The sequence below is a fragment of the Apus apus genome, chromosome 4, assembly GCF_020740795.1.
Source record: "Apus apus isolate bApuApu2 chromosome 4, bApuApu2.pri.cur, whole genome shotgun sequence".
NCBI lineage: Eukaryota > Metazoa > Chordata > Aves > Apodiformes > Apodidae > Apus > Apus apus.
Window position 1 is genome coordinate 91,172,228 of NC_067285.1, and position 67,317 is coordinate 91,239,544.

A 67,317-nucleotide genomic window follows, 5' to 3' on the forward strand; every position below is an offset into this window, starting at 1 on the left:
TTTTTCTAGATTTTCTTTTTACAGGTTTAACTCTTCAAATTCTCCTTAATTTTTTTGCTTCACAAAATGTGAAGTCATCTTTTATTTACAAACTCCAACAATGATTGTGTTCTATTTCCAGAAAGTCTGGAGCTTTCCCTCTTTGGGGATTTTTTGACCACCTGCAGATACAGGCTTAATCATCATGAAGCATCCATTTCCCATTCATACACAAGTAATATTTGTTATTTTCAAACAAGCATTTGTAATTTCCTGCAGATTATACATTATGTGCTAGACTGGATGCATAGAAGGGTATACGCATATATATATATGTGCAAAACTATCGAAAACAAATCAGTGTATATTTCAAAACATAACTATTGCAATAATTAATCTGTACATCCACGTACAAAAATATTATATCTATATGTACATGCATGTGTTTGTAAGTCTACATACATACATAGACAGGTATATATACATACACTGATATTCACTTGCAGAAGTCTTGCTACAGATTGCTATACAAAGCATATGCTTATCCAGTGTAAGATATCTTACCATCATTTGAAAACTTGCATACATATTTTGCATATACAATATTGAAATTACTGTGGTCTTTAAATTACTTTACTTCTACATACAGGTACCAGTGTACACGAGTGTATACAAGTGTATACATGAGCAGAAATGACTGCTGTGCTCATTCTGGATTTTCAATAACAAAGGTATATAACTAAGTCATTTAGTCTTACATATACACATAAATTACAGTCACGCATTGTAAAAAATTACTTTTCTACTGCCCATGCAGCCCTTAGATTTTTTAGGCACAACTTTACAATATGTTAAAATTACTTGTTTTTAAGGAGATGCATGGATTTATATGAAGTAGCAGAGATGCATAACTTGGTAAAACGTCAAAACTAACAACTTGGCAACGCCACATACACCCTTGACTTTACTGGCAAAAGTCTCTGGTCTCTTTCGGAGCCCAGGTCAATCCCCCTGCAGTGAAAGGAGCTGACTGCAGGGTGTTTCAGCTCTAACCTGGGGTAGGACCACGGTCCTCTCACTACTTTGCACAGGACCTGATCTTCTTTACTGGGTTCCTTAAACACTAACAAACAATCAATACTAATAGTATAGCTAATATATGAATGATGCAGGTGATGTAACCTCCTTCCCAGTTAAATTAAATCGTAAAATTGTCCTATCATTTCTCCACTGTGTTCCACAGATTCCTCGCAAGGTCTCCAAGGTTACTTTCAGAGGTTTGCTTAGGTTTAACTGCACTGGTTTTATAAAATGCCTACCACAAAATAAGGAGATTCTCAAGCCCAGACTTTACTCCAGGTGAGGAGAAGGAGGTTCTTCATGTTCTTTAAGTTATGTATTTGCATAAGTTTGATTTTAGTGAGAGGTGAGGGTGGAGGAGGACAATATTAGTTAGAACAGAATTATCCAGTGTTTGGAGGAAGATTATTTTTGCATATTTTGCAATAAGAATAAAATGTTTGGAATGAATGGGTGTGTTGAGCAGCAAACATTGATGCTTCAGTTGATCAAACGATTCAAAATAATGACTCCTTTTTAAAACATATTGACTTTTTAATTTGTGAAGAACATGTATTTACTGCATGTCCCTTCAGTTTTGCTGTGATGAATGTTAAACTTCTTGAGTTAATGAGCAAAGCTAGAAAAAGTAAGAAAATACTTTGGTTGGTTATTTATTTTATTACACAGAGAAACGGGCTGATAATTTTAACTTTTCCCCTTATAATTGCTAGCAACAAAAAGCTTTCTCTTGTCTCTGTATATATTAGGCTGTTTAAAATCTTAGTCTAGATGTCAGCCAGAGGGAAACTGCCATCTTTTTAAGTTAATTATTGAATTTTGTGTGTGCACACATGTACATTAAAATGTTTAAAAATTTGAGGGCTTGACTGGAAATAATTTCAATCACTTTGCAAGAAGAAGGTGCAATACAAAACATAAGATTATCACAACTTTTCCTGCATTTCTTGATCTAAGGACTTTATCTTTTTAATTTGTTTTATAAACTAAAAAAGAGTTGCCTTCCACGGTCTATCCCACAACTCAGTACTCATGCACTGCACCCACACAAGGATAAAATAAGAGTTAATACATATTTGCAAGACAGGTAGAAAATATTTTTTTCACTATGTAGCCTCCCTAGTGTTCCATAAATGTAGCAAATTAAAGTAAACACAATAAATGGGCATGCCAACTTGCCTACATCAAATTGCATACATCCTATGCATAGTTATAATTAAAGCCCAATTTCAAATTAACATGCTGTCAGGATTTCTATGGTTTGGTTTTTTTTATTTTTATTTTCTGGAATTAGCACGAGTTATACCTGGTAGTTCAGTTTTTACATTGATTTATATCCTACACCAACTATATGCCAGAGCAGAATATATATTTCAGGGTCTGTTTTCATTTACTTTTTTCCAATTCCAGTATAACCTTAATCTCTTGTCATTTTAATATAAAACATATAGTACTGCAGGCAGCACTGGGTATATGGACTAGGTTAAGAGGAAAAAAGCCTCTACTCTTTACATCCGAGAGTCATATGTAAATCAGTTCAGTATTTTGAGAAGCCATTTCAGATACTTAAAGCAGACATCTATTTGGCTTTCACTTTGTTTAAAGATCATGCAAATCCTCATGCTACAGTAATTCCTAATGCAGACTTTCTGTTTTTCAGTGGGAAGCACAGAAAGTTTTCCTTGATTTTTTCCTGATTTTTACATATTTTGCATGAAAATGATCACATATATGAAAAGAGGGACATCTTAGGAGAGCACTATGGGAACGTTTCCCATGCTTTATTTTTTAATCCTGGTGGACTTGACTCAAACTCAGAGATATTTTACCCAACAGCTTTTCATCCAGAGCTAAAACTCCAATGAACAATACATGAATTAAAAACCTGCATTTAAATTGATGGGAACAAAGGAAATTACATGAGGGATGTTCTAGGATGTATTTTTGTAATGAGAAAAACATAAGCACACAGATGATGAGAGGAAGTTAACAGATAATTCAGTGTCATTAATTCAATATCCTTGAACTCTAAAGACTTTACTAGTTTTTAAGCACACTCATTTATTAAAAAAAAAAAAAAAAAAAGGCAAGCTGCAAACTGTGTCTCCCCTGGCATGGCTGTCTCCAAAAGGAAAGAATGTTTTTTTTGCTAGAATGAGACGTTTCATATTCTTTCAGTGATGGTGTGCACAGGAGACAACCAAAACAGATCCCTATCTACACAGGGGTCTTGGTCTCATGCTTTTATACTAGGAGAGCCAGTCTTATCCATAGTTTGACATAAACCAGGGTAACCTTCAAAAGCAACACACTGTCATTCATGAGGAAAAGAGATACCACCAGGCAGTACATCCTCAAACCAGGCAAGTGTCAATTATTGAGACTAGTACTCCATGCTCACACTTGTGTGTGACAAGCAGCATCATGTGTAGCCACAGCCCTTCGTGCCAGCTTCTGCCAGAAGAGGTGTTTGTTCGCTCCCTTTCCAGCACATGTGCTGGGTCCTTCCTATGCAATAAGTCACCACGGCCCCTTGCTGGGGAAACCCCAACCCATAGGAGAATCCTCATGTGGTTTCAAGCGGGTTCATACATTTAATCAGGTAAAGACAAGCATGCCAAGTTCAACCCCATCATCATCCCTGAGGAATTTACACTTCTCCTTGGCCTCTGTTACCAAAGAACAGATGCGGTTCCCTGTGCAAAAGAAGTATGACACAGACACAGCAGCAAGTGATTGCGCAGGGCGGGAAAGGTCAAAGAATCTGCAAGAAAGCAGGGCACAGCCATGCCTGAGGCCAGGCACAAGCAAATACTCCTGTACCTGCCCTGTAAGGAACAAGTGCACACAGTAAGTGCTCAAACAGTGTTCCCAGTTATCCTCCAACTGCCATGGCAGCAGTGGTTGCAAATCCTCTGGCACAACCTCCAGCAGAACGTGACTGCTGGGACTATTACTCCCCACTACTTCAGCAGCTGCTTGTTTTAGACCCAATACACTAAGGTTTTGTACCCATGACTTCCAGCGCTCACACTCACTGATGCATTACAGCTTTTGCTGGCTCCAGATGTCACCCCTCCCACTGTAGACCAACATTTTTGGTGAATTAGGAAAGTTTTCCAGTTCTTCACTGATAGAAGAATTGAAGCACAACTAAATTCTGCAAAGTGCACATTAAACTGTATTCGGTTTTGTGGAGAAGAGCTAATGGTAGGCTACAGCCCACTAATTTGGTTGTTACACGGCTATGTTGTATTTGTGTGATCCTGTCCAGTATTTTGAAGCAGTAATGCTTTAATAGTGGGCTTGAGACAGCTGCAGCCAACTTTGTTTCTTAATTACTATGCCAGGGTTATCCCAGGACATTTTTCAGCTGTAAACTATGCTCATAGCGTGGAAACAGTTGAAAAATGCTGATTTAATAAAACCACACACTGCTGGCCAAAAAGTGAGAACCTGATTTAGAAATCATGTTAAGCTATGTAGTGTGGTGCCTGTAATGTCACATTAAGACTTTGAAACAGGCATGTTTCACAGCTACTTATTTCTTTTCAAATCATAGTCAAAAGCACTATAAACAATTCTGCAATTGTTCTTTGTATGGTCATTGCCAAATAGAATTAATCACTTCAACGGTGCATTCAGTAACATTCAACTGTTTCTTAACAAAACTATAGAATCAAACCACTGACATCTTACAAAGAAAATGGGGAGTGTTTGCATTAGAGAAAAGAGGTATTTAGATTGAAAATATTTTTCCCTTAAAGCTCCTAACCCAACTGCTGCTGTGCATCTAGAGCTGCACAGCAAAAGCAAAAGCAGAAACAGCAGAATTTCATCTCTCTGCCTGGGTGTCCTCTGGGCTGGTTATCATAAAGTGTCAGGAGCTTCCGCTGGTGCAGCCCCACTGCTCTACAAGACAGGGCAGAGGCGCTGTCTGCGAGACTGAAACCACAGCTTCTGCTCATTTCCTACGTGCCCTGGGTGTATTGCAAAGCGTCCACTTACATCTCTAAGGATCCATATGGCTTGCCCCTTGCTGCACATGAGATTACCTCCATAATATCACTGGCACCAGCAGCTGTTATCAGCTGATACAGCTTCTGCATCAGTGTCTCAGTCACTGCAGGGAGGTCTATGCAGCAGGGAGACTGCTTTCCTCTCATCCCCAAATTCACACTCCCAGTGGAGTACCTAAGCCAGAACCAGTTAAACTTGTACATATAAACGTGTCCTTGAGAAAGCTGGTTACCAGGCTGGAAAAGTATTTTTGGTAACTTTCTGGAAGTATAGCTCCAACTTCATGGTTTTACTGTACTGCACGGAGACACAGGGACTGTCTTCTATACAGGCAATCACACTTCTGCCATGAGGCCAACTCACACAGCTTTGGGACGGTAAAACTCCCTCAAGATGAGATTAAATGACAGTAATTTACAGCCACTTTGCCCTGCTGGAGGACTATGAATTTGTCTTGCTATACATGAGAATCAAGTCCATGTAAAAAATTTTACTTCTTTGCTTTGGAACTTAGATAGCAAATACAGATCACTTATAAATACACAGATTCATTATAAATAATAGAATCATAGAATCATTAAGGTTGGCAGGGACCTTAAAGATTATCTAGTTCCAACCTCCCTGCCGTGAGCAGGGAACCCTGCCCCTAGACCAGGTTACACAAAACATCGTCCGATCTGGCCTCAAAAACCTCCAGGGATGGGGCATCAACAACCTCCCTGGGCAACCCATTCCAGTTCCTCACCACCCTTACAGTGAAGAACTTCTTCCCAATAACTAACCTAAATCTCCCCTCTCTCAGTTTAAAACCATTACCCCTTGTCCTATCACTATCTTCTCTGATGAAAAGTCCCTCCCCAGCTTTCCTGTAGGCCCCTTTCAAGTACTGGAAGGCTGCTGTAAGGTCTCTCCGGAGCCTTGGAGCCTTCTCTAGGCTGAAAACTACAAAACTACTATTTTTCCTGGTTTGTAGCAGCACCTAATACAGTGAATATATAGCTTGATATGACACCCTACCAAGGCCCACTCTCTCAATTTAGCAGGAAGCAAGTGCACATGGGTTTTTTCCACCCTGCTGTTACTGTCCAAGTCTCAAACATGGTATTCACACCAAGTCTGCACCCACTTTCTCTGGTAACTGAGACTTCACTTGTGTGATGCATCTTCAGACCTGTCTCTGAAAAAGGAGATTAAAACATGTTCTAAAGTCAGGTAAATACATGTGTATGGTCTTTTCTTCTGGAACATTTGTTAACATCCACTGATGGTGGAGTCTGGAAATGTGAAATACAAAGCATCAATGCACAGTCCCACCTTATTCTGACAACAGCAGCCAATGAGCACGTACAGACACCAAAAAATGCTGACAGATCTACATACTAACAAGTATCTAATCTCATTCATCCTACCTTTTTCCTCTGCAAGTATTTTCTTCAGGATAAATCCAGTGTTAAAGCTGACCTCCTTGAGATGTTGTGGCCACACTCCTCCCTCATTTATAGGTGGAAACACAGCTGAAAGAAGAAGTTAGAAAACCTTAAAGCCAAATTCCAATTTTTTTCTAGGACTTGTGTCAAAGGGATGGTTCCAGCCTCTGTGTGCTCCCTCCTCATTCACCTTTTAGTGTCAAAACCAGCACAGCACCTCTCATGGGTAACGTGACAAGACCACCCCACTGCCAGTAGAGCACTGCAAGATGCAGGTTTTGTAAGCAGAATCTAGAAATGGGTGTGCACACGTGCACAAATGCACACACTTTCCTACTGCTTTCTAAGGGGATCCCACACCATGATCATACCACAGTTGGCTCAGAAAGCAGAGGAGAAGAAGCCATGGGGGTGAGATGAAAGCAAGGAGTTACAGCCATCGCCATTTAGATGGCAAACAAATCTCTTCTGTCTCTTAAGGTGGCAGAGGTGCTTGTCAGACCTAGTGGGGCCAGGCAGCTGCTGAAGCCTGCGACAGGTATGTCAGCAAATTAGAAATACTTTTAATCTCACTTCAGTCCTAAGGACCTAAATTTCACCTTTCTCAAATTCCCACAATAAAATCTTCACCTGAATTTTCTTGGGAACATTTAAGATGAAGCCGAAGACTTTCTCGTAATCATTGCGTACATCACAAATGGGGAAGAAAGCCATTCTTTGAGGTATTGCAGGTTTATACATGCCTGTCTCTCCTGGGTTCCTAGTTCATACAGCAGCAAAGGGGATCAGAATCAGACCCACCATTATTTAGAGTAATTACCATTTTCTCTCCTTTCTTTATATCTTAGACAAGGCCTTTTTATGCTACAGTGGAAACAAATTCTGAAACAAATGAAAATCTGGAAGATATATGACCTGGGACAGGATTAGACCACTGTTGAACAGGATATCACAGTATTGAGTATTGAACAGATGATGTTAAAAGTAAAACCAATTATGCGAATACATTTAACAAACTTATTAATAAAAGTAAAACTAAATATACTGCATTTGATTCAGAATATAAATTTACATTTAGAAAAAGAAAAAGAATAAGCAAAGAACTCACCAGATGCAGGAAGCTGAGAGCGGCTGTTAGAAAGAAACGTTATGGAAGTCAACTATTCAGGCTGAGATAGGGGAAGAAAAAAAAGGCATTCTGTGCTCTTGGCTTTTTCAGATGGACTTCAATTTTAGCAGATTAGAGCAATGATGTTACTGAGAAAAAAGAAAGAAACAAAAAAGCTCCCAAACAAACAAAAATCACACAAAATCTCAAGAGCTAACCAGAGATCACTAGACATACAGGCCAAATTCGTCCTGCCAGCTGGGTCTAGCTCATCCGGAGGCAGCAGCGACAGCAGACCCAGATGTAGTGTGATGAGAAACAGCAGAGCGGTTTAGGGGAAGTCAGCTTCCTGGTGAGAGCTCCTCAGCTCTGCCTGTGTGGGTTCTGCTGTGGGTTGGTATATGAGTGTATATGTATTTCTTTCTTTGGTGATTATGGGAGCAGATGTAAAAACCTTGAAGAAGGGGGATGGGGGCAAAACCTCCAACTTCAGAAAGCTTTCTCTTTGCACTCTGCTGCTCCTGCAGCCACAGCCCAGTGACTCCCACACATACGAGGAGAAAAGGAGTAGATTGACAAGTGCCCGGCAGTGCTCCCTGCAATTCACACTCCAGTAGCTTGAGTGGGACTTTATGCGAGCTGGAATATGGCCCTGCCTTAAAAAAAAAAAAAAAAAAAAAAAAAAAAAAGAGTATACATGTTTAATTGATCTTGTGCAAAACCCAAGGCAGGCACTTTTGGATTGATTTAACGGTGGTATATAGGGATTCGTTGTAATTCAGGGAGGATTCCCCAGTAGCATTGGTTAGGATTGACCAGTATCATTTTACTAGCTTACATGTCCTCTCTTCTGCCAGCACAAGGAGGCCAAGCAAGAGGAGGGACCACAAGCATGGAGATTCCTGCCTTTCCCAGCATAGACAACTTGAACACCTGTCACTTCCAATTTTACTACCACAACACTGAAAGCAAAGCTCTGATGATAGTTAAGAGATTTCAAGTGGCAAGTCTATGGTCTACACTCAGGATCTCTAAGCACAAGAGGTTGTCTGCTTTGGAGGCTCAGGCAATCAGACTGAAGGAAGGCACTCCTGTTCCATATTCCTGAAACTGCTGAAGGGCCCTGGCATAGCAGTGGGCTGTCTGCTCCTCAATCAGAGACATCAGCAGTGGGTTCCTCAGCAGCCTCAAAACTGGCTCCAGAGGCAGAGAAATTGAATCCAAGTCCTTTTCAGAAAATATTTTTGGCTCAGTGAAGCCATTTCAGACCATTTAGCCATGAAGCAGTAGGAGTAAGCTGCCTGATGCAGATCTAAAGCCATGCATTTTATGTGCCTTGCAGGATGGGAACTCTCTGAAGCAGCTAATGTATTTGTCTGCATTAATATTGTGGCAGTACAAGGCATTCCAAAATAAAGTAATATTGCTTCCAAGAGTTACTAAAAACCAACAGAATAAATTACAAGATAAAGAAAACAAATAAATAAATAAATAGTGTGTAGATGAAAGGCAGCTTGTGCCAAAAATATAAATAGCTGCTGAAAGAATATAGCCTATGTAAACACAGTTTTACAGTGCTGCACAGTTGGGCTGAGGAACAGATTTCTTCTTTTTTTTTTTTTCTCCATATGAAATGAAATTAACTCAGTTAATTATCAACATGGATGAAGGTAAGGAAGGATGGCTCATAGAAGGCATTTTTAAAATACTATCTTCTAAAAAGTTTCAATTTTCCTTTTAGATTGAGACAAGATTTTGGATAAGGGGCATCAGCACATTATCAGTGTTTGTGAGAACTGGTGTTATATAATTATCACATTGAACTCCTATTATTCGGTTTTTAACTGGGTTTTGGTTTCCCAATACCACTGCATGCAATCAGGCAATAAGTTTCCATTGTGACTGAGATAAAGAAAATCAGACACCCAAACATTCTGCAATGTTTCCATCAGAACTCTGCAGCTTGTCAGAAGTAGAGAAATAAATAACATTCAAAGTTGTATTGATATAAATGTCTTCAGTAAGCATCACCCACTTAAGGTCTGCTACATACAGCAGCTGCTTAAAAATGCAACTACCCTTTTCTGGTTTGTGCTGCAGACTAATCCAGATGTGAGGCCGTCTGGCTAAGCATTTTGCATTTTGGATAAACAGCTCATCCATCTGTAAAATACTCACAAACAACTTTTGAATCAAGTAAGCTCACAAAAAAAGCCAAGACTGTAGAATAAGAAACATATTTTAACATGTCTTGATTTCTACCCATTTCCCTCCACTATGCTTCCTTGAGCATCTTGTCCCAGTAACTTGCAAAAAATATTTGAATGTCAGATTTATTTTTGCTTCTTCCAGTCTTTTGAAGTTTTTTTGCATACAAAATGTGAGACTTTTCTTAGGTCTAAAATCATCCATTTGTTCCATAACTTCATTTCCTAGTGACCTGGAACTAACTCCACAAAGAGACCTTCAGCTGCCTGCTCTTGGCACACACATAGGCAATTCTAAAGGTAGGTGTAATACTGCAGCCTGACATGTTTCTCTTGATCCTTGATAACTTTTTTTTGTCCTTCTCAGTGCAGCCCTTCTGCTCCTTTTCACCTCTTCATGATGTGCAACGAAGGGGAACATTTGTCTGTGAGAGAATATTGTTGAAATATTAAAAATATGTTGCTTCTCCTTTTTTTTAAACTCAGTATGAGTCATCATCTGGGACTTTCAGAAACAAACACTCTGTTGTGGAAAATATTTATGGGGGTGCAGTGGAGGGTTGCAAATTATTTTTGCATTGAAAAGTAAGCTGACAGCAAAAAAAAAAAAGTCTTATCCCTCAAGTAACTAAGGGTATATGATCAATATGTAAAATAACATTATCCAGGGTTTTGTCATGTAAATACATAAACAAGTTTATAATGAAAGGTCACATTTGTCTCTTAATCCACTGATTTTTGTCTCACTTGGAGAAACCAGCAGGCTCAGCAGACTACTGATGGAAGAAAGGGGTTTGAGATCAAGGAAGGAAGCTATTCCTGCCCTGTCCCCTTGCCTGATTTCCTTTTTGCTCTCATATTCACTCAGCTTTGATTTTGGTCTGCCTGGACTAGCATGGTATGTGCAAGGCTCAGGAAGTAAACCCACTATATTTAGCCGTACAAGCCCTTCTCCTGTTCTAGATCATAATTATATTTCACAAAATAAAGCTAATTGCTGCTTATGTCAAGGAACCGCACCAGGAATCTACACAACACAGACAGAGTATGCTTATTTGGTTAAAAAATAGTTTATTTATTTATTTATTTATTTATTTATTTATTTATTTTCAAAGCAAGTCAGGAAAAATGCATGTGGTCAAGATGCCAGCTGCATGTTGGGAAACCTGAGATGTGGCTATTTGCGTTCCCTTGAGTTCCTGGGCAGTACAGGAGAAATCAGGTAGGTTGCCCAGACCCATTTCAACTTGGGGGTGAAAGCACTCCATTCCCAGCTATAGACAGGTCAGAGAAATGGAGGCTTCTTCACAGCATGGTGAAGAGCATTGCACAGAAACTTCTGCAGCATTAGTCATTGTCAGAGAACTACATCTGAAAGGGGAAATTAAAATGCAGTTTCACAAGCAGCTCCTACATGGATTTTGGTAAAATTCTCATACTCTTAGTTACTTTGCCTTGATGAATTTAAGCTCTGGTTCCTCAGCAAGCTAAAGCAGTGGTTAAGACACCCCTTAGTTTTCATATTGCAATGGCACAAACTGAAGCATGTGATGATAAAACAGCATCCAAAACTCAGCGTGAGGTGGGTTCCAGACATATTATGTGGAATGACTAGACCTCTTCAGAGGGTGAGCCAAAGCCCTTCAGTGTACTGAGGCTGGAGCATGCCTGACAGAGAAGCCTAAATGCAAGAGCATGCCTGAAGTGCCACTCCCTCCCCATGGACCCTTCTGCCTCCCTCTTGAGTTACAGAGCAAGTGACAAAGTTCAACCCTTAAATAAACTCAGCTCTTGAGCCACCTCCCAGGGCACTGCCTCTTCCCTGAGACATGCCAAAGGAGATGAAACAGCTCTGCCACAGCTGCAGCTCTCCACTGTTGTGGGCAAGGGCTCCATGCCAGCTAGGTACCACCTGCAGCCACCTCTTCTGCTGGTTGTCATTCTGCACCTGGCAGGGCCATTAGGAGGCAGCGGGGAAGCATAGGGCAGCCACAGCCTGGGCACCACTGGCATACCTATCAGGTAGAGTTAGCCAAGTAATGTCTCTATCTGTTCTGCAAAAGCAGATCTCTCTCCCCTGTAACAGGGAAATGGAGTTGCCTTCAGTGACAGGCTTGCCCTATACTTCAAGTGGCCACAGAAGAGCACTCCAGGCAGGGGATCTGGATCTGGACCATCCAGTTTCTGGGTGCAAACAGTGCTGAGATGGAAAGGCACTGAGTGATTCAGACCTGGGCACACCTGAGCAGCACAGACCTCTCAGGCCCAAAACAGAGGACCTGAGTTGTGTATACGAGGATTAAACTTGGATTTGGCATTAACATTTGGGTGTGGGCATCTACATTTATCCAGCTTCTTTTCAAGGCTGATATAGCTCTGTTCCATACATTAAACTCATAGGTTTGTGCAGACAAGGCAGGCAGAGATAGCCTTCTGCAGTCTTAACTACAGAACTACTATTTACTGCTTTTGTATGTTTTCCCATTGTGTACAAGTTACTGATCGGCTGTTTCTTGTTTCTTCATGTTCTCAGACACATAAGCTGTGTGAAAAAACTAACGTTGACACACTTTTTTTTCTTGGTATCTGATAAGCAGAGACCAGTGTGCTAACTTCCTAGCACAATTCCCGCTGTGACGCCAGTGCAGAACTGGTGGTCAGGTATGGGAAGTGCTTTCCTCCAGGGCAATACAAAAACCTACTTCCCTTTTCTTGAAAGGGAAGCGTGCTTAGGAGCTGCACTGAGGGTTACTCAACTCCCTCGTCTCTTGTCTCTCATTCTAAGACAGTCTAGCATAAAAGTAGTCACACCTCTGTGAACAAATTCCATCTTCTTCCCCAAAACCACCTACTAATTCCCAAAATACCCATCCGCCTTACAGAGAGAACAAGATTTCTTCTGCATTTGCCCACCGTTGGTTTGTGGTTTTTCTGGTAGAGCTCTTAGGAGATGTTTGCAGCGCCGAGGAGCGCAGATTGGCCACGCAGCCCCGGAGCTGGCAGGGAGGGCAGCGTGGTCGGGCAGGCAGGCAGGAGGCTGCTGCAGGGCAGTGGTGGCCAGGGCTTCAGGGCAGGTAGAGAAGAGCCCAGCAGAGCCCAGCAGAGCAGACAGGCCCCACGAGGCAGTCCTCTTCTGCCAGCAAACACTTCCACACACGTAGCGTGCAAGCGCACATCAGTTTCTGTAAATTGGCTGACTTTTGTAATTTTCTCTCTTCCCAGGGATGTTCACACTTCCCTTCCCCATCTGGATTTAATGCAAAAAGTCATGCCAGTGGCTTTACTGAAACCATGGAGGAGGCCCCACTGGTTTTCTCTGTGAAATCACCCCCCATCTGAGGCCACTCCACGGCCTCCGGGCTGGGCTGGCTTCCCACAGTCGTGCCCTGGCCTTGCCCATGGGCCAGAGCCGCGGAGGTGCTCTCAGCGCTGCCTGGGCAGGGGAACGCTGATGGAGGCCAGAAGCACTGAGGAAACACTGGCTGCTCCTTTCACCCTGCCGAGGAGGCCAGTGAGCTGAGCTGCCACAGCAACAAGCACCAGAGGAAGCAGCTTTACTCACCAGCCCCAGGCCGAGCTGCACGGCAGCTGCGCGGTGCCCCGGGAACACGGCTGCCCCGGCCCCAGCCCCTCACCCCAGGGGCTGCCCTGGCCCCGGCCCCCTCCACTTGCGCACCTTCCCGCCCCGCAGAGCTGCCCTGTCCCGTTATCTCTGTACAGCCTGTACTTCAGCCTTATCAGGAAAAGGAATGCCAGCACAAACCAGGGTACTTGCCCTAGCGAAGTTGGAAGCCATTGAAATGCCTCTTGGGAAAATCAGGGAGAGGAAGGCAGCAGCACCTGGTTTTATTTTGAATGTGCTTTTCCCACTTCCTCCTGTTTTGAAGGAGGCAGGGATTAGTTACACTGTGTGGCCTCAGGCTACCTGTTTCACCTGCCAGTTTCTCCTTCCTAGTCCATGAACATGGAGAAGTCTCCCCAGAAGGCGGCTCAGAACAGGAGCCTGAGGTGGGTGTCCTGGATTGCTCCCTCTCTGGGGGTAGCCCCCCTGCCAGCCAAGGTGCATCAGCCCTCCAAGGACATTCTGTTCTTTCTGATAAATCTCTGTATCTTGATAAATGCTGAAAAGGTGAAGCTGCCAGTCACCTGTGCCTCGCCTATATGGCACTGCAAGACAGTAAAAGGGGATAATCTGGAAAGGCAAGGACACACAGGTGAAGAACAGTACTTTTAGTTGACTTAGAGGCAGGAATCTGAGGCCAATATGAGTTAGCCAGCATAGAACAAACACCGTTATGCACAGCTCCCACAGTCCAACTTAACAGGACTACCATTCCTCCATTTACCAACCAAATTGATTAAATTTGTGGCACAGGCAGAGGATTTCCATTGCTTGCTCTCCCATCCAGTATGTACAACTAGCCATGGATGTGTAAGAAGGAGGAGGGTCCTGTTTCTTATAGCAGCACTGCCACATTCACATGTCCTACTGACCAAAGAAAGTGACAGAACCTGACCACACAGAAAAAATGTATCTTATACCTTACAGGATATCTCCATGCCCTGTAGGTTCCCTCACAATCTCCCTGATGTATTTTCCATTGAGGTGTGGGAGAGAAAGGCTGCAGACCTGATTCAGTGTCCTAAGGACCCTCCAGCAGTCAGTAACAGAGGGCAGACAGGCCAAGGGGGTGGTAAAGACTCCTGGACCTTCTGAAGCTCCTGTCATTCAGGGTCAAACGCAGGCCATGTTTATGGGAAAGGCTCTCTGCGATAATCCGCAAAGGACAGCACCTCCCAGCTCCATGCCGTGTACAAAAAAGGGAACTTTATCTCCTGACTTATCCCACAGAATTAATTGTGGCAACTAATGAAAAGCCGTTACCAGTCCAGCCAGGCCCCAGACGCAGGAAGTTAAACAACATCAAGGGGGTCCTTCACCACAAAGGTTTTCAAGAAGACCCAGTGCCACCAGCAACAGCCACGATGTCATAGGGCTTAACCAAACAGCACAATGTCTTTGTGTCAGCCTCCAAACAGACTGATTTGTCCAAGCATCTGGACACCCAAGCTACAAAAAACAACACAGGGTAGCTAAAGGAGAAACCCCAACATTATCTATCATCTTCAAATCTGAGTGCAAAGATGAACTTGTCTTGCCCATCTTTAACACAGAGCAGCAAGTGTATTTCGAAAACAAGCTCTACCCCACCCATCTGTAAAGAAGAAAAAGAAGTCACGAAAACAATAGACTGAATACAGCATTCTCCCTCTGAGGAAGAAAGGAACAGCACGTGATGTGTAAAAACATCCTTTAGTGCATGTCTTGCAGAGAAACAACAGCTCTGATAAGGGCACAGGAAAGCTGCTGCCACCATCACTCTGTGCCATTGGCAAGGGCACCACCTGTTGTTGAGTCACCTGATGCATTCCACCAGCAGACACAACATTTAATTAGACTTTAACGATTTGGGCTGAAAAATTCTGTTTGCCTCAAGCAGTATTTTTATTTTACCACATTTCAATTTTCAGCCTTTCAAATAATTTCCATGACTAAGGACAGACTATTATTATATTCATAGAAATCATAGAATCATTAAGGTTGGCAGGGACCTTAAAGATTATCTAGTTCCAACCTCCCTGCCATGAGCAGGGAACCCTGCCCCTAGACCAGGTTACACAAAACATCGTCCAATCTGGCCTCAAAAACCTCCAGGGATGGGGCATCAACAACCTCCCTGGGCAACCCATTCCAGTTCCTCACCACCCTTACAGGGAAGAACTTCTTCCCAATAACTAACCTAAATCTCCCCTCTCTCAGTTTAAAACCATTACCCCTTGTCCTATCACTATCTTCTCTGATGAAAAGTCCCTCCCCAGCTTTCCTGTAGGCCCCTTTCAAGTACTGGAAGGCTGCTGTAAGGTCTCCTTGGAGCCTTCTCCAGGCTGAACAGCCCCAACTCTCTCAGCCTGTCTTCATAGCAGAGGTGCTCCAGGCCTTTGATCATCTTGGTGACCCTTCTCTGGACCCCCTCCAACTGGTCTATATCTTTCTTGTGCTGAGGGCACCAGAGCTGTATGCAGTATTCCAGGTGGGGTCTGACCAGAGCAGAGTAGAGGGGCAGAATCCCCACCCTGGCACTGCTGGCCACACTTCTTTTGATGCAGCCCAGGATGCAGTTGCTCTCTGGGCTCCAGCACACACTGGTGGGTCATGTCGAGCTTCTCATCCACTACCACCCCCAAATCCTTTTCCTCAGGGCTTCTCTCCAGCCATTCTCTCCCCAGCCTGTATTTGTGCCTGGGGTTGTGCTGACCCAGGTGCAGGACCTTGCACTTGGCCTTGTTGAACTTCATGAGGTTGCACTGGCCCACCTCTCCAGCCTGTCAAGGTCCCTCTGGATGGCAAATATTTGACTACTTAAATATAATACTTACATTTAATACTTATATTTAAATATTTAAATACACTTCTTATATTTAAACAGGGAGAGGACTTTCAGAAATTCCCAGAATGCCATCAAGGAGCAAACTCCCAGCTGTAAGGAGAGAGGAGCTCAGAGCCAGCTGGACTCTAACCATCACTTTCCTCTCAGGTGTCTTTCCACACTTCCAGGAACACAACACAGGAATATCTCCACATGATCTCACAGAGCATGTCTGGAAAAAGCCAGACTTCCTGGCTCTGAATCCACAACGTTACAGTGATGGTGCTTCCTCAGGATCTGACCTGTCACTGCCCCTGACCTAAGGGGTCTTCTTGCTAAATGAGGTCTATCCAGAACACTTCCCTCCCCCAAACTCTCATCTTTACAGACACCACCGCTCTCACTCTCCCACAAAATAAGCTAGGCCTGAACAGCATCTCTTCAGCTACTTCAGGCCAAAAAAAATCTGAAACCATGACCCTCATTTTCAGTAATGTGAGAATTCAGTTCCCATTCGCAACACTTAAAATCAGGCCACAGATCTGTTCCTTTTTATGCCTGCAGATGGTTGCTTCATCTCCCTACAGATGGTACCCTGAAGTCAAGGCAAGTGACTCTCATGCAGAACTCCAAGACTACTAATTGACAAAATCTGATACAAGATGAAATGTAGTTTTCCAAGGAAAGACAGAAGGCTATACTTGTGGCAAAAATCCTTTATTAAACTAGATTTTGTAAATTCCTTTTCACATTAGAAATTTTCAATGCAAATTACAAAACTGTATTTCAGTAAAAAATGAAAGTTAACAGCAAAATTACAACTTTATACAAATAAAAAAACCTTTTAAAATTTTAATTTAAAAATAGACATTTATATCTTCCGATGTACTGGTCCTAAAAGCTTTTACAACTGGTAGCTGTAATACTAGATCTTTTCACATGCATATTCACATATAGTCATTTAATAACCTATACAGTTTATTCAGCTGAAACAGCATTAAGAGTTGGGCTTTGGTTGGGTTTTGTGAGTTTTTTAAGACAAGGTGATACTTGGGAATTGTGGTAAGTCAATTAATTCTTCTTTGTTATAGTGTTCATTATCCTTTCCTCAGCTCTGCAAAGAGGGCAATATTATTCTGGAAATATGAATTGCATTTGAAGACATAAGCAGCAGTAGCAGCAACGTGAAGTCTATGTATAATTTCTCGTATTACATTTATCATGATCCTACTTTACCATTATAAGCAATACAATTATTCACTTGTCTGCCCACCATATTTTGTGGCAAGATCAAATAACAATTTGGTTACATTTCACCTCCTCAAGTAAAGCCTTCTACAATACATGTTTTGCTATGTAAAGATCTTCCCTGACATCCTATGTATTCCCAACAGTGAGTTTCCAGATGTTCTAGTGATGTTCTAGGTTATTACTAGAGCATCTGGACATTGTTTAAATGGAGGTTCCCAAGTCACAATGGTTTCTAATAGGCACAAAAAATGCCAGTTAAACTTTGCCTGAAGTGTCCTTCAACAGACTTACACAGACATTAAAAGTTTAAATAATGTTCTACCACATACTGTTAAAAGCAAAAGCCAAAGGCATTGAAGTATTATGAAATTATCTTGAAATATTTTGTTAAAAATAACTTTTGCCCTTTCACAATCAACTAAAATATATTTTTAAACACATTACTTAGCAGAACAACTTTCTTCATTCCTCCTCTGGGCCTTTTTTTTTTCTTTACTGTAAGGTTACTCTTCAATGCTAGTACAAGCATTAAATTTGGTATAAAAAATACCATTTTCCTAAGTTAAAATTTTGGATAAATGTTTTGTAGAAAATAAACCAAAAGTTATATATTAGAGGCTACCAGTCATCACAACCACATGCTGCTGAAGATTAGAATAAAAAGTGGTACACAAAATAGGTATTTTAACAGCTGCACATTATCTCAAGAGTGCTGGTGGCATTACTGCTGAGAGTAATTTTAATTAAAATTTAAAAATTATACAGAATGTACACAATACCTCAGGATTCTCACTGATGTAACTGCCAAAGACATCAGAAAGGCTGGAAGTTCTAAAATGAAACCTGCTTTGGAATACCATTTTGAAACAATTATATTTGATGTAATTCATCCCATTATACATTATAAAAACAGTCAAAGAAATACAAGAAGTCTGGTGGGTTTTTTTCTGGACAATTTGGCAAGCAGCTCAAGACATGGAGATAAGTCTACATCCTTTCTCTCTGTGCTTTGATCTTCTCTTCCATGCTATATCCAGCTCTACACAGCTTCTAAGCACATGTTTAAGATCCTGCAGAAGAAAAAGGCTGAGCTCATAATATTTTCTCCAGGCTGGAACTGCAATGCCTCACCTCGAGCTGCTGAAGCTGTCAGAGGCTGTCACTAACTTCAATAAAGGCAAGATCAGTTCTGCCCACGTTACAATTTTAAACCATCATTTTCTATCAAAGTTCAGCCTGTAATCAAACAACTTATACTAGGTGAATGATCAACCCATAAGCAGACAAGGTATTCAGAGTACCTTAATGAACCTCAACCTAGGAAGTACTCCAAATTCCTCTTAGGGGAGGTACTCCCTCTGCTGACTTAGACTCGAGAAAACACTCTCTTAGTAAGAGGTGGAGCTGAGGTTTTGCTCTTAACATTTTTAATGCATTTATCGAAACAGGACTAAGAGATGAAGAAATAGTATGGAGGAACACTTAAGTTCAGTGGGAACAGCTTCTTTTCTGGAGTCCTAGCCCTGTTCTGGAGACTGTTTATGCATTTCTTACTCTTCAATCTCATTTGTCTGCTTGTTCTTGCATTTTTAGCTTGTGGCAACTTCAAGAACACCCCTGAGCACAGTGGTTAGAGCATTTTTTGGGGAAGTGAAAGTCAAGTGCAATCACTGCCCCTTGCTAAGCTAGAAGAAAGGTAAAAAGCTATGTTTCTTATCTCCAGGGTAAACCTGTCAACAACTAGATTACGATGAACAGACGAGCAAGACAACAACTTTTTCTGCTCAGCTTTTGAACTGAAATCTAAGCTGTCTTTGTCCATGTTGGGAATGGTGTGAACATGCTGAGTGAATCAGGCCCCCTCCCACAACAACTCTAAGTGCCATCACTTTGCCTGTTTACAAGCACATCACTGTAGGGTTTGGGCACCCAGTAGCTCAACACACCACACTTCTGAGCATACACTGGGACCTTTGCTGGGCAACTCAGCTATCCAGGACAACCAACAGGGACTAGGCTTTAAAAAGCTGCCCCAGACAGCTGCACTTCCATTTGTTCTAAACAGTAGCACTAAGGAAAACCTATTTAGGAGGAGAAGGAAGTTCCTTGGTCCAAGAGAAAGATCCTAGCTCCACTAAGGCAATTCCAGCATCTACAACCCTGGAGAGCTGATAGTCTGAACTGCTGTTTTGAGTCCAAGTGCGTAAATGACAGACCTTTTGTATTTCACTCTCTGGTTACCAGAGAGGCCCAGGGAAAAAGGGACACAATTCAGATGAAATAAGTACCCACAAAAATTATAAAACTTATTATGACACTATAATTCCAGTAAGAGACACTTCGATTAAATAATATTCAAGCTGCTCTTCCACTTGAAATCGCCATGAAAATATTATTGTATCTGTTGAAGCATGACAAATTAATTTTTTAGTCTACTGTACCATTGCATTCACTGTGTATATATTACAGTAAATACAGATATTCAGGAAACATTGTGTCTTTCAGTTTGTCAGCAACTTATATGGACACATTTTCAAGTGAAACCCCTTTCTGTGCACAGCTCTTCCCACACAAGTTCCTTGCTTACTACTACCCATGCACACAAATGGCAAAATTTGCACACACACATGGATTCTTACACAAATTCTTTGTGCATGTCGTTCCTGGAAAAAAAATACTGCAAAAGTGGTTTAAAATAAAATAAAATTTAAAAAAACAACAACATTTTCATTAATCCTTAACCTGTTAATATTATTCCTAACACACCATTCATACCTGTTCTGAAAAAGCCTTACAATAAAAATTCATATGCCTTTCAAGAGACAAAGATGTCAATAAAAGTAATGTATTCTAGAATGTATTTCTATTTTAAAAATGTTCTGATTGCTTACTGAAAACATTTGCCAAAGTACAGATGTTTATATTTAATTGGGAAGGGGGTGGTGGTGTTTGTCTGGGAGAGGGTTGTTGTTTTGGGGTTTTTTTACACAGGTATTTCTAGATGCTGATGCAACACCAACACAACAACTTTTGTACTCACAGACCTTCCAGTTAGGCAATTACTACTGTAGTATTAGCATTCACTTTGATATTAAAAATAAATTTAACATGTCTCACAATCATAATTTCTACAAGGAAATAACCAAATTTAATATACACAGAATGAAGACACATCACTATCAGACACCTGTGAAGTGAAACAGTACTCAGTTTGCTCCATTTGAAAAGCCATAAAAGGAGAAACACTTTTAATCCAGTATGTGTTGAAAAAGGGGCATTTCTGCAAAATCACAGTATTAGCTATGTGTAAGTAGAGGTTGAACTACAGTGTCATATATTCCCTTTAACAGATCACAGTAAGTCTGCAAAATTACTGAACACACAGCTGGTCTTAATGCAGTCCTCTCTATGCAACTTCCATCAGTATCAGAAGTTTAGAATGGAGTAAGGACAAGTGAACTGGTCAGATCCATCACAAAACAACTACGAAAAAAGACTACATCTGATTTCTAAAGAATCCTGGAAATATTTAGCATTCAGCTATAATTGGATTTTATAGATCAGTAGTTGCTGAATTCTCACCTCCCCTGTGCTCTTCCGAAGGATTCAGCATGAAGTTCTGAATCACAAAATATCACTGTACAAGGTATCATGTTTTAAAAGCACAGAATCCACAGCAATTAAAATGTGTGAGAGACAAAAGATATAGACTGGGTACGCTGAGAAGACAGTTATGTTAAAAAATTGTACCTTAACTTTCCTTTAAAACATCGTATACTGCTCAGCAGAATTCTTAATCTGCATTTCTGAGACTTCAGATCCTCCAAGTGTCTTCTTTTTTCAGGTTCAAAAAAAGATCCATTTTACACAAAAATTTCCTTGGAAACATACTGTCAAAATAACTTGCTGTAAAATGAGACTATTTCTAATAAAATATTGTCCTTTAAAACATATTACAAAATACTAATGCAGTTGTTTGAAAAGTTTTAGCTGTGATCCGAAACCTCAGTTTCTATATTCCTCTTCTTGTCAGCCCTTCAATTCAACATGACTTTCAGGCAGCCTGGTTTTACTTCTGTGAACCTGTGAATCAAGAAAAGATGAAGCTTCAACATCTCCTTCAGCCCCCATCAAACGTATGCAAAGTGATAAGGTTCTCAGTCAAATCTGTGTGCATGTGAGAGTAAGGAAATGGGCATCATATCCTATGGATGCAAAAGAGAAGAAGGATTTTACAGGGTCTGGACAGGTGAAGAGCTGGAAACAGCAGGAACTAAGAGGAAGATTTAGAAAAAAAAGCTGCCCCATATTCTTATGTTCATTCTACTCCTCCTGCTCCCCTTTCACTCCTTCTTTCAAAACAGATTTTCTCCCCTGTCTTCTGTAGGAAGTAACCAGGAAGGGAAGTCTTTGTTATTTCTGAGTCCTACCTTCACAGTCACCTCCATACCCTCCTGTAAAGAAAAGCAGCAAACACACTGATGCCAGCCCAGATTTGAAAAACTGCTGTCCCACATAAGAAGTTGAGAGCTAACATAGGCACTGAAGATCTAAGAAGATCTAAAAGCAGAATTAAGAACTGTTCATTGTAAAGCTAGCAACTTTGAATGGAAATATGTAATTAAATTATGGTAATGAATTTAATGCATAGTACTTTCATCTATCTCCAAAGAAAGATCTGATATTTAATAGGTGTTCCATACAAGATGGTTTTGTGTCCCACAATTGCATTAGGTTTAAGAAACAGCAGACCTACTTCAATCTGAAACAGCAGACCTGCCTTCATCCATTTAGTAGTTGAACAGTATTCTAAAACTAACTTAAATTTTCAGTTAGTTAAACGTGGGCAAAGAAAAAACGTATCAGTAACAAAAATCTAAACTCACCTGAAGTTGTGGCTTGTGAGGTATCTGATAGCTGCTGGTCTGATGCGAGCAACTCCTCCCTGACTATGGCTTCCTCTTCCCGTGATGACACAGAGATATGGTTTACCACCAGTCTGCTGGTACTCTGTAACAGCAGGGATTGTAACGGTTAATACTGTTGCTCAGCAGAGGCGTGGCGTTCAGTACAACCTTTCCATCCATTCTTCTGAAAACTCTCACTAGTGATTTAGAACTTTGCTCTCCCACGATGGCTACATATCTTTTACATACATAGCCATTTTCTCCCTCTTCTGAAAAAGATATTCTGGAAAAATATAGTCAGGCTTTTAAAATCCAGATTGTTTGCAATATGAATATTGTGATCATCACAAAATTGTTCCCATTTCATAGCAGCTTTACTGTTTCTATAATCTAATCTTCACTTGGAATTTACATCTAATCTTCACTTGGAGTTTACATCCTGTGATATAAATTTAAATTGCCAAATTAAAAATTAAGTAAATTACACCCAGCCCTTTTAAGTGACACCTCTGTCTATTGTTTCATGTTTTATCTTAATGTGAATAAAGAAATAACATTTTATTGGATGAAGAAAGGAAGAAGAAGGAAAATGTAAATCTACGCAGTTATTGACATTTAAGTCACACTTATTTGGACTAATTTCTGCTATGTTGGAGCACATGATTCAACAGATCAACACATCACATGAGATTTATTAGGGCACCTAGCCCTAATAACAAAAGAAACTTCTCTTCTCACAGAGCCCACAGAAACCTAAATTGATTAAGACTTTTAAAAAGAGGAAAAATTATAAATTAAACTGGATTCTCACAACAAGCCAAGATTTGCCAGTTTGACATTATCAGTTCACATGACATCTTCCCTCAACTACCTTCTCTCTCTCTCTTGCTTTTTTTTTTTCTAATGATTTAGGTGGATGGATTGAACAGAGCGCTCCTACCATCATTCCAGGACTCCTGACTTAAATGCAGCTCAGGGAATTTAGCTCAAAAAGCATTAGGTTACAGCTTAAAAGTATAAAAGCGTCATTTTAGGAATTGCACAATATAATGCAATTTAATTATCTCTGATGTACTCCGAAAGCAAAGGATTATCTAAGGCCCCCCTGAACACTTCTGCTTTTACTGTGTGGAGTAGCTGTTTAAAAAAATTAGGCTTGTGCAGTGGTAGCTTGCACAAGAAATATTTCTTTTAAAAGCATTCCCAGTGTGCTTAAATTTATAGGGTAAAGTACTAGTGCAGAAAATGTATCTTTTTACATCAATAAGGTACTTGAACACTCCACTGGGAGAAAAAACAAGCCCTCAAGCAAAACTGCACAAGATGGCATTTATGGAAGCTACAGTATTCTGATCTCAAGAGATCCTGCTGACAAATTGATACAGAAGCTACTGAAAGATAGCTCAAATAACACTCTTTGATGTAAAACCTGAGGACAATATAGTAATTTTGGTTAGAGTTCAAACAATGATTTTTTTTTTCAAGATTAAAAAAGCGATATAGTTCTGACAAAGCAATGCAAAGATGACACAAACATTTGCATTATCACCTCTGTTAAAAATGACAAGAAAGGCAGATCAAGCCTTAAAAAAAAAAAAAAAAAGAAGAATTATAAAGAAGTATGGGGCCCAAAGCAAAAACAATCACTAACATGTTAAAGAAAAACAATTCAATGGGAGAACTCTGAAAGTAAACACAACAGCCAATTGATTTTAGATGTTATTTAATAACATTCATTCCCTCAGATATTGCCATATATTAGTAGTAAATGAGGAGAATAACTTTTAGAGGGCAGGAATTATAGCTTGTTCCTACCTTCACTTTTTTCCTGCAGCACTCTGGACAAGTGATTCACAGCTTCATCCACATGGAGACCATGCAGATCCAACACATTCACAGGCAGCAAGGAAGCATTTACTTTCTCAAAGATTTGCAGTGCAGCAGCATGGTTGGCCTCTTTCATCTTCTGCTCATGAAGACGACCCTTTATTCATAAGGATAGTGACTATTACACACAGAGACATAATCTAAGCTCCACACTGGTCATTGGGTTCAAAATGACAGTACTGGCAAACTGCTTTAGTTCCGTTTGAAGCAGTAAAATTTATAATTGCAACAGAACTTCTGGAAGAGGCTCAGTGAGACCTGCTCACAAGGAGATTTCACAAAAACTATTCCTAAGAAACTGCTCAAAGCTGGCACAAATAAGAGACTATTGCAAAAGCCTTAGAAGAAAGAAAAAAGGCACGAAGGGCACAAACCCATGAGGTCTTCACATAAGCTATAAAGTTACACTCCATGCTGATTTTCAGATTCATTATCCTAACAATAGAACTTTACTTTCTAAAAGTATTTTGCTAAAAATGTAATGAAACAATGTCAGAGAAACTGATCAACAGCCCAGGAACCTGGTGTTACTGTTAATTATTCTGAATGCATTCCCTTAAGATCAGACAAACCAAAGGAAAAACCTGGGGTTTTTTGTGGGTTTTGTGGCCATTTTTTTAATAGTTACCTATTATCTCTCCTAAAATTATTGACAGATCTTATAGGACTGACAAGGTCAATACAGTCCCTATTTGAATTTGGGTTATTTACATTACACAGCAAACAATTAATCTACTAGTTCCCATGAACCTCGCAGTGATAATATCTGACTGACCGAAGCAACAAATCGTGTCTTTGAAGATCTGTAGGTACAGTCTGAAAAGGAAGAGAAGACTTAACTCCAGATATTGAACTGACAAGGGCTCAAGAGAACAGAAGTGACAGCCCATCTTACACTTTCTTAAAATGGATCATCTGAAGTGTATGTCAGACCAGAGGCACCAGCTCTGTAACTCCCACTTGCAGAGGATTCCCAAGATAGGGTAAGACTGCCAAGTATTTTTCATTAATAAAGGTAGTTTGCCTTTTTATTACCTAAAAGAAAATATGTAATAAATTTCCAGATTCTACTTGTAGTTATGAATTACTTGTCTTTGCTTAGAATGTCTCCAAATTTCGATAATATACAATCCATGAAAATAAAGTTCATTATAAAGACCAATAATCAGTATTTCCTACATGCGTAGTAACAATCTAAACATTTAGAATGATATATTATACCAGTTGTGCTAAAACTTTTTTAAGATAAACAAATTCAATTCATTAGCACATTTTTCTGCTGTCATAATGCCATTCATAGTTTAGAATTAAATGCTTCTACAGTGTGAATTCTTACTGAATTTTTGTATGCTACTAGATGAAGAAAAAAGCTACAGCCTTTGAAGATATTTGTAACAGAATTTTTAAGAGTGATCTAAATGAAGTGTAAAAAGAAGAGTCTTGTGAGAAGGCACGTAGAAAAGAATGTACAGGAACAGTTACAAGAACAGTTGACACTTACAGTCAATAATATGACCCAACAGTAACTAAATCAGTATATACCAAGAAATTAGCTTGAATCAAAACCAGAGAGCCTGTGCTCCAAGGTCAGAGCACACAAGACTGATAAGCAGCAGATCTACACTCCAAAACCATGGCAAAAAGCATGGCATACCACACCATGTTCATTCCAACTCAAGATAAGACTGTAGCCATAAAGGCACTCAGAATGAGGAAGGACAGCAGACAGTTGTCTTGCCCAAGATTTATGGAGGATGAAGCAAGCAAGGTTCTGAGGCAAAGATCACATCTTAATACCTATCTTACTCCTAACAAATACAGAAAACTTGTCCAAAACCAGTTTGTCACAAATTAAGAGGAACTCAAGGGACATAGGATTCAATGGTTGCTGCAGTCCATGTCACACAAGTGAACCTGGCTGGACCACATGGACACAAATCTTGGAGTTACAAGTATGCAGATGCCGGAGTGGAAGCTCTGAGAAAATTAGAATGTATGACTAAGCACTAAATACCACCTTTCATAAGGTCTCACACTGAATTCGGTTACATTAGCTTCTTGTATCAGTATCATTACCACTGAAAGGGAGTTTACTTGTAAGGCGATTCTCAATAATACTCTTACAAAGGGAACAGCAATTGAGCAAATGTATCCAACTCTAGTAAGCACCGTGTTTTTCTTACCACTTCCCATTCAGTATTTAAGTATCTATTTATATTCAGGCAAAACCCACAATATTTAAGTTTACCTGATGTGCATAGAATGCTGCCACAGGCCTCATACCCATGCGATAGGCCTCCCCAGCTTTTTGCAAACATTCCTTTCTCTTTTGCTGGTGACAAAAAGCTTCTGCTCTTAAATCTTCATATTGTGGATACTCAAAATCTTGAAATACTTCACTCAAAGGATCATCCTCTTCCTTACTTTTTTTTGCCTGTAGGAATTTGCAATGTTGAAGCTAAGTATGCATTGTAGGTTGTTTTCATTAACAAAGCTTTGGATATGTTTTTAACTTCCATTTAAAAAAAAATAAATTAAAATACCTTCTTCTCCCAGTTCTTTGCAGCACTGTAGGAAGAAACAATTTCAGTTTGCAGAACAACTCCTTGAGCTACAACTGTTTTTACAGGATCTCCCTCCAGAACACAGTTCAGAAATTGTTCCGTTTGTTCTAAAGAATAGCTGTAAAGGATAAGTAAAATCTGTGACTTTACACATAAATAGCTGCTACGTCTATTAAGATGCGTATTACAAACCTTGACACTGTTACAGAAATAGATGACAATGGAAAAAAAGTACTGGAATGAAGTTTTCCACTTCATAACAAAAAAGCCTGCAGACTGCATTACTGGCATCAACACAGCTGCAGTCTTGTTTAATTGAAATATAATTGAGGGACACCTGAATATTAAAAAGGAAATTAAATACTAAAGTAAATTGCATCATACCTTAGTCAACCAGACACTAGTTTAGAAGAAAACACTGCTTTTTGGGCTGGATAAGTTACTTCATCTTAAATCTTCTCTGATCAGGGTTAGATAGTACAAACCAGTTTCAAACTAGCTCAGTTTTCTGAAACCATTATGCAGGAAAATCCTTTTATTTCCAGTCAAGATTTGTTATTGAATTTAATGAAACAGGAATAGGACATCAGTTGCCATCAGATTTCTAATAAGCCCTCTTTCTTCTTTATTCTTCTTGCTGTTCAGTAAGCAGACAAGAGGAAGACTTATCAAAAGTAAAGGCAGGTGTTGGAAAAGGCAACACTATGAAGAGAATTTAGAATGTGAAAAACAAGAGATGGTGAAATGTTTGAGCTTTAGAGATGGATAAAGGAAGTGTTTTAAACATCACATAAAGAAAGGTTTTGATAATAACCTGGACAAGCAGGAAGACTGACAAGCAGGCATGCCAACCCATAAATAGAGACAGACATTCAATTGCCCAAGGATGTAAAGGGAAGTTTCTCTTGAAAAAAAGTTCAGTTCTCAGCAACATGGATTTAAGAAGGTAGCCACATGCCTCAGAAATATAATGCAGAAAAGAAAATGAGAATGTCAGCAGGAAGAGATGAAGACATGGCTCATTCCTTCAGAGCTGTTGTAGTAACCACAAGGTTCTCACAAGCTAACATCAGGTGATGGTAGTTCTCCTCTTGGGCAGATTCCATTTTTTCTGAACCCATTACCATACCCACTAATTTCTCAAACTTTCTTTAAACCTCAGCTCTACAGCAAATGTTCCACCGACAGGCTGTCAGAGGTCGATAGCCAGAGATATTCTTCTCCCAATGAAAGAAACTCTCAACTCCCAAAAAAAAGAAGACAAGTCTACACATAGAGCTTTTATGCCCTTTTGGCTTTTAAGACTAACTACTTTTGCCTTTACTTAGATCTACAAAAAGTGTGCTAGTTTTGAAAAAGCTATTATTTAGCAGTCCCTTAACTATTAAGATTTAAGACTGTAACTGTGCATTACAAAGTGTTACTGAGTACCTTTTTTAGAAAGAACTTTAAAAATTTCTTACTTGTTGTCCTTGAAGATGTCCATTAAGAAATTTTGATTAATAGTTGGAAACATCTCAAAAAGTTGCTTCTCCTTTAGTTTAGCAGCACAGTCTTTTCTAGCCACAGAAGGAACACGATTCTACCCAGAAGACAAAGGGAAATTATTAGAAGTTCTTGATTATAACAATATAGTAACAGCAGAGCAAATCCAACTTTACTGTTATTTGTTAATATATTTTAAAAATACCTACTCAGTAGGTACACATCCATAGCAATGACAACATGCCAATGTCAGACTGCCATGCTGACTTAATGAGAATAAAGTAGGGACAGGTGAGCTGTATTATATACCACTACAGTACTCAGCAGTCATTTGAAGTGACTCAGCTGGAGCTCCCTCATGACTTGGACAAAGGAAAAAGGAGGATTTCTTAGGAGGAATTTAAGTTTTGGAATGCATTCCCTGCTAGTCCAGTGCTAAGCTTGTGACAAATCCACCTATCTATATTGAGAGCCTGGGATTGAAACAACTTTTTTACTACGGAACAGGATAAACAATTTTGGTTTGGTGTATCTGAAGCTGTACTGTAATAAATATTCGTATTTGTGAGGTCATGCTTGAGAAGAAAACATAATTATAGCCCAGAATAAATTGGACTGATCATTCCAATACCCAGGGTTTGTTGTTTTTTGGTTGTTGTTTTTTTTTTTTTTAAAGTGGTCAAAACAAAGCCAAGCTCCATGGATCCAAACAGAAAACAAGCTGTGGACACCATAGCAGTTATTATCAGTAAGTCACATACATGCAGATCGAAGAAAGAATCCACAAGCCATTCTTTCGAAGTACAGGCTAATCCATCCAACTTTCTACATCGGCAGAAACAAAGCTCCTGTTTTTAAGGACAGCTACTTAACCGAGACAAACAAAAATGCCTGGTTTGAACAGCTGCCGGTCATTAGAGGGCAGCGTTATGCACATGCCAATCAGGGCATGAGAATTGTGTGGAAGATACAGAATTAATAAAAACCTTATAAAAATTATTATTTTCTGACAAGTGACTACAGAAATGTTGAGATTAAGCCCAAGTACTTCTTTTAATTTCTCATCTGTTAGGAATGTTGTGGGTTCTCCTTACAAAAAATATTTAAATGAATTAATCAACTTAATTCACATTTAAAGAAACAAGGCATGGGGCTCTGTAAGAAATCTTTTCCTGCATCACTTTTCCAATAAAAAGTGTGGGAAGCGACAATGATAATCTCTCCCTGATTTTAGGTAAGCAATCAAAAAACAATTCAACCAAACACAAATGCTAACCTGTATAGTGAAATGCACCGTGATCTGTTTGTGAAACAATCAAAATGTTACATTTTTAAATGAGATTTATATTTTTAAAACAGAAACATCTACCACAAGCAAACTCCTGTGTCACATTAATCAACAATACTAATTGGCATGCATTTGTCTCAATTTAGGCTGTAATCACCAGCACAAAGATGAGTTACCAGGTAAGATATACTCTGCTTCATTAATAGCAACAAATTTAAACCATTAAAAAATGGTAATGTCCATACCAGGTCCTGTTTCTCCTGCATAGCTATTTCTTCGGAAATTATTTGTCTTAGAGAAACCTTCTGAATCTGAGCATTCCAGTGATCCATAAAAGGAAAAATGTCTGACGATGCTGTTCTTTTTGCCTGTATGTCATTAGATGAACCTGAAACCCAGCTCATTTTTTTCTTCTGTATTTTACTGTCTGCATTCTGAGATAACAGCATTTCTGAGTCATCAGTATCTATCTGCTGAATCACAGTAGGACCTTCAAAAGTAACAAAAATTAGGTGACAAATAAAACAATTCTTAGCTTATTTATGCAAGCAAAGCCAAAATAATTAAGTTTTTCAACCTGGATGGTTTGACTTTTGTTAAAACAGTATTATTAATGCTGAAACAGAAAACAACAAATTGTTTTCACCTTCCTCACTTCGATTTTCCAAAAACTGTCTGACCCTCTTTACCTATTTTGTGAAACAAAACCATCAGACTCCCTCACCAAATTTTCAAGTGCTAAGACGTATTCTACAGCTGTAAAATACCTTGAACATATGTTAATTAGAGAGGTTTGTTTGCTTTCAAAAGAGAATTAGTGACTCATATGTTTACCTGCCTTTCCTCTTCAACTTAAGGACAGTCGCTTAACAATGCTTTTCAATTGTAGGAATTAATGCTAACGAGCACGATTTGATAACTCAAGTGGAGAGTTTGCACCCACATTGCAACCCAATTCTTTAGGCAGGTCCCATGAAAGAGCTGTGGGGTTCTGCTATAGAGGGACATTTCTTCTGGGAGCTGAATGAAAACCAGATTGCTAGAGATTTTAACAGTTTTTCAACACATACATACATCCTCCTGTTACAATAAATTCCTCTGACGAGGACAACAATGTGTGAATGTTGTATTCCTGACCTCCTTCTCTCACCTGCAGAAATTTTATTCTGCTAGCAATTCTCTGGCCACACACTTTCCTGACACAGATATTACCAAATAGCTGTCTGATCATGCGGAAGCTTCTCTAAATTCTCTGAAGTACACAAAATGATGGGCTTTTTGCTCGCATCTAACTGGGACTAGTGATTCCGCTGACAATTAACTTCTTTCCCCACCCCTCCCCAACTCCGTAAGAAAATGCTAAACAGAAAATAAATAAAATCTTAGCTTAATAAATTAATCCATCATGTTTTTCAGCAGACAGAATACTTGCAACCTTACTGAAGTTTGAAATAATTCTTTTAATGAGAATTAAGTATTTTTACAATTAGGAGAAACATGTAACATACCTTCTGCAGACAATTTACACGATTCATCTCTCCTCTGACGCTTCTAAATAAAAATAGTAAAGCCACGAATGTTACAAGTAAACTGTAAATTTTCCAGTGAAACTTTGCAAGTGTTAACTTCTAAGCAAACCAGCTTTGAAATTAACATCTCACAGTATTTCTCAAAATTGGGTATTTTTAAAGAAATACATTAAAGAAAAATAATTATGAAGTTTAAAAGGTAAAACTATCTGAAAACAGAACAAACTAGAAGAATATGCCCCACTGCTAAGATTTCATAACCTTAAATAAATAAACTAAGCAAAAATTTTGCCAATAAGCATTCCAAGTCTCATAAGGCTATGAAGGATCAGAGGTTAGAGAACTCTTCTCAGTTCATGTACATGGACATATTTTGTATACATAACTCTTCTTACATGTCAAAAAGCCAGGAACAATTTTTTGGCAACTGGAATTTTTTATCTATCTTGCAGTGAAATTGTGGATTATGATATTTATGACATGTGGATTACGATTATTTCCTGTGTAATCTGCTCTAGCAGGGGGGTTGGACCCCTCCAACCCCTACCATGCCACGATTCTTTTTTAAGAATCCTGGTTTTGTGATGAGGCACTCACTGACATGCAATTTCTTCATCCCTTAAACTGTTTTTCAACAGCTGTGACTATTATGATATGCAGATACACTCCAAATACTTTACAAACTACTACTGTATTTCATCATTGCTCTCACAAAGACACTTCTTACACATTTAGACTAAAAAAAGATAAATGGTCTGACAAAGCACTAGCATGCCATACCATTTTATAATCTACTAACCAGAATAGATTCTTTCCATTTTTCATGAATCAGTCTTGCCAAATTCAGATCAATATGAACCACGCAATCCTCAACAGTTAGTGATCCTTATAAAAGAAAAAAAATGCATTCATTAAAGCATCCTATAGAATCTTATCTAAGCAATTAAAAGTTGTGTAGCCTAGAGTTATTAATTTGAATTCTGGAGATTCTGCATAAACTGTCATGCTTGAAAAAAATTTCAGCAACATGCCCAGATAAAAAAAAAAAAAAAAGAAAAAGGCATTCCACATGGAATGCATCATTTGCTGTTAAAAGTCTCAAAAAGAGTAGCAATTAACATTAATTGTATCGTGTTGAAATATGACTACCTGAACAACTACATTTTTCCTCTGTGTTTTCCATTTTTCTAGCAGAACCCTCTTTTACAAAACCACTGTTAGTTTACAACCACTGTTTTATTTGTGAAACTGTCATTCCCCCTATTTTATTGCAGTTCCCAGGGAACTGCTTTTACATAACACAACATACTTGCCACTGTCCAACAACAGTCACACAGTCACATCCCTCCTTTCAAACACACTAACTCAGAGAACCAAACTTAAGAGTATCCCCTCTTAACTCTAAAGGAAACTGCATAAATTATCATCCTTTAATTATAATTATCATACATCTTTTCCCTAAAAGATCTGATATTGTTTCTCACCCTTTCAAAAGTAAAAAGGCAAAAAATACATATGTACCAAATACAAAGACAGGGCATATTTCAGACACAATAGAACACCCTTCTGCTAACAAAAACAAACTTCTTTGTTTTGGAGGAGGTTGACCTGGAAGGCAAAGAGACCAGCAGTCAAACCCACCAATAAATCATGTATCTAGGGCTTCACATCAAGTAATCTTCAGGAGAAAAGAGAAAAAAGATAAAAAGACAGTGGGAGGGAACAAGCTATATAACCCTTATGTTTTCTTCCTTTTTTTTCTATGATTCTTTAAGTTTTGTGATGCATGTTCAAGCTGCGTATGGCTTCCTTCACCATAGTCTCTCAGCAAACTAGTCTGTTTTCATCTTTTAAGTATAGCTGCACTTTATCTTTTCTCAAAATGATTCATCTGCTCCTCTCCTGATTTAACTGATGCCTAGAGCTTTTTTTTCTTTTTTCCTAGCCAAGCATAATCTGCATGTTCCTCGTCATCTTAATATCCCTTCAGAGTCTGAATATAGGCTCAATGGCCTGTTGCTCAAAATGCAAATAAACCAATATATTTCCTTACGCTTTTAAAGTATGCACGGACACAGAGACAAAAGCAGGAGGTAGCACTACTGCATTTTTAATTTTTGCTATGCTTAGTTCAGTTCCATTTTTGGATGAAAAAAGGGAAACAACAGTATCACAAGGAGTTATGCAAATTCTGTTCCCTAAAAGTCAAGCATTAAAGGAAAAAAGCACAGGAAAAGGAAGAAAGGTTTTCTTAACAAAACTGAGGTTTTTTCATTAAAATGTGGATAAAATTATGCCGATACCTGCATCAATGCCAACAGGCCCAAATATTTCTTTCAGTTGGAGTGCCAGTTCAGGAGGTAATGTTAGTTCTAGGCAATCTATATTGAAGGCTGGATGTGATGCTGGTACAGGTCTTTGCATCTGGACTTTACTTTCATCCCAGCTTGGAGTTTCAGCTTCTTTACCACGTATGTCTCTGGAACTCTTCTGGGTTACTTCATCAGTCTGCAGTTCTTTATCATTTCTAGGACCCACCAGAGGTGCATGATCCATTTCCAGTGACAAAGCAGTCACTTTGGAATTCTCAGCATCGCCTTCTGAAGCGTTACTGACACTTTCATTATTTAATTCAAATTTCAAATTGGTAGAAGTTGTGTTAGGACCATGAGACAAAGTCACAGGTATACATGAACCTGCATTAAATTTTGAGACTGATGGCTTATTTATATTTTCTTCAATAGGACTCTCATTCTCTATCTTCTGCTTTCCGGAAACGGATGTCTCACTGATAGCTGCAGCTGAGCTGCCTGCCTCAGTTCTAGGGGCTGCATCTTCAGAATTTTTCAGTTCCACTGAATCACTCAATGAGGTAGCAGTCAATGAGCCAGATACATCAACATCTGTCACAGTTGCCTTGGTAGCCCTGCTTTCTGCAGTGTTGAGTGATGAATTCTTGTCTTCTGAACGCTCAGAGATATCACCAGCCCCAATTATTTGTGCCGCTTGTTCACAGTCTTTGAGTTTCTCACCGTAGTTTGTATTTGCCTTGAAATCAAGGCCTGTGACAACTGGCTCAGCCTCTCTTACTTGAAAACATTCAGTATCAACATCTTTGCATAACTTCTCATTGCAGTCTAACAGCAGACCTGTGGCCCAGTCTATGTCTTTGTTACATCTTTCATACAGATCTTTCAGAGCTTCAAACGAAACAGACTCAAAGAGCTTACACAGCATATTTAGCTTTTCAGACTCGTCAATATTAATAAGTTCACTTTCTTCCACAAATGTACTTTTATCATACATAACTCGATAGGGTATTTTTTCCTGAGAATCTGAGGCACTATCTAAGTCTTTGGGTTTGAAGCCATCGAGTCTGCCATGTAATACTTTGGTAGTCTCAGGAAAAAGCATTTTCTTTTCTAATCTCCATAGAAGTGCAAAGTCCTGTGACTCAGTCTGCGAATGGCTACTTTTTTGTCTATATGAGCATGTGTCATGTTTCTCTTCTGCTGCATTAAGCACTGACAAGTGTTCCTCTTCCTTAGGATGTGGCAAATGGTTGTTCATAAAAGTAAGGGCTAATTTGTGATGTTTCCTCATTCTCTTATTCTGCTGGGTTTTTTTCTCACCTACTGTTTCACTAGCTACTATTTCAGGTTGGTGCATATGCAAACTCTTTGTATCCAGTTTCTCTGCAACGTTCACTTGTGTCCCACAAAGCCCATCTACAGTCTCTAGAGCTTTTCTATTAATGTCACCTTCAGTATTTCTACCTTCATCAGACTGATTTAGACTCGTCTTTCTCATTCTCCGTGACCGTTGTTGTCTCTGTTCTAATGAGCCTGAGACAGGCCAATGTCCTATTATTTGCAATTCTGGTGTAACTTTATCTGAACTAACTGAGGAACAGCTAGAGGCTAGACTTTCTTCCTCATGTCCTTTTTCAATAGTACAGGTCTCATGCAGGCCCACTTGCTCTTTACCTAACACAGGATGCTGCTGACTGGGAGTTTTACTTTCCTTATCACTCTTCAAAGAAGCTTTTTCTAGTCTTCTAGCTCTTTTGATTCTCTGTCCCATTGTTTGTTCTACAGGCCAGTCACCCAGGAAGTTTAGCAGTTCTGGTTTGCGTGACATGTCAAAAGCTGAACTGCTTGGTTCCAGTGTACTACTACTTTGTGTTGATGTTGGTTCCATACATGTATCATCCAACTGTTCAACTTCAGTTTGAACTTTGAGAAAGTTATTATCACTGTGTTCCTCAACTCCTCCTGCATGCAAGCACACAGTCTCATCAGTCATGGTCACATCAGCCTTATCCATTTCTGTTTCAGTGTTTTTTTCTGTGTTTTCTCCTTTTTCTTCTTTCTTCTCCAAGGGCAGTTCTTTTTCTACAGAATCTGTTACAGAAACATCCCAGTCATCTTGGACAGTGCTGTTCTCAGAATTGTGTTCCACTGAGTTATTTTCAATTTCTTTTTCCTCTTTCTGAAGATGTTCAGAATCACAGTTACTTTCTAACGTTAGAGAAGTACTGGGAGAAGTTTTATCATCTTCAGCTAATTCAAGAGGCTCCACATCAGAAGAAAAAGGTTTTTCTTCCTTCGCATCAGAACACAGCTTTCTCTTTCTGAAATAAATATTGGAATGAAAGATAAACCCATTTCAAAGTTTCTTTAAGAACTTGTCCAGATTTTTAATTTTGGCTTAGCTATTTAGTATTTTCAAATTACAGACCAAAATCGACCTTTCAGGACATTACTCATCCAGTTAAAGAACTCTATTGAGGGGAAAACAAATTTAAGACTCAGCCCTAACCTCAGCACTCCTTTATAAAAAAAGGAGCTAAGCAAAGCAGAACTGACCTTGGTAAATATATTTTTTTTTTTTACTCCAGTATGGGGCTACAAATACTTTCTCAGTTATGTACTGAAGCACTCAGCTGCCAGACATTTCCTCCTTCAGACCAGCAAAGCTGGTAAATATATTTTTATTTAATGACTGTTGCTCTCTCCTAATGGCTCAATGCTACAGAAAGTCTAGAAGTCAACTAGAAGAGGACATGGCATTTCTTGTCATATCATTTTTCACCATCTACTACATTCAATTTATTATTAGTGCCTACTTAATTTCAAATACGTTAAGCATACATAAACCAAATGAAGTAATAACTAAAATTAAATCTAATTTCCTATGCCTTGTTACAGTGCATATACAGCATTATTCAGATTAGCCACTACAAAACAGTTGTGTTTATAACCAACATAAATCTAGACAAGTCTAAATTAAATATACTCAAGAGCAAGTAGGTAACCCATTACTACTGCACAAAGAATACACATCTGTCACAAAGAAATAATCTAAAACCAACACACAGTCTCAGTAATTTGATCATATTTGGGGCAATATCTTTCTGAAAAAGCATTTTAAAGCTTTTAAGTGTTTTGTACCTACAGCACAAATCCAACAACACATTCCTAAGATACAAGAAAGTCAATCATGATTGGCACATTTAAAGGTAACACACAGTCATACCAGAAGGGTTTCCAAAAAAGCACTGGAAAGTTGTCTAGATCCCTTGACCGCTCATTTCTAGAAATCATGAAATTTTTAAAAATTAAGAAAACTATGTGGTGCATTTCCTTCTAATGCATTCACTGTTCAACAGCATTATCCAGGTTCTGTTGCTGTGGTGGTACAGACCCCCCCCCCCACTAGACAGCATTGTGATGTCAAAAGCATCCAACCTTCTCTTGCTTTAGTTACCAGGGCAGTGGGCCCAACACCGCTCTTGTTTCAATAGAAAGTGCAGTAGGCTGAGACAACTGGGCACCTTCTGATCTGCCTTCTGGGGCAGTGAGATGAAAAAAATCGGTACCTCCTTGTCCTAGTTCAAATGCAGTGAGTTTGGACAACTGGGCACTCCCTAAACAAACTTGGAACTCCCGCTGCCCAGGAAGCATAGCCGAGACCCCTCCTGCTTGGATCACAAGCCCAGTCTGAAAGTTGTTAAAGATGACATGATTCGAATTGTGGCCACAGTGGAAAAATATTGACCAAAGTCAATCACCTTGTGACCTTATTAAAAAAAAATAAATCCTAAAATGAGGCTCTTTGGAGCTCTCTGGGATTTCAGCAGTCTACTACCCATTGTGTCACAAAGGAAGTTGGTCTACCTGAAGGAAAAGAGTGAGTAGTCTTCTGCCTATCATTTTGCAGCAAAAAGACTGAATTACAGTCATTTACTAAAATTCAAACTTGAGAAGATCAATCAGGATAATTCACCGCAACTCCTTCGTGCAGTTAGAAGATCACCAGGCACCAAATTTTTTTAACATCTTAACATAGGTTAACATCTGTATCTGTGTGTATGTATGTAAGCAACCGAGTTTAGAAACTTTGCTAAACCTTTAATTAAGCCACCATATTTTATTATAACAAGTTGTTGATTATTGATTAATAAGAGTTGTTATTAAGCATTGCTAGGAATTAATATATCTGATTTTGTTATTTGTTTTAATAGTGTCAATCAACCTCAACGGCTTCTATTCTAAACCACACCAGACCCACTGATTATGTGTTAAAGCACTACACTGAAATCCCTACATTTAAACCCTTAGTGATAAACTGTCGACCAAGTCTGGGACCATTCAGCCACACCTAGACTCCTCTGAGGAGTTTAGAAAGCAAGAGGGTCCATTCTGGATGTCATGACTCAACAGGAGGGCCTTCCTCATTCTTTTCCCTTATCTGTGTGCAAAACACTCAAACCTTATCCTGACTCAATCTCCCGTCTCTGTAATCATTTCCTCTGATCCCCACGATCACTCCAATCCCTAGACATTCCTTCCTCATAGAAAATAACAGTAAACCTTGCCATCAAACTCTGCTAAGCCGTGCTTTTATAAATCTATATCAAAATCACCTATTCCTAATATCTGTGTCAGTGGTTTTTTTAAGTGACCTTCAGACTTAACACTCCTGTCTGTGACAGTTGCTGTGAAGTTTGAAGTTTCAGCCTTTTGAGACTACAAGGCTAGTAAAAGAATCTAACCTATGGCTTTCCTCCTGATAAGGATCTTCACTCCAGCCAGCAGCTTCCGATTTTCCTGGGACTGAAGAATCCAATATTGAACTAACAGTAAGGCAGAACTCATACCGTTCCAACATTCTTCTGATCTTTTCTTTAGATACACCATGAATGTTTCGCCTATGAATTAAAAAAAAAAAATATTTAAAAATAAGTATTTCAGATCTGTATACTACAAAGACAGAAGACAATAACACAATAATAATTTAATTACAAAAAGTTCACAGCAAGACCAACCAGAGAATTCAGAGGCCCAGGGGAAAAGCTGTGAAAGAGCAATTCATTCTGAATCAGTGCACTAAAGCATTCCAAACAGGGAATGTTGGACAAATCACAGCTCCAGATGACTTCTCCATCCCACCTGGTGGTCCTGTTCTGCAACAGGATGTTTTGCTTAATACTAAAATCTAAACCTGCACTAATAATTCATTATCTTTAAATAAGTATTAGAAACACACCATATCAGATCCTTACAGTGATGCAGGATAACAAACTGGGTATGGAAGATTTCTGAATTCTATCTTCCTTCTCTGGTTATGGTAAACTGAGAGCTCTTTGAGCCTTGAGAAAAACCTGTTCACCTATCATTTTGGACATCCTTTGGCTAAGAATATTCACTAACTCAAAACAGAAATTGAAGTTAAAGGAGAAAGTGTTTAAGTACTATCTTAGGAAAGAAAATAATCTTCCTTACCTTCTCTGAAACATGTGCACCCTTAAGCTAAGCATGCAAATTCAGATAACAACAGATACTATGAAATCACAAAATATTTTACATTGAAAGGGACCTCTGGAGATCACATACCCCAACCTCCTACTAACAGAGGAGGTACAGCTAAATCAGGCTGTACAGAGCTTTGTCTTGTCAAATTCTGAATCTCCCTAATGACTGAAAATCTACAAATGCTCTAGGCAGCCTCTTTCACTGCCTGACCAGCCTTTCAAAGTCAGTTTTGGGCTTTATTCTTTTAAGTAATTAAAATTTCCCAAGTTCCAACTTGCTTTTATTTTTGTTCTATCCCTGCATAATTCTCAGAAGAGATCCTCTATTCTTCTCTAAAACCTCACAAAAAGTAGCAGAAGACAACAATACAATGCTCCTTAATACTCTCTTCTTAAGTCTGAACAAACTACTCTTGCTCCATTGAGCACCACCTGTAAATCTGCTGAGAGTGCACTCTGTCCCAACATCCAAGTCATAAAAAAGACATTGAATAGTAGTGGCCTTAGTATTCATCCTGGAGGCACATCAGCCAGCTCTTGGCCTTTGAACCACGATCATACCCTTTGAACCTGGCATCCATCCATCTTCCAGTTACCTTATTATTCACTTACACAGGGTTTACACCTTGCCTGTTTTTGGCTCTAAGTAATGGCTCTATGACTGTGTAACAAGTCCTGCTAAAGAAGAGACAACAATGGTGTTGCACAGGATTTTGTCCCTCTCAGGTCATCAAGTGCTGACTTCCATAAACTGAAAGACAGCAGAAACATTTTGACTAAGGCAACAGACTAGCCAGATGCAAAAAAAGCCCATCCTGACATCATTTTTGCAATGTCAAGAACCCAAAGGAGCAGTCACTGTACCTTAAATGAAAAGAATCACAATCATAACATCACAGTGTCTATTATTAATAGTATCTTTTGTATGTAAATAGAACAAAATTACAGAAAAAAACTCATAATACAGATAAATTCACACAAAAGTTAACACTGTAGACAACAAAATATTAAAATGCCACTTATTATTGCAAAAATCTTGACTGATACCTTGCTGTTTCATTAGTCATTTTACCAAGTGATACCTTTTAAAAAATCATAGGTTATGGACTGTGAAAGACATACAAACTAATATGAAGTTTTCCTTTGCTTTCTTACCTTTCAAGTTCTTTTGGCTTAAATTTCCACCAAGTGTCTGGTTCTCGGAACATGACTTTGTATTTAAACTGCTGAGCCTAAATAAAACAGACATAGAAAAGCCACATAATCCATTTCTTATTTCTGTGAAAGAGCAGGTAACATGCATAGCCCTCTTCTCTAAAGCTGTTTTCTGTAGGTTTTGGAAGCAATTAACATATGGAATAACATACTTTATTTCAGTGTTTCACTTCTGATTATGTTCAAAAACATATATACGCAGCTCTTACCATAAAATTAAATGTGTGACATGATCACAGAAAAAAAACCACCTATTTTATATCATCCCTTTAAATGTTCTACCTCCTCTGAGTAAAGACTGCAAAACACCTCCTTTTTCAAGGTATAGTATGCACATGTCTGTAGAGTCCTTCCATGACAGAGAAAAGCCCACTGGTTCCATTCAGAGTCGACCAGATGCAAGCCAGTTCCAAAACAACTAACTCAGCTCCATTAACACAGCTATTGAGGACAGCATTCCTGTCACTCAAGGAAACCTGAGCAGCCTGCAAGGAAGTGGTCTTTATATGGCCTAGTCTCATCCTGACAGAAAAGGAGCCCCAAGTCTAATCAGAAGAAACACTCTGAGTACTGTGCCATTTCTCCCTGCTCTCATTTTCAAAAAAAACCTTACCAAACCCTGAACCTCCTGGAAGAACTTTTGTCGTATCTTTATTTCAGCAGACAGCAAAATCAAGGACTTCAATTTTTTAAAGAACTGTTCATCTGATAATTGTTAATAATTGCAAGGATAATAAAATATAAAAATTATTAATAAGAATTGCAGTGGGTGCAAACTGGAACATAGGAGGTTCCACATAAATGTGATAAAAAACTTCTTTACTGTGAGAGTGACAGAGCACTGGAACAGGCTGCCCAGAGAGGTTGTGGAGTCTCCTTTGCTGGACATACAAAACCCACCTGGACACATTCCTGTGTGATGTGCTCCAGGTGATCCTGCTCTGGCAGGGGGGTTGGACTAGATGGTCTTTCAAGGTCCCTTCCAACCCCAAAGATTCTGTGATTCTGTGATATGTACAGGATCTGCTCAGAACCTGTCAGTTCTACGTACTATGCTCTGATGTGCTTCTATACCATGGTACGAGAAATCCCAGACCTCCTTGTTAATATTTTTTATATTAAACAGAACCATTTTTGTTAAATAATGCAATTCTGTACACAGTAAAAAAATTATTAAAACAACCAACCAAAATGATGAATGATCAACAGCAAAGTAAGACCTAAATTCTAAAAGTGCGGATGCTTATTTAGAAATGATTAAGCGAAAAGGTGAGAAGCTCCAAAAAACTGGAGTATGAGAAACCTGTAACACAGTTCACCAAGTTATTAAAATCGTTAGAAATAACTTTGGAGGGTAAATACAGATGGTATTTACTTAGTACTGAATCAATGCTGGTCACCTTTAGCCACTAAATAAAAGCACTATACTACTAGCATAAAATAGTGTGGGTGCATTATATTAAGTCAATCTGCATAACTTTAAGCAAGCTAGCAACATTTGACAACTCTAGTCCTCCACTGGTCTGTTGGTATCTGCCTCATATTTAAGATGAAACTGAGGCTAAATTTCCAAGTTTCATGGAGCAAACATCCCCCTTATTAATTAGAATCATAGAATGCCAGGTTGGAAGGGACCTCAAGAATCATCTTGTCTGACCTTCCTAGGTAATACTATAGTTTATATGAGATGGCTCAGCACCCTGTCAAGCTGAGACTTAAAACTGTCCAATGTGGAGGAACCTACCACTTCCCTTGGGAGACTATTCCAATGTTTCATTGTCCTCGTGGTGAAAAATTTACCTCTTATGTCCAATCAGAATCTTCACAGGAGCAACTTGTGACCATTACCCCTTGTCTTTTCCATGTGACTCCTTGTAAATAGGGAGTCTCCATCTTCTTGGTGTCCACCCTTTAAGCACTGGAACACTGTAATAAGGTGTCCCTGAAGTTCTCTTCTCAAGGCTGGACAAACCCACTTTTCTTAGCCTCTCCTCATATGGCAGGTCCTCCAGTTCTCTGACCATTTTTGTGGCCCTTGTCTGGACCCTTAGTGCCAATTATATTTTAAAAGCAGCTAATAATTTTAAATTTACTGATCATACAGAACAAGAAGAGTCCAGTTTCATCCATAACATTTGTTTTTGCTCCCAAGTGCATAGCACTTGGTCACTTGGAAACTAGGCCAGGTCGATACTCAGATATGCACAGAATATGACACCAGGTAATATGATTCCATGTAACATCTTATTTTGACTCGACTTCCTTGTGGAGTAACAGCTAGACTGAGAAAGACAATCTCACTTTAAAACATATGTTGTTGCCATGCTGGTCAATAATACCTTTTCACATCGATCAAACTGTAATACTAACCAAAGTAACATAGGGCTTCATCTCCCATGCTTGTATGTTTGTGTTATCTATTATTATTGGAGAGATTCTCTTTTCAAATGCTTCTTTAGCTGAAAGACACACAGGTACAAGAGAATGTGGTATAGTTAATTTCATTATAATAGGGTGGATGTGTAACATTTACACTAATTCTCTAAATTTCTAATATTTTTAAGGTAGATAATCTGTAATGATTAACCACTGTGTAAAAAACTCTCACCACAGCTTCATTTGTTTTAAGGCTCTCTTTTATTTTAGAAATTCCTCCCTTCACATGTAAAGCCACTGAGGTATGGCATTATTCTTTTGAATTAAGGTATCTATGATAAGCAGGGAATGAAAAGGCAGATGTAAAATGCCCCAACATGACTAATTGATCAGTAAATTAAACTAAAAAACTACATGATCACCTTAAAGTGGACTTCTTTGTTGCATACAAAATTCTTGGCTTTTCTAAGTCTTTTAAGATTAGTCCACTCTGTATGTAAAATATGAAAAATTGAAACAATTATTGCCACTTAAATGCACAGTAATTTAATGTTTACAATCACTAGCTCTGAGTTACAGCACCATATTTTTGTAGCTATGTTACAGTACAACAAAGTTATTGTTGAATCACACATTTTTTTAAGAACCCATTTCTACATTGGTTTGAAATTTGACAGTAGAAAACCATTTGATCATGGTTCAAATTTAGCAAACAGAAGCTTAAAAAGAGTTGTTCAACTGTGAGCTTAGCAGGAGCCACTATCAAAAACCCCACCAAAATAAATGAAATAATTTGAAAAAATAAAATTTAAAAAATAATTTATTCTGCCTTGCTTTTATATTTAATTTTAAATTTGTGAACAATCTAGTACTCGTGAGAAAAAATAATCAAGAGCAGGAAATATCTGTGTAAGTGTTATTTGTACCGATATCTTCATCGCTTATTGCATATGCATATATAATGGCTCATCTCAGAAAAATATTTCTGGGAGATGGTACAGTTTACCACTCTAGAAATGGGACATCACCCAAAATACATACCATAACAAAATCTGAGGACAAAACAAACTTTTGACAAAGACACATGACTTCTGAGTTTGTGCTCATATTATTTTTTCACATGCATACTAAATATATTTATATTATGGGATAAATGCTTGTCCTGTGACACAGGCACTGCAAGACAGGCAGTTTTTTAAACAGCACACAAGCATTGAACTATAAACAAGCATTTATTTCTCACCTCGTTTCCTGTTCCACTCATGCGCTTCCCCTAAGCAATCAGGATTGTAATGGTATTGTCCATGTTTATAAAAGTAATCATCAGTACTAAGAATTATTCCACCTGGATTATCCTCAAGCAAAGTCCTGTGAAAGATCAAGAAGTAAACAGCTTTTCTCCCTTCTTCTCCCAAGCTCTGCTACCACACATACACATACTTGCTCTCTTGTGCACAACCAAGATTATTTGGAACGGACACAGCAAGTCTAGGTAAGGGGGAAAAATAATCCTTCAGGCAAAAATGATCTAAAATAACTTCCCTCAGTTTCCAAATGCTGAGGATATCTAGGGGAAAGACCTGACAGAGGTTCTCTAGTAGTCTTATTTCAAAACAAGGGAGATGAGGTATTTTTCCATCTACACTAGTGACATACTTTCACATGGACAAATACACATACAGTCTTAATTGCATCAAATATTTCAGGTGCTGGCCAAAGGAGTCTTAAGATCTATCTAGGCTTTTGGAGAATTAGAAAAGAACCAATCATTCAATCTAAGAAGTTCCACTTGTACTGCTTACACAAAATAATTCCAACAGTGGAAGGGGAATTTCTGCCTATGCAGAGCTGGCATTATTTCCATACATGTTAGTAGAAGGAAACACCCAAAATGAATGGTGACTGCAAGAACACAGCACATACAATACTACTGCAATGATTCTCTGCTGACACAAACTCCTTTGGTCAGTGACAAAGGTTAAAGATAACCTCTTCTATTTTACTTTCCTCTAGAAGTCAAGGAGCTGCAAGCAACTCAGTTCTCTGCAATTATTATTACTCACCAGGCTGCAGGTACCATGTATGTTGCTGGCAGTTAGGGTATAAGCATAACTATTTATAAATTTCAGAAATTTACCTCTGCCTGCACTAAATCCTGTACACAATTATGCAAATTCTTTTAGAAGCTCACAATATAGATGTTCTACCTTGCCAAATATGATTTTCCTGATCCTGGAACACCTCTGAGAAGAACAAGTACTTGACCTATAAGGTGCATCTTTTTTCTCATCATGGGACAAACAGGTGGCTGCTGTGCTTGCGAGAGGTTGAATTTTGAGTTTCTATCTTGACTTCCCCATACCTTCAGAGAAGAGTTGCTATCCCAGGCATTTGAAACCACTGGAGAGGAAAAAAAAGGTCCTTTTTCCAAAGGCCTAGTGTTTGAAACAGGTCTCCACTGCTCTGGACTGAGAGCCACAGGAGTTACAAAGCTGTGACTTCCACCAGATGGGTAAAACACAGGAGCCATGAGATTCCAGTGTTGCTGAGGCTGACATGATAGCGTAGAAAAATTTAAGATACAACCTTGCTGAGTTTGCTGAAAATCTGCAGGTTTTGGTGTTTTGAAACTGGATGTTTCAAGAGAGACATATGCCTGTGAAAATGAAGTGCTCTGGTGGCTGTCAAAGGTAGTCACTACCTCCTCGTGCTGTTCCAGGCACCCCGAATTAGGATTTGCAGTGACAACTACTCCAAGCTCCACAGGTCTTTGGGAGGACTCACCAGAAGCACCAGGCACACTTTTTTGTTCCAAAGCAGTATCTTGTTTTTGTTCAGAATTTCCACATGATATTTCTCCATTTGATAATTTATAGACTTTCGAAGGTACATCATGTTGAACACATATTTCTGACAAGCCAGAATCTTCCAATACCTCTGCAAAAGCATCTGATGCAGCTGGTGAGCTTGTCTGGGCACTCAGCTGACTCACTGGTGGCTGAGAACAGCCAAAGTTTTCTAAAAACTCATTATTTGTCCCTGTTTGCTGTGGAAAAAGTAGGTAATTGCAACCTGCACCAGATTCTTCCCATTCAGGAAATTCATTAAAGCCATCATGTTCCACAGAGTGCTTATGCACTACTTGGTCATTTTCAGAATTAGGCAATTCATCACTTAAGCTGTTTCTCTGAAAGGCATTTTCTAATAATGAATCCAGTTCTTCAGTCAGCTGCACATCAGGTGATAGGACTTTTTCTTCTTTAGAATCACTTTGTTCTACAGCACTTCCCCCCATTCTCCCACTTGCAACAGATCTTTCCTGATTAGCAAGAGCTAGTGATGATGCTAGTGAATCAAAACCCAAGGTTTTTGAAGATGGTGCTCCTTTGGCGTGAGTGGATAGCTCTAGCAGATAATCCATAGCATTTTCCACTGTTGAATAAGGTAAAGAGAATAAAGCTTGGTCAACTGAACAAACATAAGTTGATGTGAATGCAATTTCTTCACTTGAATGAGTATATATCACAACTAAAGAGATAAGCAAAAGACAATTCATCAATTCATCTTTTAAAACACCTTCTGCAACTCCCTTGAACTGTTTCTCATTAGAGGTTAAGGCAGAACTCAAGACAGACATATTGCAAAATAATAACCTAATAAGCATAAAAATTATTATGGAAATAGTGTCTAAAAACTATTACATTTAACTGGAAAAAATAATACATGAGTGTTTAAATGGATACTTATTTCTAACCTAACTCATACAGGTAAAATAGAGTAAAATAAACTGAAAAACACTAGTAAGGACTAGAGAAATAATAAAAGTATGCAAAAATATTTGCTAGGGCAAATTGAAAATGTCGTACCTAATATAGCCTGAAAAATATAGTATCTGAATTAATTATTTGTAAGTCACTAAATGGAGTATAGGTTGCCTGTGATAAACGTGAAGAAAATGAAAACCTAGCACAAGTATTACCTCAACCTAAAGCCAACCTTCTGTTTTCCTAGCAGAGAGTGTAGCAAAACAGTCTAAGTCAATTTAATTGCAATTCCTTCTGCATGCATGTTAAATAAAATCGTCCTTGTCCTTCCATCTTCTCTATCACAAGAGCAACTTATTATTATTCATGTGAAAATATGCTAATCTTCCAATTTTTAAATGATTGTTTATAGTACAACATAATTCAGCAGGTTTACTGAATTCCCCAATGCATTTCTAGATAAATCTGTTCAACTGATAAAGGTAAATCTTATTAAGAGTTCAAAGCATGAATCAGTAATTTCATCAATTTCAATTTTGAAGGGAGTAACAACCACAGCAACAAACATGAGAGAGCTATTAACTCTGTACAGTTTAGGTAAGGTAGAAACCTTATGGGGCCAGGACCACATACTGTGTACCATCACCTTAAAAAAACTGTGATCGAGAACATAAAATACTCCTCCTGCAGAAACAAATTACACATATAGCAGATATGGCACAGAAACTAATTTCTCCTCACAACTCTACCATTGCCTGCCCTGGGTGACAGAACAAGCTACTTAAACTGTACCTCCATTTATGAAGCACACTGCTACTTTAAATTACCAGTCTCACAGAAACGTTGACAAACTTGGAGAATCTTGCATGGAAAGAGCTACTGATTTTAAAAATATTATGACTCATGTACTCATTAAAAACGAAACTCACAAATATATGCTTGCAATACCACACCAGCATTTCTGGGATCACCCTAGTTAAGAGCTGTCTGTGTATAGAAAAAACCTGTAATGCCAATGGTACATTATTTACCTTTAAAATCACATTCAGACAGAACCACATAAATCACACTAGGATCTAGGTCAGAAAACATCTCTGACATGCTGTTGAAGAGCTCTTCCTTATTGACACTATGCACTGTTTGTGATGCTGACTGGCTTGGGTCCCCTTGGGATACAGCAACAGCAGTTCTGTCACAACTGCCATTCTTCTGAGAAGGACTCCCACCAGTTTTCCTTCTCCGTGGCATTTTCTGTTCTAAAAATCAGCTTCCTTTTTGTTTTAGTTTGTTCACATGAAGCTGGCAGCCCCAAGGTCAGAAATCACAAAAAAAACCCTCTCATAACTGGAATACACATAACAGAAATAATAGACCTGGAAAAAAGAGAACAGAGAAATTTTAGTAACATACACAGTCACATGTCTATGTCTCCTATTTAGACAGCTCAAAGATGAAAAAAATACATAAGCATCCAGGAAAGCGTTTTCTGAAAGGCTTCCTTTTCTTTTCAATTGGCTGACAGCTGAATAGCAGCCTTATTTTCCAGCTAACTAGATACTGAGTCTGCATCCAAAAGAGAGAACAAATGAAATGGAGTCTAAAAGAAAAACCCAGAAAAGTAAAGGAAGCAATGCAAGGCAGCCAGCTCACAAATATTCCTCTGCTAACACTAACTCTACCAAGTTCAGTCCTTAAAGTTCCTAAGCACCACATCTGTATGTCTTTTAAACACCTCCAGGAATGGTGATTCCACCACCTTCCTGGGCAGCACATGCCAGTGCCTGACTACTCTTTTGGTAAATAAATTATTCCTAATACCTAGTCTGAACCTCCCCTGGTGCAACTTCAGGCCAATTTCTCTTGGACTGTTGCTTGTTACTAGGAAGAAGAGACCAACACCCACCCCACTACACCTTCTTACAGGTAGTTGGAGACAATGGTGAGGTCTCTCCTCAGCCTCCTTTTCTCCAGACTGAACAACACTAGTTCCTTCAGACACCCCTCATAGGACATTTAATTCTTTTCTTAAGCACAATGGAAATGTCCAGCCTCAACCCAATGTAACATTCAACCATTATGACCAAAGTTACCTGATTTGTATACCTTTTTTCATTTCTCTGATCAATTTTAGAAAGTTAAACCCATACACATAAAAGAGGTTGGTTTGGGGGTTGGTTTCTTGTTGGTTTTGCTTTTTACACTTTTTTTTTTCAAGCTACATAAAATATTTATTGTGTCAAGTTGATTTGAATCTTCTGGCTTTTAAAAAACACAAACATGCATGTGCTGGTTTGGTTCTGCATGGTTTCAGTGGGGGGTATGGGGGGTCGAGCCCTTAGACATCAGATGCACCTCTGTGATTAACATATGAAAGAACTGATACACAAACTGAAAGCAGAGAGAGCAGGGGCAGAAGAACTGAGCTGGAGGGGCGAGAGTAGTCCCGAGGTTGGTGAGAAAGGAAGTAGAAGAAAGCACCCAAGCAAAAGTTCCCCTGCAGCCTATGGCAACATGGCAGGCTGTCCCCCTGCATCCCATGGAGGAGAAACACAGTGGAGCATCCCCTAAGGGTGCCAGGAGGGGCGAGTGTGGAGCTGCAGCCCGTGGACTTGGACCTGCAGCCATGGAGGACCCTGTGCCAGGGTAGGTGACTGTTCCAGAAGGAGCCCATGACTCTGTGGGAAGCCTGTGCTGGAGCAGCTTGCTCCTGAGGGACTGTACCGTGTGGGAAGGACTCATGTTGGAGAGGTTCGTGAAGGACTCTCTCCCATGGGAGAGATCCCATGGGGAAACAGGGAAGGACTGTAAGGAATCCTCCTTCCTGAGGAGGATGGCACAGCAAGAACCACCAGCCTGTGTAAAGACTCTAAACCCCATCCCCTGTCCCCCTGTGCCACTGGGGGGAAGGAGGGAGAGAGACTGGGAACAAAGTGATTTGGGCCCATGAAGAAGGGAGGGGTAGGGTAACATATGTAAGGGTCTGTGTCCTGTGTGTATTTGACTAGTGTTAAATTATTATTTTTCCCCAAGTTGAGTCTGTTTTGCCCATGACCATAAATGGTGAGTGAAACCCTCCTTGCCCTTTGTGTCAACCCAGAAGCTTCTAGTTGGCCTTTGTCCTCCCCATCCCACAACGGTGGGTGGAAAGGGAGGGATGGGTGAGCAGCCAGGTGGCTGGCTGCTCTTTGCTGTGTTAGGCCCAAACCATGACATATATACTGACATGCTGGAGACTGAAAAAAAAAAAATATCAAAAACTGTATTTGTTAATCAAATAAAATACTAATGGCATAGAACTTACATTTTCAGCCTCACAGGGCTGCCCCGCAGTGGATCCCTTCTCATCTTTCCAAAACCACTGCTGATGGCACATTTAATAAAGATCTGTTTTTAAAAAATACAATGCACTCTTCTGTCAGGAAACCATACTTTCAAACATACAAATCAGACATCAGCAGAAGTTGATGCTCCCTCCTGACAAAGGAATTATCATAATACAAATTAAAATTGTTATTTTCCTCACAGACCATACAACTTTAAGTGAAGTTTTAACACTGAGCAATACACGTAATTGTTTTCAGTTGATTAAGCAGAGCTAACATTTTACTGACAAAGTACCCAACATGCCAAGTTGAGTTCAAATATAAGTTTTCCTAAGGAAAAGAATACATACTTGATTTCAGCTACTGATCTCTTATTTAAAAAATAAGATCCATTTTAAAAATAGGAATTATTTTTCTTATATTTTTTACATCAGGAAAAGAAAAAACATAATAGTAGAAGTATTAGTTAGGAATAAAAGTAAGCTTCCTCACTTGTCATTCCACTTGGCTCTTCAACACAGTTCTTAACCATCTTGAAAAGGTTTCCATATCCATGCAGGTCAAGAAAAGATTCACTCCAACGTGTGGGGAATTAGGCAAAGAAACCTGGTACATCAAAATCAGAATATGTTATTTACAGATATACCACTAATGCAAAAAACCTGCACTTCTGTTCATCACAGCAGCTGCCAACTCCTAAACCACTGTATAGACCCTGAAGACGTTAGGTCTACTCAAAGCCTGACTTAACTCCAGTGTACATATTAGCCTAGAAGTCAGTTTCCTGACAGCAGTCCAGTGCTTTCAATCAAATTAAAATAAAACTTTAAAAAGACTCATAAAACATCCAAACTATGAGAATACACACCTAAATCAGTTAAAGAATTTGGAACAAATATTCTGTCGTTCTCCAAACACAGCTCAATTACTTTAAAAATCTCCAAAAGAGATGGATAAACCTGTCTCCCATTTTGCATTTAACTTCATTCCACTGCTCCAAAGCATTAAGAATTGCCATCAAAACATACACAACACTTGAGCAAGAATTTTATGATGAGGATGCAGATCTACAAAGAAAACGACAGGTTGCAGGTACAGAATGCAATTTACCCCATTCTCAAACATGTGGCTTCACAAAAACCACACCAGAAAAAACTGAAAAGCTTTACAGCACACTTCATCTCTGAATATAAATTCAGCCTAGAACAGAACAAAAAGGCTGATGTGTACCTTGTAACAATGCAATGCTGTATTATTTCCACTACTCAGGTACCTCCCTTCTGAACCAGGCTTTAACAACACACATTAAAATACAAAGGTTATGTCTATGTTTGTTCACTTGCATTTGAAGTCTTATTAATGCAGTAAAACATGTATTTAAATACAAGCACAAGAGAAGAAAGCAGCCAATAAAATAAAACTGAGGCCAAATCATTTTACTTTCTAGCTGTATTTATACAACAAGAAGCTTTTCTTTTTGGAAAATGTTTGAGTCCCGTCTCTAAAAAACACTAGCAGTCTTAGCTAAGATGCTACAATATAGTCTAATGCACAAAAAATTTGAGGTTGATAAAAAAGTAAAATATAAAATTATAAAGCTGAGCCAGATGCTCCTAATAAGGTTAATTTTAATACTGCTGTATTATGCTATATTACTGTTTTCTGATTCTTAAGGATTTTTTTTTTGTTGGGTTTGTTTGGGTTGTTGTTTTTTTTCTGTGACTGAGACCTGGCCAAAGGATGAATGTTTATTTTAGTGCCTGGAAAGCCAGCAAAAGGGTACACAGAAGAGTGAGGACTGGTTCTGCCAAGATGAGAAGATACTGTAAAAGAGGAGTATTACTGAAGATCACAGACGATGCTTATTACTATGGGCACACACATGCAGGTGACATCATGGAGGAAGGAAAAGCAGAATTTTTAAGAATGCTTATTCAGAGTTTTCTGCACTGGCAGCAGTCAGGGCTAGCAATAAATGCAAATGCTACTTCCCCAAATCTTGGGCTTGCTGTAGCTGTTGATGCAAATGAAGACAGGTTTACTTTCTTCTTATAGACGATACTACAACTCTAAAGCAGCTGGGAACAAAGGGAAGTGGCTGCAAAAGACTCGGGCTCCAAAGCACAAATCTTCAGACTTATGTAACTACCTACATAGCTACAACAGGGCTTCTGCAATGTGACCAGGTCTTGGTTCTGATCCTTCCACGTGGAGCTTCTCAGCACCACACCTTTCCCTTGGGCATGATACACAAAACAACTCAAAGGCAGCGCTGTCATGTCCATTTTCTGCAGTGCAATTTCCTCCTACCTGAATCTGCTTAAGACCTTCAAGTCCATGATTCACTCTGGTGATCCTCAGCTGCCTCTTCCCTTCAAACAGCCTCATACAGTTTTCAGTTCTGTGATTCTAAATGAAGGTGTTTTGCACACGGGGACAAAGCTGAAGCACAAGAAATTTTTGAACTTCAGCGTGGGCTCAAATACAGAAACAAAATGAAGATGCATTCAGATTTGCAGAAAGCACATGTAAGAACATTAGACTGATGAGATGATCATGACTGCTGGAGCATCAGAGCACAAGGTGCAACGGAACATAAGGCAGGTGTTTTCACGAAGGTGTTATGTATTAACTGGTCACCTCAGAACAGGAGCAGCCACATGAGGAAGCTGAGAAGTCTGGTTGGAAGGAGACAAAGTACTTTGTGAACTTTGCTGGTGGTCCATATGCAACAGCAACATGAGAACCACTCCAGAATTGCCTGAACAGAAACACTACAGTGACACATAATACACTTAGCTAACCCACACTGATTCAAGCTGCATCATTACAATTACAACTTAAAAAAGAAAGCAAGAAACCAAATCACATAAAGAACACCAGACAGGCAGGAATGAGAATAGCTTATTCATGTAGACATCCTAAATATTGGGGGGAAGGGGCAGAAAAATCATGTAGCAGGCTCTAGGCTGGAAACTACATTACATAGCAATGTGAGGGCAATTGTATTTACTTCCTATGGTGAAAGGCACTTCCATTGCTGAAGCCATTAGGCCAATATAGCACACATAGCACCATCACAAAGATAAAAACAATTTTCAGCTTGATTTCACAAGATAGATCACCTCATCCTGATCTAGGTACATCAACAAAAAGCTTACAGCCTCTCAATGACTGTCATTACTTACTTGGTAGAGACTTACGCAGCAGATGAAATGTTTTGACCTGGTCATGATTTATCAGCAATTCAAAGTATATTAATGGTGTGAGGCAGATCAAAAGGTTGGATTTTAGCAGCACTTAATGATTAACCAATTTAAAGATTAACAAGTGACTCAGTAGAATATATTATAATCAAAACAGTGACTTACAGATTAGAAAATCTCAAGATCCACACTAACTTACTACAAGGTATCCTAAATCAATATATATGTATATACGTGTTAAACACAAAGCACGCAGACAGAAGTATTTTGATCCAGTGAAATACATAGATGCCCACACTCATGAACACAAATATGTATATTCAAACACACAGATAGGTAGAGAGGTGGGTAGAAGCTAGACTAGATAAAATTGTCCCTGTTCTGGAGTTCAGAGTAAATAAAATGCATCAGCATTCCTCAACAGTCAATAACTGAGCCTCAAGAAGGATGACTTGCCTTGGCCTCCATCCAGCTCAACAGATGGTCCTCAAGGAGTTTATGCTTGAGAGGCATCCCAGCTTAAGGGAGATTCTGGTCACAGCCCACTGCGATCCAGGACAGCTCAAAGGGTCTTACTTAGAATCAATAATTTATACAATCCAAGATAATTTACTTCTATTGGGTACTTCTGCATTTTGGCCCAACTCAGATAATTAAATATTCTAGTACTTTCTGCCAGTTGCACAGGCCTAGGACTTTAGCTAGAGTCTGGAGCTCTGGTATCATCCCCCTTTGAGTCATGACCCAAGTACAGATGTACCAGGTTGTCAGGTGGTAACTGACTGTCATTACTCTTCCCATGAGATAAGAGCAGGAGACAGGTCTGTTGAGGGAGTGCCTTAAACACTCCATTCCTCTGCTTAGGATCTAGATATAGATGTGCTAGGTTGTCAGGAGGTAATAGATTGTCATTATTGTCCCCAGAAGAATAGGGGAAGCAGAAGCCAGGTATGTGATGAGGGTGCCTTAACGCTGTAGTACACTGCCTTTCAAAAGTCATACCTTACTCATCCTACTTCCACTCCATCTCTGTGTGGCCCAGGAAGGGGGAATTGCAGCAAGTGGCCCAAGAGGGGGAGGGTTTGCACCACCACAACTTAAACCTGTCATTTACTTTCAGAAAGTAGGTCTCATGAGTTCACCTTACATAACTGTAAAAAATGTCAGCCAGGTCAACTGAAATGGTTTTAAATGGTGGTCTGAGCTAACACAGGCAATGTTTTAGATGGACGGCACATCAGTTACATAAACCAACCAATGATGAGGTAAAAAATCCTCAATGGAGTAGTGAAAAGAAACAGCTGGAAAATTTAACCTCTTCCTTAACCACAGCTGGATTCATGAGAAAATATAAATGTATAGCCTTACTTAATTCTGAGAGGCAGTGTAACTGACATCTAACTAATGTCCTGCTGAAATTTTTATAGTAGCAGAGCCTCCAAAGGAAAAACAAAGGCAGCAACCTCAAAACCTAAAACTCAAGGATTAATAATTCAGCAACTTTTACCAGAGCTAAATTCACATGCAGAAGAACTATATTATGCCAGCCATTTAGCATAGACTACAGATCAGTACACAGGTTGGAGTGAAAGATGAGTCCATGCAACACCTCAGAACTACAACCCCCCAAAATTATTACTACATCATATTTAGACACTAATTCAAAACAACATAATTATCTTTTGTAAAACAGACAAGGTAAGAATCCACCTACACCATAAAGTGAAACAGCTCTAAGTATACCATGGATGTTTCCCAATGCCACGCCTAGGCTAACACTTTTGTCAGGTACTATTGTGGTTTCACACTGGTAACACCAAGAACCTCGCTTCCCTCTACATCAGTGCCTTCCCCAGCTGAAATGCATTGCTGTTAACACAACAGAGGAAGAGTTCTTCAAAAAAAAGTCAACAAGACCACAGAATACCACAGAGCAAATCCAGTTAAAAAGAAAACAAAATCAAAAGACAACTGGAGAAAGCCTATAAAGAAAAAATGAAAGGATTTTTAAGATGTCCTTCGATGCAGTTAAATTTCCTTCACAAGCTCTTTGCGTTCTTCATAGGAACACAAACCATCACAACCTGAAAGTGCCACAAATGTGTGATGCAAGAAAGCCCTGCCCTAGTCATGGTGACTGTATCCAGATGAAACAGGGCTAAAATTCTCATACTTACAAATGTATACCATAATTAAAATTTTTCTGCCCTTCTGTAATGTGGTTCAGGTTTATATCTCAATCTTCAGGTGTTCAGTCACATCCCAACACGTATTATCTAAAGCTTTTATTCCAGCTAAGGTGAAATGATTAAGAGCAACCAGTTTATCTTCTCTGTTCTTTTTGCTTTACCTGAAATATCAAAAATATTTTTGGAGGTTTTAGCTAAAGTTCTATATTAAATTGTTCTAATGCAAGGTCCTAATGAAAAACTTGTAATACTTTTATAGTATCTTGATGAAGTTCGGTATGCATGTTAAGTGCCTCATAAGAGTCAAGCTGTTCTTAGCCATTTAGAACAAGAGCTAAAGAGAAGTAACAGTAAATACGGGGTCTTTTTTCTCTCCTTAGAAGTCAGGCTCCTCTGAAGCCCCAGTGACCTTACGGCACTCGATCAGCAGAGCTGCAGACCGCGGCCAAGGCACGTGGAAATACTACGAAGGACACAAATAACCATACGATAAACACATCAGGCGCTCTCATGTGTTCTTAAATTACGAAAAACCTTTTGATTCCGTTTTGCGTGGGGTGGACTTATCTTGGCGAGCTCTATTCTTTGGGAAGTGCTTTCAGAGCCCGTGGGCATTCCACACGGCTTGCTCGGGAGGAAGGGTCAAGCGTTCCCACCGACTTGCCAGCCCTGACCCTTCCTCCCGCAGCCGGTGCGGCCACACGGGCCGCAGCTGCCGGCAGGGCAGGCCGGGCCCTCCCCGGGACTGCCGGCAGGAGTTCTCGGTGTTCCCGAGAGGACGGCCGGGCCCCTCGGACACCGCCAAGCGCGCCGACACAGTGACGGGCGAGGAAGAGCCTCGGTGCCGGAGGGCAGCCGGCCGGCGCTTCACGCCCGTGGTGTTCGCTGCAACCGCCAGGCCTACAGGGAGGCCCTTCGGGCGGGCAGGCTGGAGCGGCGGCCTCAGCCCGGGGCGGAGGGGCTCGGCCGGCAGCGGAGGGCTCACCCGCTGCCGCTGCCCCTGCCCCGCGCAGAGAAGCGGCCAGCCAGGGCCCGAGGCCCGCGGCTGAGGCACCCGCCCCGACGCCTCCCCTCCCATCCGCAGGCAGCTCCTTTGCAGGGACAGCCGAGGACGGGCCCCAGCGCCACCGGCCCCACCACGACGCAGGCAGGCGGCGAGGCGGGCCCCGCGCTGCCATCGGCCGGCCGGGGAGAGCCGGCCGCGGGCCCAGCCGCCTCCCCGCCCCCGGACGGCGGAGGCCGCGCGGGCCCCGCGCCCTATGGGGGGAGGGGGCGGGCGAGGCTCCTCCCCGGTCCCACCGCTTCGCGCCAGACCCCGCCGGCCTTTTTACCTCCCGCCGCTCCGCTCGCTTCCGCCGGCGGCGAACGCAGGGGCTGGGGAGCTGCGCGGCAGCAGCAGCCGGGCAGAGGGGGAGGCTCCGGCGGAGCGTGCGCCGCGGGGCCACAGTGCCGCTCTCCGTCCGCCCGGGGAAGAACAGCCCAGGAGGAGGCTCCGCGCCGCGCCCTGCCCTCCCGGGGCCCGCGGCACCGCCCCGGCCGGGCTGGCAGGGGAGGGAGGAGCGGCCGCTCCCGGCCTGGGGTGCCCCGGGCGGCTGGGCAGGGCTGCTCGCCAGGCCCGCTCGCTGGCGTCCTCCGGGAGTTCACCGGTACCTGCCCCCTCCCCCACGAAGGGGACGTCCCAGAAGGGAAAAAAGGACGAGAAGCTCCGGAGCAAAGGAGGAGCCGCTGAGGGCCCGGCTGAGGGCAGCTCCCGCCCGGGAGGCGGCTCCCCCCGCCCTTCCCCGCCATGACTGATAAAACCGCCCGCCCGTAGCGGCTGCGCGCGCTCTCCTGTGGGCAGGGGGCGGGAAGAGCAGCGTGAGGAGGCAGGCCTTGCCTGCAGGGCACCTGGCCGGCTGCGGGGCGTGGGTGGGATCAGAAAGCAGCCGGAGGTGGCAGAGGTCGGCAAGGGTATGGTTACATTTATCAGCCGTGCAGTGACCGGTTCAAAAATCTGTAAGAAAAATGATGAATTAGATGATACGCAGCTGTTAAATTAGAGCTGCTGTGAAGCCGCCAGGGAGGCAACTAGGCGCCTGAACAAGATTTTTTAATTTATCAAAAAAGAAAATATAATTGGAAAATTACGGATGAAGTTGACCCGTTACCGACTTCATTACTTAGCCACAGGCATCCTTGTCGGGTCATCCTTGTCTCCCTGCCTCTCCAAGCAGGATTGTAGGCAGGGTCTCCAACTCCTGCTTGTTCATCTGATTCCCAGAAGGAGATGGGTGCCTTCCCGCCTTCTATTGTCTGGAGGTCCCTCCCCGCCATCTGGATTCAGCCGCTTCCCGTCAGGGCACCGTGCCTCCGGAGGGCCGCGGCTAGAGGCTCCAGGGAAAGCAGCGAAACTCCGGTGAAAGAAGTAGAAGCTTTTCTCCCCCAGGGGAGGAGCACGGTTGTCTCCCAGCCCTAAGGCCCCTCACAGTGTCATGCCTCCCATTCAAGAACGAGGTGGCATCCCTGAGCCTCGCTTGTCCTTCATGTTCCTTCAAAGAGGGACACTAGAAGCGCTGCTTATCTGGCACCTAATCTTGCATGCTTCGCAAGGAAGACCGAGAAGTCCCGGCCAGCTTTGTGTGTCTGTCACTCGCGCTCCTCCTGCTGGGGCCGGAGACCTTCCTCTGGCCACCAGGACCGACCTGTTTGCATTGGAGACATAACTTTCGTTGCAGTGCTGATAAAGAATAAGCAGGCACGAATATAACATCTAGTTTTATGGTGAACTAATTATGCATGGGTAGCTCACTATAGTTGTGAAAACAGAAAAGGGTGCTCAGAGTGATTTCTCGGGGGGAGGTCGCTGCAACTCTGTACTTTGGTCTGGTCTGTACTTTGCGATGAAAGTAAGTTAAAGTAATGTTAAATGTAAAAGTAATGTTAATTTTTTTGAAATTAGTATTCAAAGCGTTTAATGGTTTAGGAATTAAACTGAGGTAGGCATTGCTAATTTGCCTGTCACTTTGCTGTTTCAGTGCTTGTAGTTACTTGGCGTGCGATATTTAAATAAACAAGTTAAAACATTTACGTTTCTAATACAATACGTAAAGCCTATACATACCGACAGGACATGCTGTTATGTTTCAAAAAGAGCCGTCTCTTGCCATGACTCACAAAAGGAAAATAATTATTCAATACACTGATAATTGTACATGTCCCAACATCTGAAGTAAAATCCTTGATCAGAATTTGTGTGTGCATGTGGTGTCAAGTCACAGCTTCATGCGTGTACCAGAAACCGTTTCCTTACTTCATGTGTTTGGTGTCTGGACAAGCATAAGAAACAAAATCGTTTTTCTTTAAGGGTGTGATGCTGTTAATGTGTTAATCATACCTTTGGAAAAATAGGTCATGTAAATTCCGGAATAGTGACTGTGTCTTTACATTTTTACGGTTGCTAAAAAAGAGGAAGAGAGAGGTTTTCAGCTCTCTCGATTCTTATAGCCTCCATTAAACTGCACTGCTAGAGGGGTGTTCCTGCTGGCACTTGATGCATGAAACTATGTGGTTCTTTGCCAGTTGTACATATTACAGTATTTGACACCATGAAAATGCCAGACTAATTTGGGTACTGGCAGATTCCTCACTAACACAGTTAACACTAAATAGGAGGGATTTCAGTATTTAGATAATTATAATTGCTGTACTAGAGATTATTTCAAGTATGTGAAATGTCTTTTTTTTTAAGTTTTCACACAACTTTTTCAAACATAACACAATCATCAGCTATTATCTGCTATTGTTTTGTTTTTTCTCTGTATTGTTTTGTTTTTTCTTTTTAATTCCTTTGTTTCTCCTTACCTCTGCCGTTGCTTGTTTTTACTTGGAGTGGCTTAAACACATAACACTTAATCTGTGCTGTCTGGCTGAAGTGTTTAGTCTGTTCTTCACTGAATGCTTTAACAACAAGTTTTCCGTTTCAGTTTCTGCAATGCTGCCTTCTCAAAAATACTTCAGTATGTTCTTGCTTATGTTGTTATATTAAAATAGTATTATTACCAGAGTTGAGCCATAAAAACAAGGAAATGTCAGTCTCTTTTAATGTTTCTGATTATATACAGCCTAAGCCTACTCCACAAATTGTGATTACCTTTCTTCTATGCTCAAATTGTCTTTGCGGGTCCATAGTTAAAAAATATTATTAGATTAAATTTTGATTTGTAAGAACGATTTGCAGCTAAACTTCTGGTCTGAAGAACATTCTAGTGGGGGCAAGAAAGACACGTTTAACTTTTTCAGTTTTAAAGACTTATTTTTACTTACAGCAGCATGTTGAATATACAATTAAACACTGTAGGAAAATGCCAGAGAAATTAGGGTGCATTAAAAATTCATGCCTGCCTGCAGTAAATCTGGAATAAATTACCATTCCAGAAACTTAAGGTATAGTTTTTATCATTATTCAGAATTTTACTTTGGACCATTAATATATACAGTTAAATCCCCAAATTATTTTTCCATCCTTTGGGAAGGAGAGATGAAAAGAGTTCTTGTCTAGTTCCTGCGAAAAACATTTTCATAAAAGTTGATTCAGTCCCTCCATGCTATAACCCTTCCTCTTCTTAAGGAGCTTTCAACATTCTGTTGCCAGCTTTAGGTTTCATTTGCTGTTGGGGGAAATAAAAAGTGTTAGCTTTTCCCTTTTTTTTTTTTTTCCCCCCTAATGGATTTACCTTAATGTTGCTGTAAAATGCTTAACTTGGCTTCTTGGAATATCTGTGTCTCCAGTTAATATTACTTTGTCCATGATCTTGGAGTTTGTCTTCCTACAAAAGATAACTCTTCCCTCAGCCAGAATTAGATTTTCAAAGTAGAAATTTAATTCATTGAGTAAAAACAAACCAAACCAAACAAAAACGGAGGGGGGAGGGAAGCATAGAAAGGAAGATAGATATTTATAAAAATAAATGTTTGCTAGATAAGTCACATAGTGGTGTTTTGTCTCCATAAAAAAACCTCCACATCTGGCTTTTATACTTGGAAGTAAATTGATCTGTTCTATGTAGCTCACAATTCCATAGTTAACTGTAGAAGCTATCAGGTTGAGTATTACTGCAGCGATGTTAAGTTAAATCACCTCTACACGTTTTCATTCCAAATCGTACATTTTTACTACACCTATATTAAAATAATATCTTAATTCCCTTTATACAGGCTTCTATTACAGCAATTTTTTTAATGGGGAAAAAATAGTCTTTGGAAGCAGCAAAAATTCTGCTGGTTTCAATAGGATCATGTTTTTAGGTGAGCAGGTCACACTAATTCCAGCATTACCACTTACGAATTGACAAGTTACTTAACAAATCAGTACTTTGATTCATTTACCCATGAGTAACTCTTCAAAATAGTTTATAAGGTTACTGCTGAAAGTTAATAGTAGTAAATGTTTGAATTCTTGTTCAGAGGCATTCTAAAGCAGTGTATTACCAGTCTCCATTTAAAGTATTTTAATGTTGTACTCCATATATTGAGCAGCACAGAAAAAACATTTGCTTATTATACCTGATATGCTAAACATGACCAGAACATACAAACTACAAAGATGCTTGGGTTTTTTGGAAAGGAGATGCAGAAACATGGCAACACCAAATGCTGTAATCCAAGAAGTAAAGAATTATGCTTAATTGTATCTTCTCTGCAGGCAAAGAATGAGGTCATGCTTATATAGCTGACAGAAGGCTCAATGCTACAAGGACCTTCTGAATTCAGAATAAGCTCATGCTTCAGTTTTGATTTGTGGTGAATTTGACTCCTGTATTGGATGTTCTCTGCTATGCTGTTTTTATCAATCCGATGTCATATTTAACGGATATAAAAAACTCCATCCTGATCTGTTTAAACTGAAGAAAGGAAAAACAAAAAATGCCTAATATGCCCCTTGGCATGTGATAAAAAGTAATAAGCTGATTTTCATTGTAACTGTCATGTTTTTATCTGTTGAATATCACTGCCTTTGTTTTTAAAAACGACATTGATCCTATCCCACAGCAAATTTAATATCAGAGATCTTAGAGGTCAGTGTATTTAAGACATGGTCTAGGAACTAGGCTAGCAGTAAAACTATGTATCTGTCTTATTTTAAAAAATCATACTTAATTTAATCACTGCAGTAATTAGACCAACCTTAACAGAAAAAAAAGGGGATCCACTTCATACACCAGTTAGCTGAGACCACATCTCAAACAAAATGCAGCAGCTGTTAAACTACACCATGTGATGCTGCGGGGTAGGTGAACAGACATCAATAGAGTAGCCAGTTGAAACTGTAAGAACTCTGTGAGCGAGGTGCTGTTACCTGAACCAGAATTTGAGCAGGATGTGAAAGTTTACTTACTGTTTTTTACAAAAATCTTTGTATGCTGATCAAGAAAGGGGATGTTTCCAAGGAACACTATCGTTAATGGCCTCCATCCATTGGTAAAGCCAGAGCTGTAAGAACAAAACCGCCCCAGGACAGAAAACTGCCTTCAGGCACTTGTTAAGAGAACTGCCACAGCTGCAGAAGAAATGGCACTGATTTTGAGCTGGGCTAAAACTTTCTAACATAACTCAAGAATTTGCAGTGAGACTTAAGCATTTTATCGTCTTGGGCAGCTGAGCTTCTCCTGGATTATTTTATCCAAAGGCAAGTCCCCATCATAAGTGACAGTTACTGAATCCAAATCACCCCATGTTGGACTTGGTCTTCACTAAGGAAAAAATGGGGCAGAGGCCAAAAGGGAGAGAGGTTTGTTTCTCTTAGCTGGAAAAACATTGCATTGTGTGTATTAGAGGTTTAAAATAATCTTATGTTCCCACCATGTTTACCTTCACTGTGATAACATGTAAAAACTTCAAACTACATTTCCTCAAATGCATTAATGCTGAAGTTTAATTAATGTGACCAAGTCATACTGAGAATTAAACACATGAAAACAAACCATTTATTGAAAAAGTGAATTTGACATTATAAAGAAAACCCAAAAAAGCTATCAGTTATTGCTTCCTTTTGACTACGTAATATTATTTCAAGTAAAATTCTGGCTTCTTTTAGTTTAAATTTTTTCATATTTTACGGAGTTTTTTTAATGTTAAAGGTTATCAGTCCATTTCACCTTACTAAAATATTGGGGGAAAATAATTTGCAGTTTTCAGTGATTCTAGATAAAAGCCAGTATTTCATTCTACTGGAAGTTTTGGGATGTCTATTGCTTGCTCTGATACAGAAATTTTAAAACGTTAAAACATTGGCCCTTGCTGCAGAATGGAATTTCTAAGTAGATCCTATGTTGAGTATGAACTTCAATTTTAGGCAAGTTTCAATCCTCTGTTAATGTCACTTGAATGAGCAAATGCTTTTACCTGTCAAGATAAACTCTACTCCATTGTCTGTACAATTCATTTATCAGAAGTTAATTGCTTGCCAATCATAAGTGAGTTACGAATCCATTTATCTCACAGTGACTGACCTCCAGTTAATAGGAGATTTAAAAAACATAAACATCTATTTTCTTTCTTTCCCCAAAGAGTTTCACAGAGGCCTTATTTACAAGTAGAGATCCTATCCAGACCTGCACATTTTACAAAATTTTCTGATACCACAACTCAATAGCTTAAAAAGTCCATGATACGTAAGTATCTTGCAGGTATCCTGCTTAAGGTAAATTTTCCTCACTCACCATTTATTACACAAAAAAAAGTGGCTAGCTACAGCAACCCTTGTGCTTGACCTCTGTTGTGAAGGTCTGAAAATTACTCCCAACGGCTTATAAAAATAAATTAGGGAACTTGCTATGGTCTAAACCCACCAGCACTCATAAGAATTAAATTTCACTAACTAGTTTCTAAACTTGAATAACTTGTATGCTGCATTTATGCTGAAATAAAGCCAAGGAGATGGGGGAAGCAAGCAGTGAGTGATGTGCATTTAAAAACAGCACTATAGACTACTTTTTTTTTTTTAAAGGAACTCCTTTGTTCAGTATATCATTCTTTGTAACTGTCACATGATACAACCTAATTATTTAGAATTATATAGATAGGAAATCAACTCCATGGCTATTTGGTCTCTGCTGAATGGGGAACAGGGCCTTCTCTTGCTTTCCTGTAAATTCTGACTTCTTTTTATTTTTTCGTTCCTTTAAAATCCACCTATCTTTTCTATTTCATACTCTCTGTCACTAGAAATGGGGCCAGATTCCTTCCCAGGGAATAAAACCAGCAACAAAAGAAACTCAAATTTAGAAAGCTGCAGGCAGCTAAGGACCACCTTAAGGTTTCAGAGGCATAAAAGATAGTCACTCCTTGTAACAGAACTGTCTAAGGTTTCAAATTTATTTGAGGGCTAGGTAAAAATTAGTAGGCTTGGACCTGCCAAATTCATGCAAATTCCAAGTCCAGAGAATGAGAGAGCTTATCTTAAGATAAGCTCCACTCTACCCTGGCCAGCTCATGATACTCAGATTGGTATCTGTAACCAAATTTAGCTCACAAACACAACTCAGGATAGAGGAATCGTGGTGTAATTTGGTTCTGGGCCCATCTATATTAGACAACTTATTAAAAAGACAACAACAAAACAGTTGACACAACCAGCATGAAAACATGTTTAAGCTTTCTTCAAAAATATGATAAAAGACTGAACTCTTCCAACTACTTTATTCCTCTGTTGACATTCCTCAAAACCTTGAAGAAAGGACACACTACCTTAAAAGAACATTGAAGCATGAGTGTTTAGTATTTTCTATGTAGTTCTTCAATTTCTGAGCTATGATTTCTTCTGTGCAGTGGAGAGAGAACAATGCATCAGGAGAGAACAATGTGTACTTCAACACCAAGAATTGTGCCTTTACATCAGTGTTATGAACTTGCCTATTTACCACATACAAAACATAAACAATATATACTACACAGTACTGAAGACTAGAAAGTGAAAAGGTTGAATACTCAGCAGAAGAACAAATTGCCAATTTTTCCTTTATCCATACATATGTTGGTAATTATTTTCCTCAGCAGCTTTATGCAGTTTGTGACCATGATGACTCTTACAGGCAAATGTTTTAGGACTCTCCTAATTGTTGCTGGTTATGCATTTTACATTTGAAAATGTAGCAGTGATCAAAGACACATACAAGTAAATCCCTATCTGAATTATGCTTAAACCTATTAGCAGGATTGAAATAGAAAACAAACAACACTTGCATAATTTAAGCATGTTTCATCTATCTGTCAACAGTGTTAGGTTCAGGTCTTTGTGGATGTCAGGTTATGGCACTCCCAAGTAAGACTGCAGCCACTATCACATATATGTTCTTCCCTGGGCTCATCAAGAAGACATTTACTAACCATGGCAGCATCAAAACAACAGGCAGGACGTATGCATACAGAAACAAAGCCTCCCAATACACTTTGAGGTAGCTCTCCAGTTGACCTGGAACTCTGTCTCATATATTAACAACTGGCAAAAGAAATCCATAACAATCTTCTTTTTAACTTTAATTGTGTGATCTGTTTGGTTTTTTTTTTAATCTTCTTGCAAGTTTGTTCAGCTAGTTGTAGAAAAGATTCTTTTTGGAGCTTTCAAATAAGCAAAGCCAAAATCTAATTTGAAAAAAGCCTTGATATCGAGTAAATATGAACTGTAGCTGTAACTAGTTTTAAGATATATAACAGGACATTTAGTCATATTGTTCTCAGAATTTGGCTTCTCCAGTTCAGCTTGAATTTGGCAAAATTCTACTTACTGTTCACAAATAATTGCATTTAAAATAAGCTTGCAATTCACTCAGGGCTACTTATTTCACCTTCTGTTTCTGGATTTCTTACTTGCTCACTGGAAATGCTCTAGTGCTTGGCCAGCTGCAGATTTTCTACCAGGTGTGTTCATCTTTACTCCTCATTTCTCCTGTTCATCCATACCTTGTGCTCCCATTTCTCGTATCTGGCAATGGATCAAGGGACAAACCTTTCACAAAGGGACACTGAGACAAACACAAAAATAAGGGTTTGGTAAGACACATTAAATGTTACTGCAACTTTGCTTAAATTTGGGAAACTATAAAGCCCTTGGCTTTTTTTATTCATAGATTATGTCAGCATTTGTAGTACGTACTTCCTTAGTGTTACTTCTTGCTATATGAAGCTGCTTCCTTAAGGGGTTTAAGGACCTACTGCTAGATAATTTTTTTCTCCCCTAGAAGTAATTGTTTTTTCATTTAAATCTTTTTTCCTATGAAGCTGTGTGAGAGCATATTACAGTTTTTGAAGCAAGGATACGAGTCTCGCAGAGTGCATTCAGGCAATACCAAACGAATGATGCTGAAGATGGATGAAAAAAATTGTTCACTCGAGTTCTCTTCCCCAGGCATGAATTAGAGGTGGCTGCTGAGCAGATCTTGAAGGAAGCTTAAAAAATATTTATTAAATCTAGATCAATGGCATTCCATACGTAAAAACTGAGTGTATCTAAAGTAGTGACTTAAAGGTTCACATGCTGGTTAAATGTCTTTGTCTGCCTTTTTAATGGTCTCAGATAAAGGAAGTTTACAATCTTAGCACACAGTTCCCTGAAAATATAAATTATAAGTATGCAGTGTCTGGAAGATTAAAAAAAATACAACAGCTCAGAGATAGACTTAAAAAGCAAGTGTTTATGTGCTTGATACAGTGTAGTTATAGTATATTACACAAAGTACACATGAGCTGCCTTGCCAAATTCAAATAGAATATAAATAGTGGTATTAGATGTTAGTGAAATTGTAAGTGGATACTTATCAGCCTACTTTACAAGCAGTAATCTCTCTGCTGGCATTTCATATCATCACCTTCAGCAATCACTCTATGGTCATGGACTTTTTTATATCCTATCATGAAGAATTTTTTGTTTACAAATCTGATTGTTGTGAACACAGCTTTTGTATTACTGAGCATTTATGTCTGTCAGGGCTACACTTTTCTCATTTCTGTATTTGCTCTTGCCTTGTCTAGCCTACTTCTGGCTTTGTTTACACAACACCTGATATATTGATATGAACAAGAGGGAATAGATTCAAGCTGCAATGGGGTAGGTTTAGACTGGACATTAGGAAACATTTTTTCACAGAAAGAGTGGTCAGACACTGGAATAGGCTGCCCAGGGAGGTGGCTGAGTCACCATCCCTGGATGTGTTTAAGGGTTGTTTGGATGTGGTGTTGGTGGATATGGTTTAGGGAAGAACTTTGTAGAGTAGGGATGATGGTTGGAGTCAGTGATCCCAAGGGTCTTTTCCAACCTCAATAGTTCTATGATTCTATGGTTCTATTCTGTCCTCTCTTTAGACACCAATTCATTGTTCGCTTTGTTAAATACCCATTCAAGTACTGGCTCAAATAACCTTAGTTACCTTCCCTGCTGCTGTATATACTGAATTTAGGAAAATCTTCTAATAATACTCAGTATTACCTGCTGCTGGAGTACTCTGTTGTCAGTGTGGTCCTCTGCCATGCTGGCTGATGACCTTCATGGATGCAAACATGTAGTTCGTTTACTGAAATAAAATCATAAGGATGAAATGACCAGAGCTTACAATGCAAAGAAGTAATTTTATTTTGTAAATTCAAGTGCAAATCGTTCTTCACAAGGGTTTGACATTCCAACATTAATTTTCAAGTTCCCAAATTGTGTAGTGGTGTAACATTTTAATGATTATCCCCTCAAGCTGTTCACAAAACACATTGATTAAATCATCATTAGTTGCTTTCCTAGCAGCATAAACCTATATGATCAATACATTTCCTGACTTTGTTCAAAGGCAAATTGTAATTATTCTATTGCTCACAGAGTCATACCCACACACTTTGATGCTTCCCTGAGTTTGATAAATGCAACCCCTTTTTAAGCCTTTGAATAGTACACCAGATACTATCCATCATCATGAAATGACCCCATCATTTTAGTACAGCTCTGAGATTGCACATCCATTCATCAAACATCTTTCTTTGACCATAATGGTAAATTCCAAGTTCATATTAATTTGTAAAGTTTCATGTAATTCTTTGCTTTACTGCAAGCAGCAGACATTGTATCTGTGAAAGAATCAGGAACAGCAGCATTACAAATGCTATTGATACTTTTCACAAAGTAGCCTCTTAATAAAAATTTGTTAGTACCACACACATTCTCATTTTTTAACTGATCATAGGACAGCTTGCATCTAATAGGGCAGAGGGAGAGACTCTGATCATACTGTCTTCCCTGCACTAGGTAGCTGCA

At 39.5% G+C, this 67,317-nt stretch overlaps 1 protein-coding gene across 6 annotated transcripts; it reads right to left on the minus strand.

The window, feature by feature from the left end:
• Nucleotides 1-16,950: 16,950 nt before the first annotated feature.
• N4BP2 (NEDD4 binding protein 2) lies at nucleotides 16,951-56,528 on the minus strand. Of its 6 annotated transcripts, none has more exons than XM_051617080.1 (20): nucleotides 56,381-56,528; nucleotides 50,147-50,260; nucleotides 49,633-49,805; nucleotides 47,363-47,704; nucleotides 44,775-45,999; nucleotides 43,811-43,935; nucleotides 42,562-42,650; nucleotides 40,132-40,208; nucleotides 38,218-38,373; nucleotides 33,464-35,793; nucleotides 31,960-32,045; nucleotides 31,140-31,182; nucleotides 29,877-30,121; nucleotides 29,620-29,643; nucleotides 28,322-28,440; nucleotides 26,838-26,976; nucleotides 26,543-26,728; nucleotides 24,223-24,391; nucleotides 22,387-22,510; nucleotides 16,951-21,583 (listed from the first exon to the last, which is right to left on the minus strand). In XM_051617080.1, the coding sequence occupies exons 4-20, from the start codon at nucleotides 47,577-47,579 to the stop codon at nucleotides 21,538-21,540; spliced, it is 5,400 nt and encodes a 1,799-aa protein (XP_051473040.1). In that variant the 5' UTR covers nucleotides 47,580-47,704; nucleotides 49,633-49,805; nucleotides 50,147-50,260; nucleotides 56,381-56,528; the 3' UTR covers nucleotides 16,951-21,537. The 6 variants fall into 6 exon arrangements, with proteins under 6 accessions (XP_051473040.1, XP_051473037.1, XP_051473039.1 ...); XM_051617077.1 differs by having other exon boundaries at nucleotides 50,147-55,210; XM_051617079.1 differs by lacking the exon at nucleotides 56,381-56,528 and adding an exon at nucleotides 55,038-55,743.
• Between the last annotated feature and the right edge of the window lie 10,789 nt (nucleotides 56,529-67,317).

Bases quoted from the DNA above. Each gene is read 5' to 3' on its own strand.
- N4BP2 (XM_051617080.1), bottom strand. From the start codon at position 47,579: ATGCCACGGAGAAGGAAAACTGGTGGGAGTCCTTCTCAGAAGAATGGC. The intron at 35,794-38,217 runs GTTAGATTCTTT...TATTTATTTCAG, and splicing joins TATCAGGAGGAAAGCCATAG to AAAGAGAAAGCTGTGTTCTG. The intron at 31,183-31,959 runs GTTAGTAGATTA...ATTTTTATTTAG, and splicing joins AATGGAAAGAATCTATTCTG to AAGCGTCAGAGGAGAGATGA.